The sequence below is a fragment of the Acipenser ruthenus genome, chromosome 19, assembly GCF_902713425.1.
Source record: "Acipenser ruthenus chromosome 19, fAciRut3.2 maternal haplotype, whole genome shotgun sequence".
NCBI lineage: Eukaryota > Metazoa > Chordata > Actinopteri > Acipenseriformes > Acipenseridae > Acipenser > Acipenser ruthenus.
The window spans coordinates 15,423,040-15,495,128 of record NC_081207.1 but is presented as its reverse complement, the minus strand read 5'-3'; the positions used below and the strand labels follow the sequence as shown (position 1 = coordinate 15,495,128).

The 72,089-nt window shown below is 43.9% G+C and overlaps 1 protein-coding gene across 1 annotated transcript; it reads right to left on the bottom strand.

The window, feature by feature from the left end:
• Positions 1 to 18,764: 18,764 nt before the first annotated feature.
• Positions 18,765 to 55,465, bottom strand: LOC117424811 (forkhead box protein J2-like). The gene is made up of 12 exons (XM_058992194.1): positions 54,843 to 55,465; positions 50,356 to 50,635; positions 49,905 to 49,979; positions 29,741 to 29,824; positions 27,624 to 27,734; positions 25,437 to 25,620; positions 24,166 to 24,367; positions 23,594 to 23,604; positions 23,295 to 23,396; positions 22,567 to 22,863; positions 19,499 to 19,591; positions 18,765 to 19,196 (listed from the first exon to the last, which is right to left on the bottom strand). The coding sequence occupies exons 2-12, from the start codon at positions 50,620 to 50,622 to the stop codon at positions 19,069 to 19,071; spliced, it is 1,554 nt and encodes a 517-aa protein (XP_058848177.1). The 5' UTR covers positions 50,623 to 50,635; positions 54,843 to 55,465; the 3' UTR covers positions 18,765 to 19,068.
• Positions 55,466 to 72,089: the final 16,624 nt, after the last annotated feature.

Genomic DNA, 72,089 nt, shown 5'->3' with positions numbered 1-72,089 from the left:
GTTGGAGTGAGTGAGGTTGAAGAAAATGAAGAGGTGTACGAGACGGAGGATGGGGAACTCTCCGATTCCTTTGTTTCTTCTGATATTTTTAGCTGTCAACCTACAAACAGGAAAAAATTATACTCGATAGAGAAAATAAATAGTTTATTTGGATCTTACAAAAAACAAGAAAGGCGTAAAAGTTAAACATTAGGCCTACTTACCCGATTTAAAATTGTTTTTATACTCTGTACAGATGGCTTTCAAAAAAGCAACGTTAGTTGAATTGTCAGCAAAAAAGATTTAGATTAAAGAAAATGGTGCAGAACTTGAATAAAATTGTTGGAAAACGGTTAAAGGAAACTATTTAAAATGGCTGTTTTTTATGGAAATGTATTATTTGTTATTGTTTTCATGTTGTTGTTTTTTAACTTTCTAGCTGTAATGGAGAAGACCAATTTTATCTCTTTTAATGTTAATGGATGTAGACAGGCTTTTAAAAGAGCGCAGCTTTATGACTTTTTAAATCATAAGCGGGCAGGTGTGGCACTCCTGCAGGAGACCCACTCTGACACAGAGAATGAAGCAGCCTGGCGTGCAGAGTGGCGGGAGCAAAGTGTGCTGAGCCACGGCTCTAATGCTAGCGCTGGGGTTGCGGTGCTTTTTAGCTCTAAATTAAGTTTAAGCATTTTAGATATGGAGGAGATCGTTAAAGGGCGGCTTTTAAAGGTGAGAGTTAAGATTGGGGAGATTACAGTATTTATGTTTTCATTAATATATATGCTCCAAATGTAGGAAATGAAAGAGTTTTATTTTTTTTATAAACTTAAGGATGCTCTTTTAAGACTTAACTGCGATGAGGTTTTGATGGTTGGGGGGGATTTTAACAGAGATAGGAATGGTGTGGAGCTGCATCCCCAGTCTGCTGGAGTTTTGACTGCAGTTTTTAAGTTTGGTGACCTGGTTGATGTTTGGAGGTGACTGCATCCACACACACGTCAATATGCTTGGTCGCAGCACCATAGTACTCGTGTATATAGAGCGCGTTTCGACCGGGGGTATATTTTAAGAAATCATTTAAATATTATTACAGCAACATTTATTGTTCCTAACAGTCTATCAAATCACCACTGCTTAGTAGTTACAGCTATCTTGCCAAGGGAATCAAGCAGACCTTCATATTGGTGTTTTAATTTAAAATTGTTGGAAGATGGCACTTTTTATAATACTTTTAAATATTTTTGGTGTGTGTGGAAGAAGCAAAAAACTAAATATAGAGATTTAAGGCAGTGGTGGGACATCGGGAAGGCACAAATTAAATACTTTTGTCAACAATACACTTTGGACACGACTAGGTCCCTAAACAATGCAGTCCGAGAGTTGGAGAGAGACATTTTACAATTACAAAATAATGAAAACAATACATTTAATGAGCAAAGCCACCAAGATTTTAAAGAAAAGAAAGGATAATTAGGCAACCTGCTTAAGGAGAGAGTGAGGGGGGCTATGGTGAGATCCCGATTTGTGGAGTTGTCACAAAGACGGCCGGAGTGGGTGGCGTCAGACCAGAAGCAGGAAATAAACAGACAGAGAGGTGTGGTTTGGTGGAGCTGAGCGAATGCTTTCGCTCAGCATTTAATAAACAGAACAGAAAATAAAAGGTTTTAAACACAAAAACAGGACACGGCACTTGCGCCAAAATAAATAGACAAACAAAACGGACTACACAGACAAACACGGTGAGCAGATTTAACTACTATTACTATTACTATTACAAATATTACCTCCGTCTCCTATCCCGTTCTACACTCACCGAACACACAACCCCGACTGAAAGAAACGTGCATCTATATATACTGTTGTGCTGGGATTCAATTACTAATTAATTATTCACTTGAATCCCAGCACGTGAATTAATTCTGTGCAACCCCGTGCTCACATATTACATTTAACCAGCACGTGAAGTGATTTGTGCCCTCCTCGTGCCTAAATACAAATCTACACTTTTTAAATACACGTGAAACACAGACCCGTTTATATCCCGTGTACCAATCTATACACCAACATTAACACACGCATGCAACATACAACACATAATATGCACACAGGGGCGGGGCACATTGCCACATATACCCCCCCCTGTGCAAAGCACACATGGCCTCAACGGCCACCTCCCCCCTTAAAAATCCAGCAGTCCAGGACAAAGTCTCGGGCTGGGAAGGGAGGCTTCAGTGGGCCCATGGCTGGCCATGCTGTCAGCAGACGTGCTGACAGCTCCCAGACTGACTCCTTCAGCCGGGGCAGTCCTGGCAGCGGAAAGGCTGCTTGGGGAATGGTCTCCTGACCTCCCCTCTTCTTCGTAGCCGGCTGCTCCCTCTTCCGGGGCTCCGGCTACAGTACTTCCGGCAGCAAAGAAGCTGCAGTGGGAGCAGGTCTCCGGACCTCCCCCACAATCTCCGGCAGCGAAACTGCTGCAGTGGGAGCAGGTCTCCAGACCTCCCCCACGATCTCCAGCAGCAAAACTGCTGCAGTGGGAGCAGGTCTCCGGACTCCCCCACGATCTCCGGCAGCTAAACTGCTGCTGGGGTTGGTGGTCTCCAGACCTCCTCCCCCTTCTTCGTGGCCGACAGCTCCCCTTTCTGGGGCTCCGGCCACCGTACTCCCTGTAGTGGAAGTACGGGAAGCAGAGACAGCTCCTGCTGTTCTGCTTCTGGCAGTGGCGGAGGCAGAGGCAGCTCCTGCTCCTCTGCTCCTGGCGGTGGTGGTGGCGGAGGCAGAGGCAGCTCAGGCTCCTCTGCTCCTGGCGGTGGTGAAGGCAGAGGCAGCTCCTGCTCCTCTGCTCCTAGTGGAGGAAGCGGTGGAGGTGGCGGAGGCAGAGTCAGCTCCTGCTGCTCTGCTCCTTGCGGTGGAGGCAGAGGCCATGGGGCTGATGCTGGCCACTCAGAGGGAGGCTGTGGCGGTGCTGGCTCCCTCTGCTGTGGCAGCTGGGCTGGTGTGCGCCGTGCTCCCTTCAGCAGCATAAATAGAGGCTGCTGGGGGACACCAGCATCCTGCCCTTCTCCCCCCCAGAAAAATTCAGGGGGTTGAGCCTGTAATTCCTCCCTTTCTGGCTCTTGGGACGGCAGCGATGGCTTCTCCCCCTTTAGCTCTCGGGATGGCAGCAGCAGGTGAACCAACAGGCATGCTTTCTCTGCTGGTGTAGATGGGGACAGCAGGCATTGTTCTTCTGCTGGTGGAGGTGAAACCAGCAGGTATTCTCCCTCTGCTGGCAGCTTGGGTCCTAGGGCTGTGGAAGCCCCAACTTCCCTCTCTTTGGGCTGTGGACGCACCGACTCCTCCTTTTTGGGCTGTGGACGCACCGACTCCTCCCTTTTGGGCTGTGGACGCACCGACTCCTCCCTTTTGGGCTGTGGACGCACCGACTCATCCCTTTTGGGCTGTGGACGCACCAACTTGTGGACGTTCGGGCTCCCCCCACTCAGGCGTAGGACGTTCGGGCTTCTCCCACTCAGGCGTAGGACGTTCGGGCTCCTCCCACTCAGGCGTAGGACGTTCGGGCTCCTCCCGCTTGGGCTGTGGACGCTCAGGCTCCTCCCGCTTGGGCTGTGGACGTTCAGGCTCCTCCCGCTTGGGCTGTGGAGGCAAAACCAGCAGGCATTTTTCCTCTGCTGGTGGAGACGGGGACAGCAGGCATTCTTCCTCTGCTGATGGACCTGCTACCTGGGCTGCTGTTCCACTTATAACTGCCTCCAGGTAGCTGAGGACCAACTCCACACCTTCCTCCCAGGTGCTTAGCATGTGTTCCCTTGCATACGCCTCCCATCGCTCTCTGTCCATCAACCGCAGGAACCGGACGGCTACTGGTATAGACTGGGCCTCCAGCCCAGCATTTTCCAGGATCCAGTCCCGCACTTTGATGGCGTCTTCTGCCATTTTTTTTTCCTCTTTTTTTTTTTTTTTTTTTAATCCAAAAATGCGGTTCCTGCTCTGGCCTGAGTCCTGGCGGCGCTGTAGATCCCATGCAGGACACCACGTGTCACAAAGACGGCCGGAGTGGGTGGCGTCAGACCAGAAGCAGGAAATAAACAGACAGAGAGGTGTGGTTTGGTGGAGCTGAGAGAATGCTTTCGCTCAGCATTTAATAAACAGAACAGAAAATAAAAGGTTTTAAACACAAAAACAGGACACGGCACTTGCGCCAAAATAAATAGACAAACAAAACGGACTACACAGACAAACACGGTGAGCAGATTTAACTACTATTACTATTACTATTACAAATATTACCTCCGTCTCCTATCCCGTTCTACACTCACCGAACACACAACCCCGACTGAAAGAAACGTGCATCTATATATACTGTTGTGCTGGGATTCAATTACTAATTAATTATTCACTTGAATCCCAGCACGTGAATTAATTCTGTGCAACCCCGTGCTCACATATTACATTTAACCAGCACGTGAAGTGATTTGTGCCCTCCTCGTGCCTAAATACAAATCTACACTTTTTAAATACACGTGAAACACAGACCCGTTTATATCCCGTGTACCAATCTATACACCAACATTAACACATGCACGCAACATACAACACATAATATGCACACAGGGGCGGGGCACATTGCCACAGGTGTGCAGAGATATGGACTCGCCCACCAGTTTCTGCTTCAGCTTGGAGAAGAGGAGAGCGGAGAGCCGGCAGCTGAGGTGCGTGCGGATGCCTGATGGCAAGAGCTGAACAGCCAAGAGGAGATCAGTGATGCAGCAGTGCAGTTCTATAAGGAATTGTTTTCTAAAGAGCTTTGTGACCCAGAGGACACTGAACGATTGCTTCAGGACCTGCCCAGACTAGGAGAGGACGAGCAGAGGGACCTGGACACTGCACTGGAGTTTACAGAACTAACTGATGCTGTCTCTCAGTTGTCTAGTGGCAAAGCACCCAGGATTGACCGCCTACCTGCAGAGTCCTACAAACACTTCTGGACTCTGGTAGGGGAGGACTTCTTCCAGGTGTTGCAAGAGAGCGTGGAACTTGGTGAACTGCCCCTCAGCTGCCATAGAGCAGTAATTACATTGCTGCCCAAAAAGGGAGACCTGTGTTTTTTAAAGAACTGGAGACCTGTGGCACTTTTATGTTCTGAGATCCTTATCAAATAGACTTAGTTTCAAGATCCTTATCAAATAGACTTAAGAAATGTATTGGACTTATTGTGCACACAGATCAAACATATTGTGTTCCTGGACGTACCATTTTTGATAATTTATTTTTGATGTGTGATTTTATGTCTTTAAATTAGTTTAGGAATTTTAATGTGGGGTTTCTCCAGACCAAGAGAAGGCCTTTGACAGGGTTGACCACAACTACCTTTTTAAAGCTTTGGAAGCTTTCGGATTTGGGCCTGTTTTTATTAATTTTATAAAACTTTTGAATACAAATATTTTTAGTATTTTAAAGGTTAAAAACAACCTGAATTGTCCTTTTCCGGTGTGCAGGGGCATTAGACAAGGCTGCTCTCTGTCTGGGATGTTATATTCACTTTCCATAGAGCCACTGTTGCACCTTTTGAGGGGTAAACTGTCTGGCTGGGCAGTGCCCGCTTCACCCTCCCCTGTTACTGTTAAGTTGTCAGCTTATGCTGATGATGTGAACGTTTTTGTTCGTAGTGATAGGGATGTCCAGGCCCTGAAGGGAAGTTTAAAACATTCCTAAGAGCATCGTCTGCAAGGGTAAACTGGGCAAAATGTGACACCTTCCTGTCGGGCAGCTGGCAGGAGGGGGGCCCCCCAACATTGCCTCAGTCTTTGCATTGGAACACAGCTGGGCTCAAGATGCTGGAAGTATACTTGGGGTCCCGGCTGTTTATTATTATTATTTATTTCTTAGCAGACGCCCTTATCCAGGGCGACTTACAGTCGTAAATAAAAATACATTTCAAGACTCACAGTACAAGTAATAATACAATTAAGAGCAAGATAGATACAATGACTTTGGTTCTAGCAAGTACAGTTATGACACAATACGATTCATTAACAGAACAGATAACAGTGTCAGTGATAGTTACATCAGGATATAATTAACTACAAAATACTACAGATTAAATAACACTTGACAGATTACAGTACTCTAAAGTACAGGATTAAATGCAGTAAAATAGGGGGCAGATAAGAGCAAGTAAAGCGCATTTAAGGAAGGGTGATAAAGTCTCCAGAGGGAAAAACAGAGGAGTTCTACAGGTGCTGTCTGAAGAGGTGAGTCTTAAGGAGGCGCCGGAATGTCGTCAGGGACTGGGCAGTCCTGACATCTGTAGGAAGGTCATTCCACCACTGCGGGGCGAGAGTGGAGAAGGAGTGGACTCTGGAGGCAGGGGAGCGTAGAGGAGGTACAGCCAGTCTTCTAGTGCAGGAGGAGCGGAGAGGTTGAGTTTGGGTGTAGGGAGAGATGAGGGTCTGGAGGTAGCTGGGTGCAGTCTGGTCAAGGCATCTGTAGGCGAGTACAAGAGTCTTGAACTGATGCGAGCGGTGATTGGGAGCCAGTGGAGTAAGCGGAGCAGTGGATTTGCGTGGGAGAAGCGAGGCAGAGAGAACACCAGGCGAGCAGCGGAGTTGTGGATGAGCTGGAGCGGACGGGTGGCGGACGCAGGGAGGCCAGCCAGGAGGGAGTTGCAGTAGTCTAGGCGGGAGAGTACCAGGGCCTGGACCAGGAGCTGGGTGCCGTAGTTGTTGAGGAAGGGTCGGATTCTTCGTATGTTGCCCAGGAAGAATCGGCAAGTGCGTGCCAGAGTGGAGATGTGCTGGGAATAAGATAGGCAGGGGTTCAGGATGACTCAGGTTCTTAGCTGATGAGGAGGGAGAGAGTGTGGTAGATTCCAGAGGAACGGAGATAGAGAGATCAGAGGAGGGGGAGGAGGAGGGAGGGAAAGAAAAGGAGGTCAGATTTAGAGAGGTTGAGTTTGAGGTGATGCGAGTGCATCCAGGAGGAGATAGCAGACAGACAGGTAGAGATACGGGAGGGGATGGTGGAGTCAGAGGTGGGGAAGGAGAGGAAAATCTGAGCATCATCAGCATAGAAATGGTATGAGAAACCATAGGATGCGATGAGGGGGCCCAGGGAGCGGGTGTAGAGAGTGAACAGGAGAGGACCCAAGACTGACTCTTGGGGGACTCCTGATGAGAGAGGGCGAGGTGTGGAGGTTGCTCCACGCCAGGTTACCTGGTAAGTGCGGTTGGAGAGGTGTTTATGGAGAAAAACTGGGAGGGCCTGGTGGAAAGGGTGAAGGGGCGACTGCATAGCTGGCAGGGTTTGCTGGGGCAGTTGTCTTTCAGACGGAGGGTCCTGGTCATTAATAACTTGGTGGCCTCCATGGTGTGGCACAGGTTTGTGTGCCTGGACCCTCCCAAGAGTATGATACAGGAGATCCAGAGGGTGCTCTTGGATTTTTTCTGGAGTGGGAGACACTGGCTGAGGCCAGCAGTGCTGTACCTCCCCACTGATGAAGGGGGGCAAAGCCTGGTGAGTATTGCCAGCAGGGTGGCAGCTTTTAGACTACAGGCAGTACAGAGGCTCCTGTATGCTGGAGAAGAAGCTCACTGGAGCAGGCTGGCCTGTTTCTTTCTGAACACTGTAGGGGGGGCTTGGTCTTAATAAATCTTTTTTTTTTTTAATAGATACCTCTCAGTTTGATAGAGTGGATTTTCCCATCATTTTATCAAACCGTTTTGGAGGTGTGGAAGACAGTGAGGGTAGAGAGAGAGGAGGGGTCTATAACAGGAGAGGCTCTATTACAGGAGCCTCTTTTCTTCATTCCTTTTTTACCAGTTTGTTTCTTTCAGTCCAAGTCACTGTGTGATGTTTTTTGCAGGGCTGGCCTGACCCGTCTAGTTCATCTGTTTGAGCCTGGTTCCTCTTGCTAGCTGGGAGGCTAGGCTGGCAGTCAGAGAGACTGGCTGGGAGGATTATGAGTGGGCTGAGGGATTCTCTCTCCCCGGTGCTCAGAGAGGCTCTGAGAGATGTCCAGGAGAGCAGAGCAGGAAAGGGAACCCATCTTCCCTTCAATACTCACCTCTCCTATTGGAACAATAGAGCCAGAAAGCAGCAGCTGTGGTCTGCTGAATATTGAAAGGGAGAAAGATCAGGCTCTCCACAGTATTGAGAGCAAAAAGCTTTATCGCCTCCATGTCAAGACTGCCCATTTCAGGCAGCTGCAGGGGCTGACCTACACTAAGTGGAGGGCTCATCTCTCTGTTGAGGGAGACATAAGGCCTGTCTGGAGAATTTTGTATAAATTACCACTGTCTAAGAGAGGTGTGGATCTTCAGTGGAGACTTCTTCACTGTATAGTGAGTACGGGAAGGTTTCTTCACAAAGTTGACCCCAGTATTAGTAGCGAGTGCTGTTTCTGTGGGCAAGAGGAGACAATCTTTCTACAGTGATTATGGAAGGTTGGAGCCACTATTCCATCTGCTGCAGGATCTCCTGCAGTCTCTAGGAGTGGCATTCAACAAAGAGTTGTTTATTTTTGGCATCCCCTACAGTGTCAGAACAAGAAGCAGGAGCCTTTTAATGAACGTTATTGTTGGACAGGCCAAACTGGCCATTTTGAAAACAAGGAAAAATCAATTGTTGGGGACGGGGCTGACTGACCTGGTGAGGTTGTTTCGGGTGCTGCTGGTCAGTAGGGTCCTGGTTGATTTTAATTATTTTAAGATGGTAGGTTTCCAAGAGCGGTGGTGTGTGGGAGACTCTGTGTACTCAGTGACTCCAGGGGGGGGAGCTCAACATTTGATTTAAATTTTCTTTTATGGAATCTAGGAGGCTGTGTGGTCCAGTGGTTAAAGCAAAGGGCTTGTAAACAGGAGGTCCCTGGTTCAAATCCCACCTCAGCCACTGACTCATTGTGTGACCCTGAGCAAGTCATTTAACCTCCTTGTGCTCTGTCTTTCGGGTGAGACGTAATTGTAAGTGACTCTGCAGCTGATGCATCGGTCACACACCCTAGTCTCTGTAAGTCGTCTTGGATAAAGGTGTCTGCTAAATAAATGAATAATAATAATCCAGTGTGTATTAACTAAAAAAAAAAAAAAGGAATAGTTTTTTTTTTTTTTTGGTCTTCTTAGTGTAATTTATTTTTATAATTAAAATGGTGCGTTAGAAGGATCTTTAAGTGTTTTATCATTTTGCTTTGTGGATTATTGGATTTATTTTTAATGATTCATTAAAGGATCTCAAAAGTCAAAGTCTCTCTCACTCTAGTTCACACACCCTAGTCTTCTGTAAGTTGCCTTGGATAAAGGCATCTGCTAAATAAACAAATAATAAAATAATACAGAGGGCTTTCAGGAGAGGTGGCGTATGGGAAACACCCTGTGCTCTAGGAGTGAGGAGGGAAAGCTCAATGTGCTGTTTTAAAATATATATATATATATATATATATATATATATATATATATATATATATATATATATATATATATATATATATGCAATAAATTGTTTTTTTCAATGGCTGCATTTTTTTTAGTAAAAATGTTTAGGTTTTTTTTTCTAATAGATTTTAACCTGGAATAGTAATTTATTATTGTTTGTTTTAAAATCTGTTTTTAAGGTATAAATTGTGTTTTTGGGATTTAATGATGATGCGCTGGGGAGGTTTCGGCTGATCACCAGAGCCAGCAAGAGTCTTATGTTCATTGTTTGTGGTTTTACCTTACTGTTGATTTCTGATGGATTTTAATATGAGAATAAATGACCTTTAAAAGTAAAAAAACTCTCTGTCTCTCTCTCTCTCTCTCTCTCTCTCTCTCTCTCTCTCTCTCTCTCTCTCTCTCTCATCTGACTCTTTCTAAATCAGTCCAATTGGGAGCTGAAATTGATATTTATTCCGAGACATCCAAAGCGGTGCTACTAAGTTACCTCAAATTGTTCTCTGTCCCCTTACAGAACTAGCCCTTATTTCCAAAGGGGGGTATTTTTAGAAGGCAGGAACATTAGACTGCAAGTTCAGGGGTCTTAAAAAGTTCAGACGGGACAGAGTTTTGCAAGGCTGTTTTCAAGACAGACTGTCATCTCTTTCTAAATAAAAAGGTCAACACAGTGGTCTTAGCTTCAAAGACTTCAAGGTGTGAGCAAGCTTTGTTTTATTGTTTTGAATAAACAATCATGGTCTGCTTATGACAATTAGTCATTGGAGGATACTTCAAAGACTGGATCACTTGTGGATTAAAGATATCTGTTGACATTAACATCTATAGTGGCATTCTAACAGACAATGATCAATTCTGTTTATTTTCAAAGAAACCGATGATTTGGATGAAGCTATGCTATTGGAGAACTGCTGGTTTTTCGAAGGTTAGAAAAAGGACCGTTTTGGTGTCGCAGACAAATGTGTGCGCTCTCAATTCTCTTCAACTTTCTCCATACGCTGGCCCTCATGCCTTTAAGATTGGCTTGAAAGAAATTCAGCTATGCTGGCTATTCTGCACCTCAACCTGCCGCAAGGATGAGAGACCTTTGAAAGGTTCCAGCCTGCCACCTGACCTGTTAAGAAGAACAACTGCTTGTTTCCAATTTTGAACACAGAAAGCTTCGTTCTTGTATCCTGCTGGACTTTTCTAACAAGGCCATCACCAAGAATTCATTTATTTGAGGAAATCACGAGGAAAAAAGAAAAACATATTTTAAACCATTGGAAACAAAATCATTCCAAAATCTTTGGAACCACAAGATGTGAACAACTTTGTTATGAATCTCTTTTAAACCAATTTCAAAATGAAGGTTTGATAACTATATGACGATTTATTGACTTTCTTGGTGCATAGAACTTTTGTAACATTGAAATAAACAAAAGTAATTTTACTTTTGAACTGAGTTATCTGATTTTATTTTTGAATGTTAAAAGCAGGCCGACTGTTAAGATATGATAACTATTAATTTAATGGGGAATATTTTTTTAAAATATTAAATTAGCTATATACTACAAACAGAAATAGGATATATTGAAGATCTGTATTAATCTTGGTATTTTCATTGAATTTATTTACATTGACTGATAAGAGTTAGATAATATTTTCATGCTATAATTAATGTATATACTAACCTATGTAGTAAATATCCACTACAGCCAAATGAGAAAGGGTCAATTGGACAAATTTAAGAGATACTCAATATCATCTATCTAAATCTTCCTTAAATATAATGTCTTACTTGTTTAACATCATAATATATATATATATATATATATATATATATGTTCTATATTATTCCATGTGAGTATATAATGAGCAACCATACAGAATGATAGAGAATCCACATAATATTTATTACAAATAAAAAATGGCATTTTATGCAAATGTATATGATTATATCAGGAAGAAGACAACAGTTGACTTACAGCATTACTCTTATACAATATTCCCATAGTATGAACATAGCAAAGTGTAATAAAGCACAATGAAAGCATGGTAAACCACAGAGGTATGGCAAAGCATATTAAAAAATACATGGCAAACCAGAGTAAACTATGCTAAATGCATATTACAGTTGTACCATGTGTGACAGGGCTAGGAGCCCTGGGTGGTAGACCAGACCCGGCCATCGCCTACGCCTGAGTAGGAGGAGCCCGAACATCCTACGCCAAAGTGGGAGGAGCCTGAACATCCAGCGCCCAGAAGGGGGAGTCGGTGCGTCCACAGCCCAAGAGAGGCGAGTCGGTGCATCCACAGTCCAAGAGGGGGGAACTGATGTGTCCACATCCCAAGAGGGGGAGGACCGAGCGTCCACAACCCAAGAACGGGAAGCCCATGGGTCCAGGGCTCAAACCAGCAGCAGACAAAGAGTACCTGCTGCTTTCGCCTCCACAACCAGGAGGAGAGGAGCAGGAGCTACCTCTGCCTGCACCGCCTCCACAACCAGGAGGAGAGGAGCAGGAGCTACCTCTGCCTCCACTACCACCAGCAGAGGGAGAGGAGCAGGAGCTGCCTCTCCCTTCACCACCAGATGGACCAGGACAGGATGCTGGTGGTCCTCAGCAGCCCCTGCATAGGCTGCTGAGGGGAACACGGGAAAAACCGCTTGGCCGCAGCGGCTGTGAAGAGGGCCAAACTAAAAGAAGGCTCAGTGAAGGCTACTGCCCAGCCTGACCTTTGAGTTATTTGGGTATTGTGTTTGAGACTTTTTAACTGTTTTATTTTTCGCTCTGTGAGCAGTTGTGTTTTGTGTTACATTTTATTTTTGTTAATTAATAAAAACAGAGCAACAGTGCTTTGCTCCGCAGTATTGTTGTCTGTCTCAGTCCCTGGTTCTGGCCTGATGTCACCACTCAGCCACCCTGTCACACCATGGTAAACTTTTATAGTTACAGTAAAGCGATATAGTGACATCTTGGGTAGCTGCTGTAGTTTTACCTGCTTTTATAGTGTTATATATTGTCTTCACACTAAGATTGCCACGCAAATAGATGAATCTCAGTTCTGACAAATTACATTTCATTGGGCTTAGAGAAATGTGTGCCTTTGATTCCCTCAGGAAACCTACAAATGCTTGTGCATTTCAATAGAATGGTTTGTGCAACACTGTATCAAGATCATTACTTTGATTGAATCATGCTACAGAAATAGAAAAATGCTAAGAAATGCATGTACGAAATGCATGTCCACTTATTGCAGGTTTGTTTCTTACCCATTCATACCACAACAAGACAAATCTTTTTTAAGTACCCTTTTGTGGAGGAGTCTGTCTGTATGTATATATAGAGAACCTCTTATCTAGTATGGGAAGGTTGAGTTCTGTACCTTTTCATTGGATTTATAAAATGCTTTGCTTTGTGTTAAAACTTTGATTAGAAAGTAGCTGCCAGGATTGCGGTCATGTGTATGATAGCCGTCATTTACTGCAAAATTCTAAAGAAGAGTTTAAATACTGCTTACTATAGTAAACTGCTGCAAAATTCAGTTTGCTGCTTCGGTGCTGTAAAAACTGAAATGAGGTTCTAAGCACTCTGTAGGAATTTCTTTGGTTAACACAGTATATAAGCCACTACAGTATTTAATAATGCACAGATGTTTTTCTGTATGCAGGGCAGCCCTGTCTCCCCTCTCAATTACATAGAAACACTGTGAGGGATGTGACTCATTTGAAATAGTGAGGAGGAGAGAGAGACGGGGAGTGGGGTGGGGGCTTCCCTTGGTATACGTGACTTATGTCAGGTAGAGAGAGAGAGAGAGATAATGCCATTCTTAATTTGGTCATTGAGGTGCACAGTCGTCATGGAAACAAGTGTTTGGTGTTATTTACAGGTTTGCAGCTCTCATAACAACATACTTTAAAAGAATATACAGACTATAGGAGTCTATTTTGCCCGCCGGTGCTCATTTGGTTTCTAGCAGATGATTGATCTAGACAGCCCTTGAAGGATCTCAATGAATCAGCAGCACCAACAGCATTCCATACACAGACAATTACCTGCGTGAGAAAGAGTCTATCTCCATTACTCCACTAAACATGTCCTCTCCTCCTGGTCTCAGTGCTAGGTTTTTGAGTAGTGTCTAGGGTGTACTTTAGCATTTTAAAAACTTCAATCAAGCTTCTGTTTTTTAAAAGCAGATGTATCTTGAAAGAAAGGGGCAATTTCTAAACAGGAAATGTCAGACATTGTGTGTGAACTATGCATCAGCTGCAGAGTCACTTACAACATCTCGCCTGAAAGACAGAGCACAAGGAGGTCAAGTGACTTGCTCAAGGTCACATAGTGAGTGAGCCAGGATTTGAACCAGGGACCTCCTGGTTACAAGCCATTTTCTTTAACCACCGGACCATACAGCCTCCAAAATCCGCAAAATATATTTATACAGCAAAATTGGTTTAAGTACACATTGACTTATGCAATGTATTTATATTTAATATAACAAATGTTACATTGAATATGTCCGTAGTTGAACTTCCACAATACCAAGTTGATGCAGACATTTCCTACAGTACTTAAATATTGTGGGGAAAATATTGTTGATTCTAGAATGGAACAAATATCTGATTAATTTACCAAAAACCTAACAATTTCTTCAGGACGAAAAGAGAAAGCTGATCAAAATTTGAGGAAATGCAATTTAAATAAACAAACTTTAAAGTAGAGAGACCACAAAAGAACATGCAAAAGGTATGTATTGGTGATTGTGCAGCTATCTGTTAAGAGATACCAAGTATTGTGTGAGAATAGATGCAAACAAGGGGTCTGAGCAGTGGGGTAAAACAAGCACCACAAGCCAACAGGGGTAGCTGAATAATTTTTTTGAGCCACTGTCTATCTCTGTGCTTGGTGTGACCTTGTTTTATTGGACCCCCTAGTCCTTTGTGTTATTCACCCGGTTTATTGATTACAGTAGCGAAGGATGCCGGGTGTAAACAAGAGGAATTGAACACAGGTAGGGTTATCTGACTGAATAACTAACTGAACACCATGGAACAAAACTGCACATTCAGAGACAAAATAATATTGTAATTATTTAGCATAGTATTGGGAATACCATTTTAAGTGGACACTTAATCTACAGTTAATTCATATTTGTTAACTGTACAATATTCTATTAATGTGTGCTGGGAAAAAAAATGCTCTCTATTGCTCCTACTTAAAGCTGAATAATTTTGAAGGTGAGGACATTTAAAAAACAATACCACTAGGGGGCATGCAGCTGTCATTTCTGTTCTTTCTGTCACTGAGATTTTGTAAAGATAATTTCCATTTACTAACTCACAGATGCCATAATTGCAGAAGTGGAAGAAATGACAGTTGTATACCCTCCTGTGGTGGCGAGTGGATGTCAACATGTCACACATAAAGATCTACTTATCCAGCTGTGTAGAGACTTGCTAAGGATGTTCTGTGGCACAAGCTCTCTTGTATTTACAGAGGTGGCACAGGAGATATTTTAATGACAGACTTGTCTTTTTTTAATCTGAACCACTTTTGATCAGATAAAAACAAAATGGTGGTACAGGCATTTAGTTTATTTAGCTTTTAGTTCAACATCCTGTTCCTTACAGACCCATGGTAATTGCTTCAATGTTGTGGCAAATTACTGAGTTGCAGGAGTATTTCAGCCACCCACAATCATTGAGGAACTCATTTTAATAAACCACATTGCCCCCTACTGTTCGGAGATAGAATTGTAAGCGTGAATATGTTATTGTAGTGTAGTGTTAATATAAGAAGTCATGAATAAGTGGTGGCTATTCGACCCATTGATTGAAAATATCAATATTTAACATATTTCTTGCCTAGTGGTATTTAACTACAGACCATGCAAATCTAGTACAGTCTAGTATAGTGATCTTAAACTGCAGTTACAATTTGATTCCAGTACAGTCTAGTGGGCCCTATAGTGACTTTAAACTGTAGTTACACTATATTTCTAGTACATTCTGTTAATTATATTAATCTACAGGCACAATGTAATTCTAGTACAGTCTAGTCTAGTCTAGTGATAATACACTGCAGGTGCAATGCAATTCTGTTCTATTGTAGTCTACTTTATTCTGAACAATCAAACAGGACATTCCTAATCATAACAAATGTAGTTGATTCTGAACACAATTCCATTCTTGAATAGTCAAAGGGAAGAAGATGAAAAAAAGTGCTCACAAAACCATTGGGCTTTATCTGTATGTACCATGCTCTTCAGTGGTAAGGTTGTGTGAAATCACAAGACTGCAGCAATGAGGGAAAACTGCAAGCTAGTCAAAATGTCACCTGAGAAGAGAGGGGGGTGTGTGGAATGGTTATTGCTGTTCCTAATAATAACATATAACTTGATATTGTGCATTACAGGAATCGTCTTAGTAAGGCTCCTTTGTTTGGCCCTGCACATCTGACTATAACAAATGACAAAACACTGTGCTCTTCACATACAACAATCGTTTGATGCTTCTCTGCAGCTTTTCTCTAACATTGTAGATCATGTAACTTGGCTGTAGGGGAACCTGGCTTTAACACGGATTAAATAAACAAAACACAAAAAAAACCCTGATATTTGAAGATGTTGTACCAATAATCCAGATGATCTATTTTTGTGTTGGAGTGTCTATTAGAAAATTAACTGGCATTTGTTCTGTGTTATCCATGGAGGACGTATTCAAACTGTGACTAGCACTCTTTTGAAGGGGAATCAGAGAGATTAAGGGATTCAATAAATCATTTTAAACCCTTGGTTATTACTCCTTTAAAAGATGTGGGTTACCAGTGCACTTGGGGTGGATTGCTTATTTAAATATGTTGCATGTTATTATTATTATTTGTATTTCTTAGCAGACGCCCTTATCCAGGGTGACTTACAATTGTTGCAAGATATCACATTATTATTACATACAATTGCATTATTTTTTACATATTATTTTTACATACAATTCCCCATTTATACAGTTGGGATTTTACTGGAGCAATCTAGGTAAAGTACCTTGCTCAGGGGTACAGCAGCAGTGTCTCCCACCTGGGATTGAACCCACGACCCTCCGGTCAAGAGTCCAGAGCCCTAACCACTACTCCACACTGCTGCATGTATTTGACAATAGGCCTGACTGTAGCTTATTGGCATCTCGCAATACAAATGACTGTATGTAATTTACATGCTCTTTTCGTGTTCACTTTCCGTTGGTTGGGAAGACTAAAGCCTGTTATTATTGATGTGAATGTATGTTCCTGTGGAGAACAAACCAGTAATGTGAAGCTGAGCTGAGCTGGGGTCATGTGATCTGCCTTCCAGGCAGGCACACCCATGATTGGCTGCACAGAGCCCTGCAATGGTTGCTATGGACACCTAATGATCAGGACAAGAATACTGAGTGAGGCATTTCATGGCAGGATACTTCCACACTGCCCCCTGCTGCAATTCGATTTGTATTTTTATTTTTTAATACAAGAATGTTTACTAAAAAGTGCAACTTACCCCAGACTGTTTAAAGAAATGGTATTTCCTGTAATACATACAGTACCGGCACAAATTATGATGACAACAAATAATATACAGAAAGACTAGGGGTTGGGATTGTATTGCCCATTTGTCCTCACTCAGACCCTTTACTTAGTAAACACCCTGGTATCTCTGAATTGTCTCCTCTTTAAAAATATGCATAATTGGAAAGTCCTTAAAGCCTTAAAACACACACACACACACACACAAATAGGTTATGTGTTTCACAGATCTTCTTCTGCATACACCGACACTTGGTCTAGAACACTTTTCTCAACCACATGTGGCTTATGTGTCCCCATCAGCCACAAATGGAGGAAGTCCCGGGAATTCGGTCCACTTGAACTTGAATGACCCCATTGTAGCATTCTACACAGCACAATACACTATTACACAGGGAATCTGAACCCTACATGTTATGGAGAGTAAAGGTGATACCAAATAGTTATATGTTTTATATGTGGCACTGCTATCTGCTTCTACACTAGACTAACATATTTTGTCATGTTTCTCTTTCACAATAAGCTGGATAAAATAAATAAATAAATAAATAAATAAATACACTATTTCATTTATGTAGTAAAATATATTCATTATACCAAAAGCAACTTTGTGTCAAACATATACATAATAGATAGTGAACAGAGTGCAAGACTAATCATATCAAGGATTATAAAGTTACAAAGATGCATCAAATCTACTTGGTGTTATTTATGTATACTTTATATCATAATAGCAATTTTCCTAATATCTAACTTAATCATAATAAAATTGTATTCTGTGTGTTCGCTACCATTCTCTATTGATGTTTCTGATCTGATCATTATTTGACATGCTTATGAGCTAATCCAGTTTCTGAAAAGACTCCCCAAGGTTGACTGTGGCAAAGTGAAGTGGGGTAGCCAATCTGTGTTGCACAGGCTTCAGTGCAAAATGCTTCACCTATGGGCTTCAGTGCACAGTGCAACACTAATATGCCTCCCCACCTCAATTCATAAAGTCTTGACGAGTCTCTTCAGAATTCCTCTTTTCAGATAGTTAGTAACCCTGGCAATTAATAATCTCAGCAGGAATGAGATAACAGAGAATCATAAAGAACATGCGTAGGATATTAATCATGGAAAAAGAGATACCGTGTGTATGCAGCATCCATTTCAAGTCTGTGCTATACAGTAATAAAACCAGCATTATAAAATCATTATAATCAATCTAATATTCATATTTCATATTCATTCATGGTAACAGGGTTCCTTTAAAATCCTAATTATTCATCTTTGTACCTTTTAGAGAGCTGAGCAGATCACAATCCAAGAAGAAGCACTGACCAGGTCTGGCTCAGCTGCTTATAAAACTTCATCAGTGTACAGTTTCAAAAAGAGTGGGGGAGGGATTCTACAGTGCCAGTCCTGGTTATCATTAGAACTACCTTGTTGAGAAGAAGTGCTAGTGTGCCATTGCCAGCAGTAATCCGACCTCATGCATACCTCCTCCAGTGCATAGGAACCTCCAGGATGAATAATAGACCCCCACTCCCCAGGATTCATTATTTAACTCCTGTAATGACTCTGGTGTCCGTTCACAGTCAGATTGCTCAGGTTGCTGCTGGCACACTCCAGATAATTTTAGTAACTCTTCTTTCTGCCAGTATGAAAGAACTACAACTCTGGGGGGCTGCAGGGTGTGATGGGAGTGGATCAGGCCAGTTTGGGTGAAGAATTGGTTCAGTGAAACCCTCGCTGTTGCTACAAGTAAAGAGGCTGCTGGGAGGTGTAGTTTTTATCCGGATTCTACTTATTTTAATGCTAGTGTTAGACTTACAGTCTTAGTAAGGCTCAGTGATTGCTCAGGTTGCTGCTTGCAGTGTAGTCCTGTAGTCCCAATCATTATACACTGTCTTTATAAAAAAAAGAACTACAACTCACACGATCCCTCTCTGTTTCTACAATATAGAGGCATGCTGGGAGGTGTAGTTGTTATTCTGATTCTGCTTGTTTGGTAGTTCCAAGAAGAATACTTGCAGTTACTGCAGTTTCTTGATAACCATATTTTTTTCTCACAGGTTGCCTATAAGTTCTATTACAATCCATACAAATTTGATGGTATTGAGGGTTGAGACACTATTTTTCAATCCATTTCAGTTCAATAATAAATCCCAGTCGAAGTCGTCTGGGATTTCTTCACTGTTGCTAGTGTAACGCAGTTTTGGGGGGTGGGCAGGAAGGGGAGGGGCTTGAGAATGTGGAACTGAGCCTACTGTAGTTCCTGTTCAACAAGAGAAAAGAAAAATACAAAATTCAAGTCAAGTTAAAAGGGGTTCTAGCAGGTCCACAGGTTCCGTAAATCTTACCTGTTATAGCAAACCACACTAGGAACAAAAAACTAAGTGGGCATGTCTTACTTTCACATAGTCAGTAAAATGATTTTATTAATACATGGTGGTCTACTTTATTTTTCATGATTGGTTTAATTTGTATTTATAGCCATGACGGGGGTTGTACATTAATGATACACTACAGTTATGTATTACTATAAAGGAACTAATGTAATCCTTTTTGCTAGCTTACCTGAAGAGGTGGCAGCATTGGGGTGTCTCAGTGCTTGCTGGGAAGGGAATCCTGGCAAAGTGTGTGCTGCTCGATCTCGGGAATGCAGAAACTCTGAGAGAGGGAGGGAGAGAGAGTGGTCAAAATCGGGATGATCCTGACAAAATACAAACTATCTGACAATGAATTAGAAATACTGTCCAGACCGATTATGTGCACAACACTGCGAAATTGAGAATGAAACCCACCTTATCATGTCCTTTCCCAAATACAGCACTGTTAGTGATTATAACTACCCCAAACTACAATACAAAAAGGCTGACTGAATGGCGGAAACAAACAACATTGCTGTTTAGCACCCTGTGACAGAGATCGAATGATTCTTGGTGTTAGATCTCCCTCCCGACCTGTGAGGGCGCTGTGTAAAAGGAACAGAGTACCCTTAACTAAATGGCACAACAATTTATTCCTTAGGGTAGGTGGAAGTCGGTCATTTAGGAAGGGGGCGAAGCTACGGTACCCAAACTCAATGACTCGGCGTGGCATCCTAGGAGTCATGAGCGAGGGTATAAATAGGGGTCATAGTGTAAGTTATCTATTTCTTGGTAATTGGTTAGTTACAAACCTACGAAGAGCCCATGTTTGCAGTATTTTGAACCGTGAGTTTTTGTCTTGTGTGTGTTAGTGTCTGTTACCTGTCTGTTAACACGATCCAGCATAAACCTGGACATCACTTTCACCCCCGCATTTCACGGAGAACTGTAATACACCATTAGCACCTATTCACTGTCACTAAAAACTGTGTTTGTGTTTTGTGTTTAGTGTTGGTGTGTGAAACTGGACTTTTGGATGCAGGTCAAACCCGGGGATTACAAATACCGAGTGATACATGCCGCTGTATCACTCCATCTTTATTATTTTCAGGTGTTCGCCATAAGGCTCTGGACATTGTTAATTAAATCAATGAACACACTTGTACCTGGAAATCATTGTCTGTCTGTTTTGTATCCGCTCTGCACTGCACGCACATGTAACCACTTACCACTTTGCCACACACCCCTAATAACTTATATATATATATATATATATATATATATATATATATATATATATATATTGTGAGACAGCAGGGAGGGGGTTAATTCCTCCCTCTAGGAAAACATGTGCGGAAGGCACATTTTTGGTTTGTTAATTGTTTTTGTTTAATTGTTTTATTGATTGATCATTACCTGCACCTGGCTACTATTGAAAATTGGAGCCAGGTGCAGGATTTAAAAGGAGAGCAGTCAGTCTGCTCTGGGCAGCTGCTGAAGAGGGTAGAAGCCCGACTGTGCTGGTGTGTGGGTACAGCCGTAATTAAAAGAAAAAGGTAGAGTGAAGCCTTTGCTTTGTGTGTGCTGTTTTGTTTTGTTTTTGTACAGGTAAACAGCTTAGCTGTCCTGTTTTAGTTTAGGTTCCTGTTTTGTTTTAGTTAGTGCTCAAAGAGAGCTAGGTGTTTGTTTTGTTTATTTTTGTTTTTGTGTTCATTAAAAATAGCGCAACCGCGCTTTCAAAAATCAATTTCTGTGTTGGGTCGTGTTTTTAAAGGGGCAACGAACCGTGGTGAGTGCGATTCTTTCACTATATATATATATATATATATATACACATGGCTTCAGTGAGTTTCATCTAGGGTTTCTATGACGTCATAAATTACAAGACCGAAGGTCGAGTAATTTATAAACTGTCACAGAAAGCCGAGATGGAATTGTTTTCCTGTAACTCACTGAAGAGGTCCAGCTGTTTTTTTTTTTTTTTTTATAATACATGGATATCCTTGTGATTCTAATATTAAAGAAGATGAGGTTCAGCAGTACAGTTGGGTTATTTAAACATAGTGTTTCAGTGCTGTACAGGGGTTCTATGTCGTTATCCGTTAGTGCTTCAGCTTTATTTGGATGATTGCCTTTAACTTGTTTTAATTTCCCGTTACACTCCAGTTTCTCTGAGATACGAATGTACCAGCATTATATCTTTTAATTTTTTTTTTTTTTTTTACATATTCTCATTTTGTTGATCATTAATGGATATTTCTCTACTGTGGGTGTTGTTGAGTGATTGAAAACAAGACATTTTGTTTTTGAATTGAAAGTGATGGTCTTGAGGAGTCGAATGGGTCAAAGTTCAAGTATATTTTCCTCTAGAGGAATTATCACTTTTTGACGTCACTACTGTGGTATTATGCCTTTTTTTCCCGAATGGCTCAGGATGCAAATATAGCCTTCATCCATGTATTATATGTGTATATATATATATATATATACACACACACACACACATATATGCTTCTCTACTAGATGTTTACTAGTAAAATATAATAATAGTTTAGTTCTAACAGACTGTAGACAAGCACCTAATTATTACATTTCTATGAAGGGCTATGTGACAGGATGGTCGTGTGTGAAAAATAAAACAGTTAAATAAACCAAAATCACGAACACAAAATACCAAACAATACAGGTCAGTAGCCTTCACTGATCCTATACGTTTAATTTTTAAGTTTTGTTTTCTCTCTTGCTCCTTGCTTTCTCATTCCTTCTCACAAACACCCACCACATTGAGTGCAGAGCTTTAATGCAGGTGACCATCTCCCGATTAGCAACAATTACACCACTAATTAAACTCGGGAGATGGTCAACTTCTGCACAAGGTTTTTAAATTATTCCTGGCAGAGGACGAGCACCAAACTCGCCTCTGCCAGAACACGTTTTAAAAATAAAAATAACAAAACCAGCGGCGCTTCGCCGTCACATTTATACATTAAATAAATCATAACAATACAACAAAACAAATACAAAACACTGAAGGACGGCACCTCGCTCGTCCTATATAATAAATACATAGATCATAAAACAAACAAATACAAAATAACACAGGGGTGGAGGGGGAGACCCTGTTCTAAAAATAAATAAATAATACATTTTACAGGGCTCCTCGCCTTGTTACAGGCTATTATCAATGATCAATTGACATAGAAATATTTGTTTCCAATTCAGCAGTGGGTCATATTGAAATTCAATCCAGTAATTCATTAGGAAATTTGTTCTTACCATTGATGGCGTTGGTCTGGGATCTTCTTCCCAACGGCTGCTGAACTGCATTGTGGGAAGGGGCGAGACCACTCAGAGGCTGCAGGGTTTGATGGGAGTTGACAACCTGGCTCTGGGGGGGCTGCAGGGTGTGATGGGAGTTGATGGCCCCACTGTGGGGGGACTGCAGGGTGTGATGGGAGTGGATCAGGCCAGTTTGGGTGAAGAATTGGTTCAGTGAATCACAGAGGGAGGTGAAGAGAGTGGGATCCAAGGACCAGTTAGACATGTCAGCCTGCTGCATGCTCTTTAAAAGATCTGGAAAACAAACAAAAGATCATTTTTTGATCACATTTACCCTGTTTAACTAAACCCCTCTGACATAGACTGTTAAGGTGTGTAACGGGGAGTGTTGTGGGATACACTTCCGTTACTGATTCTGTACCCTGCCCGTGAGATGGCTAAAAGGTGTAAGAGGTTTAAAGCTACTCTTCAACTCCAGATCAGCCACAGTGTCTTTATGGTTGTAAGAGCCAGCGTACACACACAAATAAAAACACAAGATTTAAACAAGTGAAAAATAGAACCACTCGGAATGATTGCAAACAGGTAAGGGGATCTATTCTTTAACATTTCATTTTCTGTTTTTGTAAAATAGGAGTTGTCGTCTGTTTGCCTGTCCCTGTGAGTCAGTCTGTCTGTCTGTCTGTCTGTCTGTCTGTCTGTCTGTAACAGTAAGATACACTTACCAGGAAAATGAGTGAGATCGATGGTAGACCAGTCGAGGTTATTGGCGATTTTGAAACTCTCTTTGAGACTGTCAATACTGGAGAACCAATCAGAAGGGATGGCTGAAAAAAAGATATAAAAGACAAGTGTCAAAAAGCCCCCTTTTCAACCTACAGCTTGCTGGGAAAATGACATTTCTGGAAAACTCAAACTAACTATTCTAGCAAAGATGTCCCTTTTCATCCACTTCTAATCTACATTTCTGAAGCAAGGTACTTTTAGAAATGGCCACTAGGGTGTGTGCAGCTGTAATTCTTGCTCCCTCTGCAACTGTGGCGAGAGTGGATTAGTAATGGAAAACCTTTTTATTTTTATCAAAGGCAGTTTTCTTTTTAAAAGACAAGTCTAGAACTCTAAGAAGATTAATTGAGAAATTCAGATTTACCGGATGTGACAAAACATTGAGAATCTAATACCCCTTGGCAGCACCTCAACGAATTATAACTATTCTGAAGGCTAGGATTCTATTATAAAGGATTACAGCTGTGCCGGGTCAAACATTAGTCTTTCAAAATGTAAACACATATTAAAATATTCTTTCATTTTATACCATACTATGGTGAAAAGAAAATCTCTCTGGAGTAAATAACATTAAAAAGGGAGAGAAATGTTCTATCTGTAATAGAATGTGTTCTAATTATTTTTAAATGTCTTTCATGCATTGGTTTCTGTTACAAGATATCATTATGATATAATAATTATACACTTCATGATATAAATGTATATGAACATGGTCATGTTTGCCACTGAATACATTTCAAGCAGTGTGTTTGTTTTTAATATTTGAATGTTTGCCATAGCACTACTTTATATAAAGAGTGTGACGCTCACTGTGTCCTGCAGTGAAGAGTGGAGTTCGGGGAGGGTTGTTCCGCACAGGGCCTTGCACTGGGACAGCACTGTCCTGGGGGGAGGAGGAGGAGGAGGGGGGGGGGGGGAGGGGGCTGGGGGGGATCGGAGGGGAAGGGGGGGGTGTGCAGGGGGGCAGCCTGCTCAAACATACATGAAGTCCTGTTGGAGTGAGGAGCACTGTCTGACAGAGAAAAAGGAGGAGGAGGGGAATCAGATACAAGCAGATCTTGACAAAATACATGATCATTAATAGGAATTTAATGGGAATCTTAGTTTGTTTAATTCATTTTCCCACTAATATTAAAGTGCTTTCAAATCAATGTTCTTACCTTGTAATAACTTTATAACTATTATCCACATACATGTTATTTAAGTGATTCAAGATATTTTCAATTATTTCAGATGCAACTCTTTAGATAAACTGCTACATCCTGGTATCTTTGCTGTAGGTCACATGGTCTGATTGCAGATGGACCACTGGAGGGATGAAGTGATTAGGAACCAGGAAGCAGCAGCAACTTTTCAACGGCTGCGTTGTCTTTGAGATATCAGTATATTCCAAATAGGCTTGTACAAGCAAATAACCAACAGATCTTCAATGGAAGTAAAGGGGGAGCAGTCATGTATACTATTGCCAGTGCTAATGAGAGGTAAGAATACTCTTCTTTGTGGCCCAGAAGTGACTGGATCACAGACAAAGGCTGGATTATGTTGGAAATTAATGTATAAATGTAATTCAAGAGAAAATTTAAATTAGAAAAAGGTTTTAACTGCAGAAAATGTGATCTCATCACTGGTATTGACCTTACTAAATACAATAAGTCATGGCTTATCATTATGGCACAGTGAAAATGGGGACCGTGGACACACCTGTTCACTTCATTATATTAGGCCATTATTTTTGAAGGTGTGTGTAAAATAAATGCAATTTTATTGCAGAGATCTACAAACACACAGACACACACACACACACACACAGAGATGCACAGACACACACACAAACACACACACACACACATAGAGGCACAGACACGCACAGACACGCACACACACACAGACACACAGATGCACACACACACACAGATGCACACACACAGACACATACACACACACACAGACACACAGATGCACAGACACACAAAGACACGCACAAACATAGACACACACACACAGATGCAGAGACACACACAGACACACACACACACAAACTCAGACACACAGAGACACACACACAGGTGTTCAGCACTGACCAGGGGGTCCAGTCTTCCCTGTCATGGTCCGGTACAGACTCTGGAATGAAGACCCCAGCAGGTCCTGCAGATGCATCTCAGTGAAGGAAAAGCGCAAGGGGCAGCTCTGAGGGGGCTCACCACGCCCAGGCTGAGGGGGAGGGGGCTGGGGAAGAGAAAAGGGGGACAGCAGGGGAGGGGCCACCTAAAGGAACACATGGGTAAATTCAGTTCAGGTCAATTCAATTTAATTCAGTTTAATTCTGTTTACTTCAGTGTTGTTCAATTCAGTTCAGTTATATTCAGTGTAGCTCAGTTACAGAGATGGAAATAAGATTCCCATTGCATAGCAACTTGATCCAATCCTGTTTTTGCTATCAGTTTAATAAGACACACCTGAGCTTGTTACCTATACACTGTGGCTAATCAGACCTATAGTAAAAACTGGAATGGGTGTGTGGCAGGGCAGAAGCCCTGCTGGTGGCAGGGATGAGGTTAAATCTGCCCCTGTCAACAATCACAAGTGTGGCCATTCCCCAATGAGCATCTGATTTGCTGGTCCCATCCTACCAGCGAATTCGTTTTGAAAATGCTTTGTAAGTACGCCCCTCTGTGTGCTCGATGTAAACAAAAAACAAAATAAAACCAAAAAATAAAAAAAAAAGCGGGACGCTGTTCTGACAATCAGCTACCGGTGCCGCTCAGGATGAGCTACCTACACAAAGTGCGCATGCTCACACAAAACTCGCACGCGCCGTGATATTTTTTTGACGGTCAATATTCCTATTAACTATATAGGAAGGCAGGTATGGGCTATCCAAAACCGGTGTAGCATGAAAAAGTGCACCATGAGATAGTGCACACCCTCTGATCCACGGTCTCTAACTCGCAGACTCATCGCAAAGCATCACCTGATTTATAGTATTACAAATCCTTTAAAAAAGCATATTTCGTTGGTTGATTATAAAAGGTTAATAATGTTGTGTGTGTGTTAAAGCAGAGGGTAGGTCATTATTATTGGTCATTTCTGTCTGAATGAGCTACCTAGTATTTTTCAATCAGGGTAGCTCAGATTGTCAGAACATCGCCTTGAATCCAGAGCAGAGTGACAGGCTTGTATTCATGGCAAACAGCCTGTAAATAAATTGTGCACATTGAAAAAATAAATAAATAAATAAATAAAACTGACTGTATACAGTTTGCGCTTCTTTGGAGTTTCATAATGAACTGGTATATAATGACTATTTAACAATATTCAATAACTTTTAAAAATAAATAAATAAACGATCAGTAACATGCAATTTTGGAGTAATGTAACTATCAGCTTGACTTATCGAGTGTGCATGTTGTAGTAAGTAAATCCATTTATTTATTATTATTATTATTATTATTATTATTATTATTATTATTATTATGGTTGTTGTTTTAGGCAGGGATTTCCGCATTGTGTGTTTCACTGATAGTGAAGGTTAGGTGGTACAGTATTAACAACATGCAATGCGTGATGCTGCAGCTGTCACTGAATAAAAAAAGACGTTTTTTGTAAACTGGTGTCTAGTTTATATAGATTACAGTACTTTGGAATGTACACTCCTTGCTTTTGAAATGAAATGCTGGTTTAATCATTTAAAGTTTAATCGCAGTGTTTGGGCGAACAGAGCAGCAACACAGAGAACTTCGTCAGTTTACCTGGAAACAATTAGAACATCGCAAAAGTAGGAGCTCCTTTTAATTTAAAAAAATAATAATACTTTTAGGAAGTATTTGCTTTGGTGGGTTATGGAAACATCAGCACTTGGTTGTTACTGTATTCAGCAGCGATTTGTCATTTATCCTCTAATATACCATTTTATAGAACAATGTACTCCAACTCATTATGTCATAGGAAAGCAATAAAATATAATAAAATAGATAGTTAAATACAACCATAAAACGTTTTTCTTACGGCAGTGGTTTTATGCAATATAGAGAAACTATTAAACGTTTTACTGATTCCAATCCATCCATACATTAATTATTTTATTATTTCATCGGACTGCAAGTATTGGGGGCGGAACTCTGACCCCTGCTGTGCACCACCAGAAATTATATAAACCCGGCGCCTATGTAATAGGAGGTAAGAAAATGAATGCTATAAACGTAGTTAGCGTTCCTTTAAAGGACGATAGTGATAATGTTGCCAGTGCTCTTTCTCTCTCTCTCCCTCACCTTGCTTGGCGGAGGTCCTTCCCACAGTATCTCATCTCTCACACTCTCACTCTGCAGTCCCTGACTTGTGCTTGAGGTTACTTCCTGTTCCATTAAGGAATCCTGAGACACCTATAGTACAGCAAGACACAACAAGAGATGAACCTGGCCTGGTTGGTACTGCTTCTTGGATTGTACGATAGTTAGATAGATAGATAGATCGATAGATCGATAGATAGATAGATAGATAGATCAATTTAAAAAATATTCAGAGAAAAAGGCACTTTACAGAGCATTTAAATGGGACCAAGAACAAAGTACACAGAAAGAGTATTTGAAACTGCAAGGGCAAGTCAAAAAGGAAGTTAGAAAAGCCAAGCAAGAGATAGAAATGAACATTGCCAAGGGGGCTAAAACCAATTCCAAAAAGTTTTTCCAATATTAAAACAGCAAGAGAACATTCACAGAGTAGGTTAAATGTCAAAAGACACAAATGGCAAAATCATAGACGAAGAAAAGAAAATAGCAAATATATTAAATGATTACTTTTCACAGGTTTTTACAAAGGAGGATACGGACAAAATGCCCCACATTTTGACCTGTTCCTATCCAGTTTTAAATAACTTTAGCATAACAGAGGCAGAAGTGTTAAAGGGACTAGGAGCTCTTAAAATAAACAAATCCCCTGGGCCAGATGCGATCCTCCCAATAGAACTCAAAGAAATGAAAGAAGTTATTTACAAACCACTAACCAAGATCATGCAACAGTCTCTTGACACAGTGGTTGTACCGACAGACTGGAAAATAGCAAACGTAATACCGATCCACAAAAAGGGAGACAAAACCGAACCAGGTAACTACAGACCAATAAGCCTGACTTCTATTATATGTAAACTTATGGAAACTATAAAAGATCCAAAATGGAAAATTACTTATATGGTAACAATATCCTGGGAGACAGTCAGCATGGTTTTAGGAAAGGGAGATCGTGTCTAACTAACTTGCTTGATTTTTTTGAGGATGCAACATCGACAATGGATAATTGCAAAGCATACAACATGGTTTATTTAGATTTCCAGAAAGCTTTTGACAAAGTCCCACATAAAAGATTAATTCTCAAACTGAACGCAGTAGGGATTCAAGGAAATGCATGCACATGGTTTAGGGAGTGGTTAACATGTAGAAAACAGAAAGTACTGATTAGAAAGCTCAAAATGCAGTGAGGTAAACAGTGTAGTACCATAGGGATCAGTATTAGGTCCTCTGCTCTTAATAGTCTACATTAATGATTCTGGTATAGTAAACTTGTTAAATTTGCAGATGACAAAAAATAGGAGTGTCAAGTATCGTTGCAGCAGCAAAGGTCATTCAAAATGATCTAGACAGCAATCACAACTGGACAGACTCATGGCAAATGACATTTAATACAGAAAAGTGTAAGGTACTGCACACAGGCAATACAAATGTCCTTTATAAATACCATATGGGAGATACTAAAATTGAAGAAGGAATCTGAAAAAGATCTAGGAGTTTATGTTGACTCAGAAATATCTAATGTGGGGAAGCTATAAAAAAGGCCAACAAAATGCTTGGATATATAGTGAATATTGCTGAATTTAAATCAAGGGAATTAATGTTAAAACTTTACAATGCATTAGTAAGACCTCATCTAGAATATTGTGTTCTGGTCATCTCACTACAAAAAGGATATTGCTGCACTAGAAAGTGTGCAAAGAAGAGCGACCAGAATTATCCCGGGTTTAAAAGGCAGGTCATATGCAGACAGGCTAAAATAATTGAATCTATTCAGTCTTGAACAAAGAAGACTACGTGGTGATCTGATTCAAGCATTCATCATTCTAAAAGGTATTGACAGTGTTGACCCAGGGTACTTTTTCGACCTGAAAAAAAAACAAGGACCAGGGGTCACAAATGGTGATTAGATAAGAGGGCATTCAGAACAGAAAATAGAAGGCACTTTTTTACAAAGAGAATTGTGGGAGTCTGGAACCGACTACCCAGTAATGTTGTTAAAGCTGACACCCTGGGATCCTTCAAGAAACAGCTACTAACAACCAAACCAGCAAGATGGGCCGAATTGCCTCCTCTTGTTTGTAAATTTTCTTATGTTCTTATACCTCATGGTCTGGTGGGTGTGGTCTTTTTCCTCTTGGGAGGGGTGGGTCTTCTTTTGGGCAGCTGTCTATCGTCCAATAGGATCCCTAAAAAACAAGACATCTGCTTAACACATCCTCTGTCTCTTTCATTTTATCTGCCCAAAAACTGATTTTTAGATTCCTACCTCAGTACTGATACAGCATTAACTATACCAGCTTTACAGGGCCAGTCACTCTGATAGTTGTTTCCATTCACAGTGAATAGAAGCCAGCGAGCTGCTTTTTTTAATTTCTTCTGTAACCCAATATAAACTTTACTGGGAAAACAGGGAAATTAATAATTTATAACAATTCTTTTTACCCATCTTTATTTATTTATTTATTTATTTATTTATTTTAGTACATTTTATTTAATACAAAACACAAAACTAAATGCCCTTTATACTGTACTGCACTGCACAGACAGTAACAAATCCAGCTTCTCAACTGGTGTTTCTGTATTATACAAATACAGAGTGGAGCTCAGGCTTGCAGGACAGTTTGACTGAATGGCAGAGAAATAGAACACATGCAGAAACTTTACCTTCCCCTATTAAAAACTGTCCTCTATATACAATATAATTACTCGGAAAATACGAGATTTGGCACACCCCTAAGCTTGCTCTCGCTCTCTCTCTCTCTCTCTCTCTCTCTCTCTCTCTCTCTCTCTCTCTCTCTCTCTCTCTCTCTCTCTCTCTCTCTCTCTCTCGGGGTGAACATAGTTACAGAGCAATATGTATCTGTGGAAGAATGTGTTCTTGCGGTGGGGAAGATAGTAGGGTGAAAACTGTCGCATGAATCGGGCAGTAGTTATTTTTTTAATAAATTAAATGCTTGTGAATAGAGTGGTAGAAGAGTGGGTTGTTATTAATGACGCCTTCATCTCTGTTCTGCCGCTTGCTTCACTTGGAGGCAGGATCACCATATCCAATGTTCCTCCGTTTATGAGGAATGTGATTCTGGAGAAAGAGTTGCTGCGATATGGTAAATTAATGTCGCCGATAAAGCGTTTAAACCTTGGCCTTAAATCACCGGAAATAAAGCATGTTATCTCTTTTCAGAGGCAAGTATCAATGTTATTGAATGAACCGAATATGGTGATAAACACTGTTTTGAAATTTAATATTGATGGCAGTGGTTATAATGTATTTGTCACTTCTGAGGACATGAAATGTTTTGTTTGTGGTAAAGTGGGGCACATGGATAATCTAATATTAGGCATGTTTAATGTTAATGTGGCTAGGAGTGCACATAAAAGGGCATGTGTGTTAGAAAGCTAAAAGAAAATAAAATAGATGTGTCGTTTATCCAGGAAACGCACAGTGACTTAGATAATGAGTGTGAGTGGAAACAAGAGTGGAAGGGAGAGGGTGTGTTTAGTCACAGTACAAACTTTAGTGCGGGAGTGGCAGTCCTGTTCTCAGAGAAATGTGTGGCTGATGTTCTCTCTTATCAGGAGGTGGTAGTGGGGAGGATGGTAAAAGTTAAAGCAAGGATTGATAAACATAGTTTTTGCTTTATAAATATTTACACTCCCAATGAGGGTAAAGAGAGAGTTGAGTTTTTTAAGATCTTAAAACATACTTTATCTGAGTGTCAACCTGAAGATTATTTATTTCTGGGGGGGGGGGGATTTTAACTGTACAGAAGACGATGTTTTAGATCGGAATCATGCAGAGCCACACCCCGAGTCTGCTCGGGAGCTTTCTGCTGTCTTGAATAGTTTTGATTTGGTGGATGTGTGGAGGAATAAAAAAAGTCGAGATAGGCAGTATGCTTGGATGAGAGCCAGTAACACCATAGTATCGGGTGCCAGGTTGGACAGGGTGTATGTGTGTAAAGATCAGATAAATTTTATTGAAAACTGTAAAATAATACCAAATGGGCTGTCAGACCACAGCATTATGTTGGTTAAAATGGTATTTCCTGATTCTAGAACGCACAGTCATTTTTGGCATTTTAATATTGAACTTTTGAAAGATGTTCATTTTATGAATTGTTTTAATTTTGGGGGGGAAAAGTGGAAAGGACAAAAGGCTATTTTTCCTACATGGCGGCAATGGTGGGATGTGGGAAAAATCCAAATAAAACAGTTTTGCCAAAATTATACTAAGGATGTTGCTTTGAATCGTAGTGAGGTGAAGAAGCAGTTAGAGGCTGATATTATGGGGTTAGAAAGTTTGGAATCTCAGCAGAGCACAATGTTAATTGAGCAGCTCAGTTTAAAAAAGAAAATGTCACAGGAGCTGCTAGACCTGAGGGTGCAGGGGGCGCTGGTGCATTCTCGTTTTCAACATATTAATGAAACTGATGCCCCATCACAGTACTTCTTTGGTTTAGAAAAAAGGGCAGCAGAGAGGAAACAGATACTTTGTTTTAAAACGGATTCTGGAGAAGACCTGCGGCAGCCGGCAGCAATTAGGCGCTGTGCTAGTGATTTCTACAAGCAGCTTTACACTGCAGAAACTGTTTACCAGGATGGGGAGGAACAGCAGCTTTTCCAGGGACTGCCACAGGTCCCCGAGGAGAGCAAGAGAGATCTTGAGGCTTCTTTCAGCCTGGAGGAACTGTTTACTGCCCTTGGGGGGGCTGCATATTGGAAAGGCTCCTGGTATTGATGGGTTGCCGGTGGAGTTTTTTAAAGCTTTTTGGGGGACGTTGGGAGAGGATCTCTGGCAGGTGCTAGAGGAGAGCATCAGAGAAGGTCAGCTGCCTCTGAGTTGCCGGAGAGCTGTGTTGACTCTGCTGCCCAAGAAGGGGGACCTTTGTTGTATAAAGAACTGGAGGCCCATTAGTTTGCTATGTACAGATTATAAAATCTTTTCAAAAGCAGTGGCCAATAGACTAAATAAGGTGATGGGGCAGATAGTGCACCAGGACCAGACATATTGTATACCAAACAGGTCAATACATGATAATGTGTTTCTTGTTAGAGATATAATGGAGGCCTCCAAGTTGTTTGGGTTTGATGCTGGGATGATATCACTGGATCAGGAGAAAGCCTTTGATTGGGTTGACCATGGATATCTCCAGAAAACCCTAGGAGCTTTTGGATTTGATCCGGTTTTTAAATCTTATATTGCGCTCTGTTATAGCAACATCTTTAGTATACTGAAAGTAAATGGGGTTTTGATCTCTCCCTTTCCACTATGCAGAGGGGTGCACCAGGGGACACTATCAGGGATGCTGTATTTTCTAGCCATAGAGCCTCTAGTGCACAGACTGCGTACTGTATTAACTGGAGTGGTGGTTCCTCAGTGCACCATGGAACCAGTGAGAGTAACAGCTTATGCTGATGACATTACCATCTTTGTCACGGGGCAGCGTGATGTGCAGGAGCTGTGCCGGTGTCAGAAGGCGTTCCAGAGGGCATCTTCTGCCCGTATAAACTGGGAAAAGAGCAGTGGCACTCTTCTGGGCCGCTGGCAGGGACGGGTGCCTCCTGTAATGCCAGGGGGCTTGCAATGGAGGCACGGAGCAGTGAAGGTCCTTGGTGTTTTTGTAGGAGCAGACAGAGCAGCTAGCCTGCAGAATTGGGAGGGGGTGGTGGAGAAAGTTAAAAAAGGCTGCAAAAGTGGCGCTGGCTGCTCCCTCAGCTTTTCTATAGGGGGAGAGTATTGATAATTAATAACCTCGTGGCGTCCATGCTGTGGCACTGTGTGGCCTGTGTGGAGCCTCCAGAATTACTGTTAAAGGAAATTCAGAGTGAGTTACTGAAGTTCTTTTGGGACGGGCTGCACTGGCTTCGGCAGGGGGTATTGTATCTGCCCTGTGAAGAGGGGGGGCAGGGCTTGATAGATCTGGCCAGCAGAGTGGCAGCTTTTAGGCTGCAGGCTTTGCAGAAACTTGAGTTTTCTCCAGAATCACATGGGCCTTTGCTTTTCTGCGGAGTGTGGGGAGGTTTGGTTATGACAAACACATTCTACAGTTCCCACAGGTCTACTATAGCATGCTGAAAGCATGGGGATTGTTTAAGGTAGAGAGGACTGTGGAGGTAGACAGTAGGCATTGGTGTCTAGAGGAGCCCTTGATAGGTAATCCAGCACTAAAACTGGAGGTGAGAGTTTTGTCTCCAGGCTGGTGAGGGCAGAAGTGATGAAGCTGCGAGATCTGAGGGGTCCGGGGGGGGGGGGGGGTGGAGCAGCCCGGAGGAGGTAGCCGTTAGGCTGGAGCTGTGCTCAGTGAGAGTGGCTGGGGTGTTTATCGAGCAGCTCCGATCAGTATTGCCAGCACAGGCTGAGCAGACGCTGGACGAGGAAGAGCTGAGTGTCACTGAGATAGAGGAACCTTTCCCTTCGATAATAGTGTCCCCAAAAATGGACACTGGTCTGAGAGATCAGACCAGGAGTGTTGTTGGACCCTGCTAGGCTTGGCAGTTTTTCTTTCTCTGTGGCAGAGAAGAAAAGTCTGTACAGTGCATGTGTGAGGGTAAGGCACGCCCCGGCCTTGCAGGAGGTGCCAGAAACACCATTAAGGAAGCAGTTTGGGGTGGGGGAGGAGGTGCGGCCGGCATGGAGAGCTCTGTACAAACCCCCAATCCCAAAGAGATTGGGAGATTTACATTGGAGGATTATACACACCATCATTGCTGTCAATTCATTCATTTCTATCATTAATCCCGACACTTCAGACTGCTGTCCTTTTTGTGGTGAGAGGGAAACTGTGTTCCATGCTTTTATGTCTTGCACCCGATTGAAACCTCTTTTTAGTCAGCTAGTCAGAAGCTTAGTGAAGAGGTTTTTATTATTGGAGTGCAGTATAGGAGAAGTATGAGTTTTAGGTGTCAGGTGGCAAATTTTATTCTTGGGCAGGCTAAATTATCAATATTAAAGAGTAGGAAGAGAAAAGTGGCTGGGGATGAAAATATAAATCTGCTCAGTATTTTTAGTTTGTTGCTAGTTACTCGGATAAAACTGGAATACAGTTTTTTTTAAATAATGAACAATCTGGAGAAGTTTGAAGTGTTGTGGTGTGTAGATAGTGCTCTTTGTGAAGTGAATGAAGAAAATTAGCTAATTCTGTTTTTTTAAAAAGTATTTTAAATTTGTGATTTGTGTGTTTTTATTTTTGTCTTTAGTGTTGATGTGCTGGGGAGGCTTGGGTTGATCCCTGGAGTCAGCAAAATAAATATTGTAAATTTGTAAAAAAAAAAAAAAAAAAAATAATATTTGTTAATAAAGGAGTGTTAAAAGTCAAAAAAGTCTCTCTCTCTCTCACACACACACATTGTGGGATTGTGGGAGGAACTGGAGGAAGCAGTGGGGTAGGAGTGGAAACTCTGAGTGAGTTTGGGGATTATTTATTGCAATACTGGTTGAGTTTTATAACAAATAGTCCAATAGTTGGTAGAGGATTGCCTGCTCGCCGTCAGTGAGGTGGTAGGGTGAGAGAAAATTGTGTCTGCATCTAGAATGAACAAAGGGTTAGTCATTTTTTTTAGCGAGACACAAGATGTAGACAAACTGGTGCTGGAAGGGTTTGTGTTAAAAGGAGCCCTGGTGCAGGTGTCCTCCTTAGCAACGCCCTGTGACAGAGAAAGAATGAATCTTGGTTATAAATCTCCCTCCAGACCTGTGAGGGCGCTGTGTAAAGGGACCAGAGTGCCCCAGACTGGGTGGTTTGATAATTCATTACAAAGAAAAGGTGGAAGTTGGCCATCTAGAAAGGGTGCGGAGCTACGGTACACCAAGTCATCGCCCCAGAAGGGAAGCGATGTGGCAATCGCTGGTGGTTGCACTCGCTAACCAAGGGGGTGTGACTGACGGTACAAAAGTAGATGTGGCTAAGTGATCTGTTCCTTTGTTATGGTTAAGAGAGAACCGCTGAAAGGAGAACTATAATTGTACCGTGAGTGTTTGTTTGTTTTGTGTCCAATTATATACTTGTTTGTTTGTATACACATTGCTGTGTATTGCCTAGGATTATTCTTTGCGGTCGCCAGACCCAGATTATAAAAATAAATAACGTGTTTGGATTGTGAACTTTGTTGTCAGTCTTCTGTTTCGTAATCACATCACCTCTGCACCTGCTCACTGCAAATCACTTTGTCACAGCCCCCTTTTCTGAAAAATTTGTTTTTGGAGAAAGAGCTGAGTAGATGTGAAAAATGAATGTCCCTCATCAAGAGTATATGTCTGAAATTAAAAGATAAAAAATTACAACATGTATTATCATTTAGAAGGCAGACTTAAGTGTTGCTGAAAAATATCGACACAGTAATAGATGTAGCCTGACATTTAATATAGAAGGAAGCAAATGTGTTGTTTTTGTCAGTTCTGATACAATGTGTTGCTTCAAATGTGGAGGTCAGGACCATCAGAGGAAAAACTGGCCGATGAGAGAGACTGAGGAAGGGCAGGAGGCGGGGGAAAATTGGAGAGCACGGGAGGAAGAGCCAGTGCCAGAGCCACAGCCAGAGCCGAGAGCCGAGAGCCGAGACTGCTGAAAAGGAAGGGAGCAGCTCGGGTGAAGACAGTGAAGACATGGCGTTTAATGTGGTAAACAAAAAAAAAATGCTAAAAAGTATGAAGTTGGGTTGGACCAGAGCTCTGAAGCGGTCACTTCTGACTGTAGGCCTTCTCAATCCACGTGCTCTGAGGGAGCAGGGAGGGGGACCGTTCTGAGAGGTCGAGGTCCGAGTCTGGGAGTCGCGCCGCTGCGGGAATGGAAGCCTGTGCTGCGGGAGCTCCTGATTCAGACCAGGGGAGGAGTGGTGGCAGCTCTGGGTCTCAACTTGGGGCGCTGGTGCCTCCCTGTTCAGAGAGAGAGGAGTGCGGTGCTGAGTCCTCAGCCTAGAGCTGATGTGACTCCATCTTCGCCTGACTCACCAACAGAAGCAGCTGAGGAGGTGGATCAGGAGAACAGCAGTGAGCAAGCAGAAGAGATGGACGAGGCAGAGGCAGGTATGGTTTCAGACTCCTCATTGCTCTCTGAAATTCCTGATAGCCAGATTGCCAAGATTAAATTATATTCAGTAGAGCAGATTTTTTAGGCTTGATGAAAGGTAGGAGGGGGGTGGATGTAAAAATGTTTTTCCCGGACGTTAAATTGTTTTTGTATTCTGCTGATATAGCCGCAAGAAAGGCTACATTAAAAAAAAAATTGATCAGCCCAAGAGATACAGGCTGAAAAAAATAACACAAACTGTTAGGAAAATGTTAAAAGAAAAAAATAATCCTACATGTTAAAATGGCTAAGCTCTGTAATAATTGTATTTATCTTATTGGTTGCTTTTGTTTGATAGTTTTTAATTTTTTAGCCACTATGAATAGAATTAATTTTATTTATTTTTATATTAACGGGTGCGGACAAAGCTTTAAGAGGGCACAGTTGTTTGAGTTTTTAGAACAGAAGAGGGCAGGTGTGTCGTTTTTACAGGAAACACACAGACAGGCAAAATAAAAGTGACTGGACAGCGGCATGGGGAGGGCAATGTGTCCTGAGCCACGGGTTCACTAATAGTGCTGTGTTGTTTGCACCTGGCCTAGGAGCTGATGTTTTAGATGTCGCAGAAATAATTAAAGGGCGGCTTTTACAAGTAAAGGCTAAGATAGGTGAAAAAATATATGATTGTATTAATATGTATGCTCCTAATATAGGGAAGGACATAATTATTTTTTGAATATTTTAAAGCAAACTCTTTTAACAGTTGAAGATGAACATTTTTTATATTGGGAGGGGGTTTTAATTGCACAGTAGATTTTTAACAAAGACAGAAATAGTGTAGAACCTCATCCCCATCCGCAAGAGAGTTGGCTGCAATTTTAAAGTCCACTGACCTGGTGGAAGTGTCTGCATCCCACCACTTGCCAACACACCTGGTCACACAAAATCTCCCAACACATAGTAAGGGTGAGATTAGACAGGCTGTACACAACAAGATAACACCTAAATTGTTTTTCAATAGCAAAAATAATACCAAACAGCCTGTCTGACCATCACTACATACTGATAACAGCCATAATAACCAAAAAACTCACAGAGCAGCATATTGGGATTTCAATACAAGTTATTGCAGGACCTCACATTCACACAGCAATTTAAAGATTTTTGGTTAAATTGGAGAGAGCAAAAAAATCTGAGACAAGTAAGGCTTTTTTGCCAGCAGTACACCTTGGGTGCCACCAGGTCTCTGAACGCAACTGTGAGAGAGCTGGAGAAGGCCATTCTTCAGCTTGAGAATGAGCAGAGCACAGCAGCACAGGAGACCCTGAAGGAGCGGAGATAAGCCCTGGGCAAATTACTAGAGAAGAAGGTACGGGGGGCACAAGTGCGATCCCGTTTCATTGAGCTCCGAGACATAGATGCCCCGACAAGCTTTTTCTTTGGATTAGAGAAAAAGAGAGTGAGCAGCAAGCAGCTGAATTGTGTCCGACTGGCCGGTGGCAGGGAGCTACTTGGCCAGGTGGAGATCAGCGAGGCGGTGGTGCAGTTTTATAGTGAACTGTTTTCCAGAGAGCTGTGCCACTAGGCTGACATTAATAATTTGTTACAAGGACTGCCCAGCTTGAGCCAGGAGAAGCAGGGGAGTCTGGAAACTCAGCTGTATTTCCAGAAACTGACAGACTGCCAGCTGAATTCTATTAGCACTTCTGGAAGGAGCTGGGGCTTGACCCTGCTGCCTAAGAAGGGAGACCTGTGCCAACTTAAGAACTGGAGACCAGTCTCATTATGATGCATAGATTTAAAAATAATATCAAAGTTTGGCAAATAAGCAAAAGAACTTCTTGAACTCTATAATTCACACTGATCAAACATAGTGTGTGCCAGGACGGTCCATTTTTGATAATTTGTTTTTAATAAGAGATTTATTTGACCAAAATGGGTGATTTTAATGTGGGGCTGGTCTCCATGCACCAAGGAAAAGCATTTGATTGCGTTGACCACCTGTAGCAGGGCAGGAGCCCTGCACATGAAGAGGTGGTTTGTGTATGTATGCATTGTAAATAGTATTGTGTAAATGTGTGTAATTGTTGTCATTTAATTTATTGCAGTACCTGACGCTCCTGGGATAGCCTGCCTGCTGTGTGTGATTGCCAGCTGTGGATGATCAGCAGGTAGGTGTGTTCCAGCACGGCGTCAGGTATAAAGAGGTCCTGTTTGTTCACCTCGGGGGTGCTGCAAAGCCAAGGACAACGGACTGAATATCGTCCACGCTACCCGAGCATAGAGAACGAAATAAGTTGCTGAAATCCTCAGATCGCCGTGATGGTGAACCGGGATCGTAGCCCAAAGAAGCTGCAAAAACCGCCGACGGCTGGAGTCGGGGTTTGTGTTGATATATAAAGATTAGTTTGGGGATGGTAGATTCCCTTAAAGTATAGCGATGTGAGCAAGCGGGACCTCCATGCATTAGGGAGTAGTGCATGCCGTTTTTACGGCACCTTTTATTTTATAGTTTTTTGTATTGTGTTTTATTTTGTTTTTTCATACGCTGGCCATATTTACTCAGTGAGCTACCATGGTTGGTAGTGTCACATGAGCTGTTCTGTGTGTGTGTGTGTGTGTGTTTAAATAAATCCTGCGCGCCTGCGGGGCGTGTCAACTTCAACCTCTGTCTGGATCTCCTGCCTGTCACTCAGCAGCGAATGCACGCACCCACAAGCAAGATCCCTATTACATATGGTGACAGCGAGGGATTCGCTGCGTTTCGCCGAGGCAAGGCGGGACATCAGGAGAAGATCATGATTCCAGGGGGGAGGACCCCTGGGGAAAGAGCTGATGCCCCAAACCCCTGAAATTTTTTTGGGGGGACAAGGGCAAGCCCGCAGGTGACGCTCAGCAACCACTGGAGGCGCTGCTGAGGGAGCCAGAGAGGGGAGCCAACTGAGACATGGGTGAAAAGCCACAGAGGGAGGAGCTGGAGCCCCGAAAGCCAGAGGGGGAGGAGCTACCGTCCTCCAAGGCTAAAGTAGGAGGAGCTACTGTCCTCAAAGGCCAGAGTAGGAGTGAGTGGCTGCCTGTCTGTCTGAAGAGCCAGAGGAGGAGCTACAGTCCAAGAAGGAGTAGCTGCCGCCCCGAGGGCCAAAGAAGGAGGAGTTACCGTCCCGACAGCCAGAGGAGGAGGAGCTGCCGTTCAACAGCCTGAGGAGGAGGTGCTGCCGTCCCCGACAGTTTCTATGGTGGAGGAGTCGAGAAGACCAGATCCACCACAGCCCCGACCTCCACCCCTGCACTCCATTCCGGCGCCTAAGGGTCAGCTCCCTCGGCCCGTGCTCCCAGATACCCCACCGTCGTGTCTGGACCTCTCATCACTGGGCCTGGGTCCCAGGTCGCGGCACCACCAGGCACGGTCATTCGCCCAGACTCCTGTTTCGCTCCCCCTGGTGAACCAGACTTCACTACACTGTTGCAGGGGCTCTCGCCTCTGCCTGCAGCTGCAGCCGCACGGTCATCAGCCTGCGCTCCGGTTGCCCTATCCACGCCGCCTGTGTCCCCTTTCACCGGTCCTCGGTCCCTTTTAAGGGGGCACCGGGATGGAAAGAGCAGCCCACACAAAGACCCAATGTACCCTCCTGCCCAGCTGTAACTCCCACCCACACAGAGGCGTCAATCAAGGGGGAAGGTGGCCGGTGGCAGCCATCTGTGTGCTTTGCACAAGGGGGAGGTATGTAGCAGGGCAGGAGCCCTGCACATGAAGAGGGGGTTTGTATGTGTGTGCATTGTATATAGTATTATGTAAATGTGTGTAATTGTTGTCATTTAATTTATTGCAGTACCTGACGCTCCTGGGTTAGCAAACAGCTATATATTTTTTTTAATATAAAGATAGCCTGTTTTAAAATTTTAAGAGGGGTGTCTGACTCCAAATGGAGGGACCATCTGTCTGTGGGAGAGGAGGGAGCCCCAGTGTGGACAGTTTTATATAAACCACCCTTAGATAAGAGAGCTGGAGATTTACAATGGAGGGTACTTCATGGCATCTTGGCCACAGGGAGGTTCTTGCACTGAGTGGACCCTGGTATGTGGTCAGGAGGAGACAGTTTTCCATGCGTACAGTGACTGCGAGAGCCAAGCAAAACTGGCCATTTTAAAGTCTAGGAAGAACAAGTTGTCTGGAGCAAGGCAGACAGATGTGGCTGGGCTCTTCAGAGTGCTGGTGGTCAGCAGGTTAAAGGTGGATTTCACTTATTTAATGTGGTTAGTAATGAGGCTGTGTGGTCCAGTGGTTAAAGAAAAGGGCTTGTAACTAGGAGGTCCCTGCTTCAAATCCCACCTCAGCCACTGACTCATTGTGTGACCCTGAGCAAGTCACTTGTGCTCCGTCTTTCAGGCGAGACATAGTTGTAAGTGACTCTGCAGCTGATGCATAGTTCACACACCCTAGTCTTCTGTAAGTTGCCTTGGATAAAGGCATCTGCTAAATAAACAAATAATAAAATAATACAGAGGGCTTTCAGGAGAGGTGGCATATGGGAAACACCCTGTGCTCTAGGAGTGAGGCTATTTTAAAAAAAAAAAAAAAATATATATATATATATATATATATATATATATATATATATATATATATATATGCAATAAATTGTTTTTTTTAATGGCTGCATTTTTTTTAGTAAAAATGTTTAGTTTTTTTTTTCTAATAGATTTTAACCTGGAATAGTAATTTATTATTGTTTGTTTTAAAATCTGTTTTTAAGGTATAAATTGTGTTTTTGGGATTTAATGATGATGCGCTGGGGAGGTTTCGGCTGATCACCAGAGCCAGCAAGAGTCTTATGTTCATTGTTTGTGGTTTTACCTTACTGTTGATTTCTGATGGATTTTAATATGAGAATAAATGACCTTTAAAAGTAAAAAAAACTCTCTGTCTATGTCTCTCTCTCTCTCTCTCTCTCTCTCTCTCTCTCTCTCTCTCTCTCTCCCTCTCTCTCTCTGTCTATGTCTCTCTCTCTCTCTCTCTCTCTCTCTCTCTCTCTCTCTCTCTCTCCTGTTGATGTGTCAAATCAGTTGCTAGTTTTGCAACATATTTTCATATACCATATCTATATATATATATATATATATATATATATATATATATATATATATATATATATATATATATATATATATGAGAGTGATTTGCAAAAGTATTCACCCCCTGCAAAGTTTTTACATTTTGTTGGCACCTGAGCGTACTCCACGACGCTTTCAAATTAGACTTCATATGTAGAATCTACACAAACTATTCCACATTGATAAAGTAAAAAAATGCATATAGAATATAAAGAAGTAAGATTTACAGAGAAAAACAGATTAATCTCATTTGCATAAGTATTCAACCCCTTTGCTACTGCAGCCCTAAATCAGCTTAGGTGCAAATGATTTGTTTGAAAGGTCACAAAATTAGTGAAATGGTTTCAGCCTGTGTGTACTGTGGCGGAGTGTCCCGCCTCTATGTATTATTATTTGTATTTTTGTTTACGGCGCGGGTAAAAGCGCAGCGTCTTTTATTATTTTATATTTCAAAACCCCGTGAGGATGCATGGCTGATCAGCTACTGATTATTTAACTAGCTGACAGTCATGCATCCTTACCAAACGCGTGCAGACTCTGGCCGAGGGATAATAAGATAATTACCAACTAGTTAATCCCTCGGCCAGAGTATATAAACCTGCAGCTCTCGGCACTTGAGGTTGGGTGTACAGAGGAGAGTACGGGGAGCGGAGAGAGCAAGCAACATTCGAAAAACAATTGCTAAAACGTGCTGTATTGTCCAGCACGACACTTACTTGTTTGTTTGTTTATTCGTTTGGCCCTCGTGCCCTTTTGTTTTGTGTTTTGTGTGTTTTGTTTAAATCTTTTGTTTGTTTATTAAATACGCTGAACGCAACTGCGTTCAGCTTCACCCGCCCATCCACTGTTTTGGTGTCAGTTACTTCCTGGTCCGTGACGTCATCCACCACCGCTGCGAGCCAGACTGTCACATATGGTGTCCTGCGTGGGACAAACAACGCCTCCAACAGCCGGACCAGGAACAGCAAAGGAAGTTTTTTTTTGTGTTCGTTTTTTCAAATAGTGTTTTTTTGTGTTTGAAAAAAAAAAAAAAATGGATAAAGTGGACGCCTACATGGAGAGGTGGCATGCGCATCAGAGGGAGTTAAAGGAAGGAGGGGCTACATGGTGCCTCGCCTGCCTGGAGTATGGGCACCTCCCTGAGGTGTGCCCATATGAAGACCCCCTCTTTGTGCAGGCCTTTGATCGAGGTGAGGTGGAGACTGCAGAGGAGTGGATCCACCTGAAGGCCATACCATCGCCGCAGGTGGATCAGGAAACCTGCCTCACCTGCCTCAAAGGGGAGGAACCAGCCCAAATGAGGAAGGTGAGGAGAAGGAGGCAGAGAGGGGGAAAAGTGAGGAGGAAGCAGAGGGAGCCAAGGTGTGCACCATGTGCATTGCCTATGGGCATGAGGACGAGGACTGCCCAGAGCAGGAGCCAGGGGATGAGGAGCCCGCACGTCCTGCGCCTGAGTGGGAGGAGCCCGAACGTCCAGAGCCTGAGTGGGAGGAGCCCGAACGTCCTGCGCCTGAGTGGGAGGAGCCCGAACGTCCTGCGCCTGAGTGGGAGGAGCCCGAACGTCCTAAGCCCAAGAGGGGGGAGTCGGTGCGTCCACAGCCCAAAAGGGAGGAGTCGGTGCGTCCACAGCCCAAAAGGGAGGAGTTGGTGCGTCCACGGCCCGAAGAGAGGGAAGTCGGGGCTTCCACAGCCCTAGGACCCAAGCTGCAGTCCCAAGAGCCAGAAGGGGAGGAGTTACAGGCTCAACCCCCTGAATTTTTCTGGGGGGGAGAAGGGCAGGATGCTGGTGTTCCCCAGCAGCCTCTATTTATGCTGCTGAAGGGAGCACGGCACACACCAGCCCAGCCGCCACAGCAGAGGGAGCCAGCACCGCCACAGCCTCCCTCTGAGTGGCCAGCATCCGCCCCATCGCCACTGCCTCCACCACAGTCCCCTGCAAGAGAGGCAGAGCCGCACCAGTCCCCTGCAAGAGAGGCAGAGCCGCACCAGTCCCCTGCAACGTCAGGAGACTACACGCTGCTCCCACCTCCATCGCCAGGAGACTACACGCTGCTCCCACCTCCACCGCTTCCGTCACTAGGAGCAGAGCAGCAGGAGTTGCCTCTGCCTCCGCCACCTTCACCGCTTCCTCCACTAGGAGCAGAGCAGCAGGAGCTGCCTCTGTCTCCACCACCACCGTCAGGAGCAGAGCAGCAGGAGCTGCCTCTGTCTCCACCACCACCAGGAGCAGAGCAGCAAGAGCTGCCTCTGCCTCCGCCACCTCCACCAGCAGAGGGTGAATGCCTGCTGGTTCCGCCTCCACCGCCGTGGGAGGACTGCTTCCCCCTCCCTCCTCCACCAGCAGAGGGTGAATACCTGCTGGTTCTGCCTCAACCACCGTGGGAGGACTGCTTGCCTCTCCCACCTCCACCAGCAGAGGGTGAATGCCTGCTGGTTCCGCCTCAACCGCTGTGGGAGGACTGCTTTCCCCTCCCACCTCCACCAGCAGAGGGTGAATACCTGCTGGTTCCACATCCACCGTCATGGGAAGGACTGCTCTTGCCCTGCCTCGCACCACCCAGGGATGCCTGCCTCGCATCGCCTGGGGCTGCCTGTTGCTCCACATCGCCTGGAGAGCCACCAGCTACAGGGAACGAGGGAGAAGTGGAGCTCCCGCTGCCGCCTCCATGGCCAGGGGCTCCCCTCCCGAGTTCACCTCTCGAGGGTCCGCTGCTGCCGTCGCCTCCCGAGGGTCCGCTGCCGCTGCCGTCGCCTCCCGAGGGTCCGCTGCCGCTGCCGTCGCCTCCCGAGGGTCCGCTGCCGCTGCCGTCGCCTCCCGAGGGTCCGCTGCTGCTGCCGTCGCCTGGGGTCGCCAGGGATCCTGCTTCGCCTGGGGTCACTACACTGTGGTCGGAGCCCCACGGAGGGGAGCTACCAGCCATGAAGAAAGGGGGGGAGGTCAGGAGACCAGCTCCCCCAGCCGCACTTTCGCGGCCGGAGATCATGTGGTCAGAGCCCCACGGAGGGGAACTGCTGGCCGTGAAGAGGAGGGGGAAGGTCAGGAGACCAGCTTCCCCAGCCGCACTTTCGCGGCAGGATAGAGTGTGGAGGGAGCCCCATGAAGGGGAGCTGCCAGCCACGGAAAAGGGGGGGGGAGGTCAGGAGACCAGCTCCCCCAGCCGCACTTTCGCGGCAGGAAATACTGTGGCTGGAGCCCCGTGAAGGGCAGCTACCAGTCGTGAAGAAGGGGGGGGAGGTCAGGAGACCAGCTTCCCCCACAGCAATTTTGCTGCAGGAGAAAGGGTGGCCGGAGCCCCACGGAGGGGAGCGGCCGGCCATGAAGAAGGGGGGGCAGGTCTGGAGACCACCCCCAAAAAATATTTTGGCCAGAGGAGCCGGCCGGTGCGCGGGCCTTTGGAACGCTACGGCTGTTTGGGTGGGAGGAGGACATCCCACCGTGGCCGCCACCTTTGGTCCGTTGCTGCCCCTGTTCCTGCGCCGGGACTGCTAACCGGGACTTTGGGGACTAAGGGGGGAGGTGGCCGAAAAGGCCATGTGTGCTGCGCACAAGGGGGGGCATGTGTGGCGGAGTGTCCCGCCTCTATGTATTATTATTTGTATTTTTGTTTACGGCGCGGGTAAAAGCGCAGCGTCTTTTATTATTTTATATTTAAAAACCCCGTGAGGATGCATGGCTGATCAGCTACTGATTATTTAACTAGCTGACAGTCATGCATCCTTACCAAACGCGTGCAGACTCTGGCCGAGGGATAATAAGATAATTACCAACTAGTTAATCCCTCGGCCAGAGTATATAAACCTGCAGCTCTCGGCACTTGAGGTTGGGTGTACAGAGGAGAGTACGGGGAGCGGAGAGAGCGAGCAACATTCGAAAAACAATTGCTAAAACGTGCTGGATTGTCCAGCACGACACTTACTTGTTTGTTTGTTTATTCGTTTGGCCCTCGTGCCCTTTTGTTTTGTGTTTTGTGTGTTTAGTTTAAATCTTTTGTTTGTTTATTAAATACGCTGAACGCAATTGCGTTCAGCTTCACCCGCCCATCCACTGTTTTGGTGTCAGTTACTTCCTGGTCCGTGACGTCATCCACCACCGCTGCGAGCCAGACTGTCACAGTACTCAAAGTGGTTTAATTTCCCTCAGGTATATAAAGACTTTCAAGCTGCAACTGACATAGTGATCCAACAAAGCAACCATGAAGACCAAGGAGCTTTCAAAACAAGTCAGGGATAAAGTGGTAGAGAGGCACAGAGCAGGCAAAGGGTACAAGAAAATTTCAAAGGTGCTGATTATCCCTCTCAGCACAGTGAAGTCCGTCATTAAAAAGTGGAAGATGCATCATACCAACCAGACACTACCCAGATCAGGTCGCCATCCCAAACTGAGCAGCCGGGCAAGCAGGAAACTCGTTCGGGATGTCACAAGCCAACAATGACCTTGAGAGATCTGCAAAGTTCTGTGTCTGAGATGGGAGTCAGTGTTCATACATCAACAATAAGCTGGTCCCTACACAAAGCTAGCCTGTATAGAAGGGTGGCAAGAAAGAAGCCATTACTCAAAAAGCCTCATTTTAAAGCACGTCTGGAGTTTGCGAAAAAGCATGTAGATGATACTGCAGACATGTGGAAAAAGGTTTTGTGGTCAGATGAGACAAAAATTGAACTTTTCAGTCTAAATTCCATTGTTACGTCTGGTGCAAGTCCAACACTGCACATCACCCAGTCAACACCATCCCAACTGTAAAGCATGGTGGTGGCAGCATCAAGTTATGGGGATGCTCTTCTGCAGGGACTGGGAAGCTTGTCAGGATAGAGGGGAGAATGGATGGTGCAAAGTACAGGCAATCCTTGAGGAAAACCTGTTTGAGTTAACCAAGACTCTGAAACTGGGGAGGAAATTCACATTTCAGAAGGACAATGAACCGAAGCACAAAGCCAAAGCCACATTGGAGTGGTTGAACAAGAAGATTATTAATCTTCTTGAGTGGCCCAGTGTGAAGGATGGCTTGCAGTGGTGAGGTGTGGTGACGTCACAGACCAGAAACACAGACTCAGGAAGTAGCAGGTGAGAGCTGAAACGCTACAGCGTTCAGCTTCTTTTATTAAATAATAAATAAAAAATAAAAGATTTAAACAAACACAAAACAGAAACAAAAGGGCACGTTGGCCAAACAAATAAACAAACAAATAAGCGTGCTGGTGGTAAAACCTTAGCAGTTGTTTTTAAATTTAGTTTTCCCTCGCTCTCTCCGCTCTCACTCCTAATACACCCTCCCCAGCACGGACAGCTGCAGGTTCTTATACTCTGGCTGAGGGGTTAACTAGCTGTTAATTATCTTATTACCCCTCGGCCACAGTCTGCATGAGTTTAGTAAGGATGCGTGACTGTCAGCTAGTTAAATAATCAGTAGCTGATCAGCCATGCATCCTCACAAGGTTTTTAAAATCTAAAAACAAAAACAAAAACGCAGTGCTCTTATCCGCGCCGCAAACAATAATACAAATAATAAAACAGTGCACAAATATATATAGGGGCGGGACACTCCGCCACACCCAGTCAAAGTCCTGACGTGAATCCAATCGAAAATTTATGGCGAGACTTGAAGATTGCAGTCCATCCACGATCCCCAACAAACTTATCAGAACTGGAGCAATTTTCCTGTGAAGAATGGGCAAAAATCTCACCATCCTACTGTGCAAAGCTAGTAGAGACCTATCCAAATACTCATAGCAGTAATTGCTGCAAAAGGTGCTTCTACCAAGTACTGACTTAAGGGGCTTAATACTTATGCAACCAGTACATTTTATTTTGTACATTTTCTTGGCAAGTTTTGCTGACATTTAACCTCCTCCTCATATAACAGCATTCAGTTTAACCACTACAGCTTTGAATAAAAAACGTTTGTTTGAAAAACTGTACATACATTATTTGTAATTCAACAAAATGTGACATTACTGGTAGGTGGTGAATACTTCGCAAACCACTGTATACAGTGCCTATAGTAAGTATTCACCCCCCTTGGACGTTTTCACAGTTTGTTGTGTTACAACCTGAAATCTTGATGCATTTAAATGGGATTTTTTTTTCCTTTGATTTACACAACCTACTCAACACTTCCAATGTGTGTAAAAATGGGTGGGGGGGAGGGGGGGGGGGGGTGAAAAAACAAATCAATAAAAAATAAAAACCTGAAAAATCTTCATTAGATAAGTATTCACCCCCTTTGCTATGACGCTCCTAAATAAGCTCAGGTGCAACCAATTACCTTCAGAATTCACACAATAAGTTAAATGGAGTCCATCTGAGTGCAATAAAAGTGGTTCACATGATTTCAGATTAAATACACCTGTCTCTGTAAGGTCCCACAGTTGGGTAGTGCATTCAAAGCAAAGATACTACCATGAAGACCAAGGAGCTTTCAAAACAACTCCAAGTACGCTCCCATGTTCTCCTTGAATTTATCAAGATGAGCATCAAGGATATGGACTTTGAGGGACATCCTACAGCCCATTGTGCCGTAGTTCTTCACCAGAGTCTCAACCAGCTCCACATAGTTTTCGGCCTTGTGATTGCCCAGGAAGCCCCGAACCACTGCGACAAAGCTGTTCCAAGCCGCTTTCTCCTTACTAGTGAGCTTCTTGGGGAATTCATTGCACTCCAGGATCTTCTTTATCTGTGGTCCGACGAAGACACCGGCTTTGACCTTTGCCTCAGACAGCTTAGGGAAGAAGTCTTGAAGGTACTTGAAGGCTGCCGACTCCTTATCTAGAGCTCTGACAAATTGTTTCATAAGGCCCAATTTGATGTGCAGTGGTGGCATCAGCACCTTCCGGGGGTCCACAGTGGCTCCCACTTGACGTTGTTCCTCCCCACAGAGAACTCGGTCCGCTGTGGCCAGTCCCGCCTGTGGTAGTGCGCCTTGGTGTCCCTGCTGTCCCAAGGGCAAAGATAGCAGGGAAACTTGGTAAAACCGCCTTGGAGACCCATCAGGAATGCCACCATTTTGAAGTCTCCTATGACCTTGATGCCATCTCAGAAAAATGCAGATATGTATCCACTTAGGCAGCTGGAACTAAACTGAACTGGTGGGCTTAAGGCCCCTGTATTTATACTACTATTTATATTACTGGAAAGTTCTAGAAGTTACTCCAAGTTTACTTAGCACTGAATCTATCTGGAATGTTCTGGAAAATAGGTAAATTTCAAAATATCACTGTCCTGGTCAGAAAAGCAAAGTTTGTGGGGAATAATAGCCATTTTCTATACTTTTGAGGCATAATTTTGAGAAAATAACACTTACTACCCAGGAACCAAAAAAAAAAAAAAATTGTTACACTGTGTAATCAATGTACCAGAATCTCTCTCTCTCTCTCTCTCTCTCTCTCTCTCTCTCTCTCTCTCTCTCTCTCTCTCTCTCTCTCTCTCTCCCTCCCTCCCCCTCTCTCCTGTGTCTCATCTCTCGTTTTAGAGCTCAGGAAGTCAGCAGTCACGACATTTGAGTCAGAAATAGCAGGAACGGCTCGAAATGAATGAGTCATCAGCAGCAGGCAAGCAATACTGGAACTGCCTTAAAGACTCCACACAAACACACAGGCACAAAGGCAATCAGAGACACAGGGAGACAATGTGCTTTGAAATAACATTTAAACTACTGCAGCTGTTTGTTCCTCCATTGAAAGGACTAGTAACTGTAAGATGGGAATTGGGCCAAACCTAAAAAGTCACATTGCATTGCCTCAGTATGGCAGCCAAGTCAGTAACAGACTTCTCAGACAGTATTTATGTAACCCAAATATGGAGTGCCTCAAATGGTTTCTGTGAAGGCATTCAATAGTGTGGCAGCAAACATTTCACAAAAATACCGTCACAAAAGGGTTGGCTTTTCTTGTACGATACCATCGATCAAACTTAAAGTTTCTCCTTAAGCATTTAAAACATCTGGAAACTGAAAAGCCACACGGCCAGTGGTGTTAGTTTCCAGGTCAAGGTGAACTGTTAAATTCTGCCTGAAGAGGAGTGTCCAGAATATTTCAAACTCTTTTCTGAGCGCACCAGACTGCTGCAGTGGCTTGGGCTATAGTTATTTCAATACAGTTATTTAAGCAAATGAAACAGGAGATGACTTATATGCAAACAAGGTGGTTATCTCACCTTCCCGGGGTCATCCCTGGGTCGCGGAATCTTCCGGAAACACTTATTGAGGGAGAGATTGTGCCTGATCGAGTTCTGTAAAAATAAGGAAAACAATACAATTATTGTTATTATTATTATTATTATTATTATTATTATTATTATTATTATTATTATTATTATTATTATCCTCCTCCTACTACTACTACTACTACTGAGAAAAAGAAGAAGAAGAAGAAGAAGAAGAAGAAGAAGATATGGTATAAAGACTGCCCAACTGTACATTATAAGGCTGTAATTTTATAAATCCAAAAGATCAAAGCTTTACTGTATTAAACTTTGCACTCACCAGCTTCAAACAATACTTAAGAACTATATCTCCATCAACCCCTTGCTGCAAAATGCTTTTACTCTCAGTGCCTATTCAGGTAAAAATCACTGTGGGAGATGTAGTTTCCTTCTTGAGCTTTACCTTCCAGCCTGCCCCAGTGTTCTTGTAGTAGGGGTACTGCTCACAGATCCAGCTGTAGATATCATTGAGGCTCATTCTCCCTCGGGGGGTGGACTTGATGGCCTGGCTGATGAGAGTGGCGTAGCTGAAGGGGGGCTTGCTTGTCCCCCGGGGCCCCTTCTCAGTTTGGGCCCCCAGCTCTGAGCTCCTGCTTTTCACACACCCTTTGAGATTGAGCTGAGGGAGCCAGTCCATAGAAGTGAGGCTGTCACTTAGATTAGAGGCCATTCTGCTTTCTCTGCTGTTCAAAAGAAGACAAGCTTGTCAGTACAGCACTTTCAACATCGTGACTGTACATACAGGGTCAAAGGGGCACTTTATATCATCTGCATTTTCTTAATGTTTCCTTTATAATCCGTTTCATTGTCTATTGGTGTTTGAAGGCTTAACAACTCTTTTTCAAGCTGTCATTTATTTGCCTCTCTGCAACTGTAGCAATCTTCACAGAGATTGAAACACGGGTACATAATTGTTTATAAGGCAATCCTTGTCAAATCCCCAGATTGTCTTAATAAAATGCAAAATGTCTCTAGTAATCTTGGAGCTCATACTGTTCTAGGTTTCTCCGTTCCTAAAGTATGTATGGAATTTGGAAAAAAAGGCAATCAGTTTTCTTGCTCCATGGTCTTGGAATAAACTGCAGGAAGAAGTGAAACTTACTGTCTTGAGACCTTTAAAGGAGTTCAAACAAGAAATAGACATCTACTGTATGTAGCCAAGACATGTTTTCGTTTTGGCCAGTGTTCCTCAATTGTTTCTTGTAATCTGATCATTGGTTGTGCTCATTTGAATGTGTGCTTTTTGTGTTATATGCTACCTTCTTGACCAGGTCTCCCTTGAAAATAGATTTTAATCTCAATGGGACTTCCCTGGTTAAATAAATAACTGTGAGTTAGTAAATGGAAAATCTCTTTGCAAAATCACAGTTTCATTGGGAACAGAAAATACAGCTGCATGCCCTGTGGTAATTTTCCAAACCGTATTACTTTAGAAACTTTAAAGGGGTTACACAACGACATTAGTTAGTAAGCTTGGAAAATAATGACCTAGATTTAAGCAGAAAAACAAATGCTTGCTGATGTCTATACACTGTCTCATGAAAGCATTCAACTTAAAGGATAATGCAAAACTATATTGACAGTGTTATGACAGCTGTTTGCTTATGTTTTGTCGCTTAATGTTTTTGTTTTTTTTTCTGGAAAAGGACATGATTTGCATTAACAGTAAAAGGTTTTGTTTAAAAGAAAATGTGTGTAAACTTGTTTTTATTTGCCTGCTTTTTCTTCTGTTGGTGTGACAGGTAATGGATATTGTTAAAACATGTCTCTCACATTATTGTGAGATATTTTAAAGCTATGTCCCACAATCATCTTCAATTTAAATTTAACTATAATTTCTGGTTGAATATCGATTACATTCTTCCATAGGTTAGTCTTTTGTGTGTGCACTCTGCTTCGTAAAAATCAATGCTGGCTTTCCAGTTTGTTTTCATTCACTCAGGAAGTTTTGCCTTTTTGTGAGGTTACCACCCTCTTAAATATGGAAACTTAATATGATATTAATATGATATTTGCATTCTAGCCCATTCCACCTTGCTTGCAGGTCTGCGTGTTATCCCCATGTTTTATTCCTGCTGATTCTGAAATCATGTGCTTTTGTGACTCCACTTACTTGATGATAAAGTGTAGAAGCAGGTCATGAAATCACATGATTTCTTAAATACAGGAAGAGAAACAATACATTGTAAAATCTCACAGGCTAGGAAGCAGCAAGGCAACATAATGAAAAAACGGTAGAAAGGTAGGGATACATACTTAAGGCATCTGTAGGTTATATGTACTTTAAGGGTGTGGTCAAATTCAGTGTCATTCATGTAAAATTTGAAAAGTCAGTCTGGTTTAAACAGATCTCACCGTCTCTGCCTAAACACGAAACCTTTCCAAAACATTTCTCATCTAACTGACAGGGTGACGCATACAGTCATAAATACATACATAGGGGGTGTCCTGTTTGTACTTGAATGAGAGACACCCTTTCCTAATACTACACCGTATTGAATAAATTCAGTTTATAGATTATAGATTATATCACTGGTCCCAATCAAGAAGGTGAAAATACTACTTCATACAGCGGGCTCCACTTAGTCTCCTAATAACTTGGCAAAGGGACCTAATACAGTGACTCCAGCAAGAATAGAGTTAGACAGGACCCCTACTGGACAGACCTCAAATCCAGGCTGTGCTAACTCAGGCTGGCCTCTTGCCTCCAGGGTTCAGTAGCTTTGTAACATGCATTGCTGAGGTTCGGTGGGTCAAAGGAGGCAATCAGCTTGACAGCAAGAACCGCGGTTGCATGGGTGAGATGACATTGGGGGGATTACATGGTAATTTATAAATAGGGTTTATATCAAGAAAAATAGTTGGGTAGTACATCTATGTAAATAATCATTTCAGTGCAATATGAGGTTTAACATACTGTTTTACTAAGGTGTAGGTTAACCAGCTTTTCATGGTCAACCAGAAAGCACAAAACTTTAGACTGGGAAATGTATTACTTTCCCTGATTTTCACTTCCCTTCTAAATGCTAAATTAACAGGAAATGGTATATAAAATGAAAAAATAAAACAATAATGGGGTTTGACTATACTGTATTAAATTGGCAGGTTCTCAGATCTCTGAGATCTCTACCATTGCAGATATAATTTGCTGGCTTTTGGATCTATACTGCATTGAATTGTGTTGAACAAAAAAATAAATAAAAACACTGCCACGGTCAATAGGGTAAGTGGAGCCACCTGGGGCGGCCAGCAAGGTACTGATTAGACGTGGCAGGCAGGGAGTCTGCAAGGTGGTTGTTTGAAAACTTGTTCTGGAGGGGTACGTAACCATTCCTCAAAGATTATCACCTATTAGTGTTACGTCAGCTGTTCACTTACATTTTTTTGTTTTTTCTTATCTCTGTCAGCATATAAAAGCACACAAGATATTCTCAGAAAAAAGTTTAATCTGCCTCGAGCTACACTATAGACAAAACAATACTTCTGTGGAAACCAGGTCCCCCTGTGCTGCTATTGCATGCTTGGACAGGGTACCTTAAAGCAGTGGTGGAGGAATAGCCAGTGCAGCCAGTGCAGTTGCACAAGGGCCCACGCACTTAGGCAAACTCAAAAGTTGAAATCATTATATAATCAATGTATTCATTTATAGGGCCATCCACCTCAGTGATTATTCATTTAATAATCTGTTTATTCACTCATTCATTCTACGGGGCCCGGTGTGTTCTCCTTTCTGCAGTTCTGACAGGGTCTCAGGGCTCGATGTGAAATTAAAATACATCAACACGGTCAACTGTACAGCATAGGGGAGAGTGAGGGAAGACAGCTTGAATCCCATTTGCCATTTTACGCCACATACAATCTGATTTATTTTGTGATTTCCAATAGTGTATTTTAAATTGTAAATACATGCCTCCAAAACACGAAAGTGGAGTACAAAAGTGTAAATTGAAGGGGGCCCACAAAAAACCTGCACCTGGGCCCATCTTTCTGTTCCTCTGCCACTGCCTTAAAGTGTAATTTGTTTCCCCGGTGTAACTGTGATTTTATACAGAGTTTTTCAATTCAATAACTCACAGCTGCCTTTAGTTACAGAGGGGGCACTACAGTTGTGGCCATCCCTAGTGGTCATTTCAGCTTGTAGGGTCAGAGGCAAACCCAGTGGTTGAAACAGTACAGTAGTAAGTCATTCTAGTAAAAAGGATCTCAACTGACATATATTAAAAAAAAGGGATATATTGAAAGCAATGTCAGCATTGCCTTACTGTAGATTCATTAGATGTGTGTGTTACAGAATTATGAAATAACAAGAAAGCACAATATATTACAGTATTGTGTAGCACAGTACAGCTAAGTACAGTCAATTGTAGTGCAGCATAGAACAGTACAATATAGTGTAATACAGTACAGTATATAAAGTATAGCATGTTGTAGTAGTTAAGTATAGTGTAGTACATTAAGGTACAGTGTATTGTACTAGAACAGAAAAGTATAGTATAGTGTAGTGCAGTGCAGTATAGTGTAGCACAGTAAAGCACAGTACAGTGTAATGTAGAATATTATAGTACAGAATAGTAAAGTAGACTGTAGTACAGTACAGTATAGTTCAGTATAGTGTAGTACATGACAAAACAGTATATAGTCTGGTACAATGCGCACACTATAACGTAATGCAGTACAGTATAGGAAAGTGCAGTTTAGTGAAGTACGGTACAGTATAGTTATTACAATACAGAATAGAAAAATATAGTGCAGTGTTGTAGAATAAAGCACAGTATACTCTAATGTTTATTATAGTACATTGTAACACTTGTGTAGTACTGTACTGTAGTTTAGTGACATTATGTACAGTAAGCAGTATATGTATATATATATATCGTGATGTAGTCCTACCTGCTTTCTTCCTCTTTTAAGTCCAGAATCTCAGTTCCGCTTTCCCAGTTTATTTGCAATTGCAGTTCAGCAAGCTCAATGTTTTTCTTCTCTCAGCTCAGAAATGCCAGTTTGTTTTGGAATCTCTGTTTATCCAACACTGCTTCTTTGTAATTCCCATTTAGAAATCCAGTTCCTTTGAAACATTGGTTCACTTTATTGGGAATTCCAGTTAAAGCAAACCAGTTTCTGGAGAATCCCAGTTTAGCAAAGCCATTATGGCCTCAGCAAAGTATCGTTCAGAATGGTCAATGAATTACTTCTTACTACATGTGTACTATTAAAGTACTACAATCTCTCAAAGGTAGTAATATCAAGCAGTGCACATAATTTAGTACACTTGTAGTTCTGGTGAGCTTCCGAAGTACCTATGTACTACTGTACTATACTTACCTAAAGCAAATATCTATCTATCTATCTATCTATCTATCTATCTATCTATCTATCTATCTATCTATCTATCTATCTATCTATCTGATTACAGTATCCACATTTCTATCTACTGTATTTTGTTGTGTGTGTCAGACGGCCTCTCTCTCTCTCTCTCTCTCTCTCTCTCTCTCTCTCTCTCTCTCTCTCTCTCTCCTCCCTCCCTCCCTCTATTTGATCTCTTTACCTTACAGTTCCAAATCTTCTCCTTAAGGTCCTGAATCACTTGGCCAGGTGCAGTTTTATTTTTCTTTGTTTTGTTTTGAGTTTGCTGGAAAAGAAAGGTGGTAGCAACTACTTTCACTTCTCTCTCTCTCTCTCTCTCTCTCTCTCTCTCTCTCTCTCTCTCTCTCTCTCTCTCTCTCACAGTGACATCACACAGTCCATCCCTTCACTCTCCCACTCCCTGTCATACAGTGCACTGTCTGACACAACCAATATGGCCCTCGGAGCAATCCACTCACAGTAAAAATGATGAGGTCATCGGTTTGTGTGTAGAAAAAGGCGTTGGCAGACCTTTCTTACACTGGCTCAGTTTTCAATTGAATTTTAAAATCTTTATTCACAATGTTATGTAAGTTCTGACTGCCAGTATCCATTTACCATAAAAAATCTTTCTTAACTCATATAAGCATAACAACAAACATTCTCAGAAGGCCTTTATTTATTAGTTTACATTTTCCATGTATTTATTTATTTATTTATTTATTTAACTTTAGTTGGTGCCAAAAATGGAGTTTAAAGCCTTATTTTAGTAGTGCTTTAAATTTAACACACTAAGTCACCAATAAGATGTCACTAAACATGAATAGTGGACCTCATGCCAGGTAGCATCATGTTTAGGTGTTATTGTCTTCACTGAGAAATGAATCTTTTAATGCAACAGCTTGACATGTTGACAAAGGGGATCATTGTTCACACAATATAAAACAAAACAGAGAGCAAATACAATCCCGTGCTGCAAGAAGTAGCAAGAACATGCCTATCCTGTTCCATTCTATTCTGTTCTATTCAAGAGTGACTAATCTGTGTACTACAGTCAGTGGCAAGCTGGTTAAACACCTACAACTAGAACAAACAAACTAGACTGTCCCAGTCTGTACATCTTTCTTTCTTGCTTTCTTTCTTTCTTAGATTACATAGTAAACAGAAACCAAGAAGTTGCCTGGCTATTAGAGTATAATTTAACTGTGTGAATTGCTGTTGGACACAGCAGGAGAAAGTGTATGGTGCCCTCTTGTGTTCGTCCTGAGAAACCAGTAACTATGTTGCATGTGCTAATAAAGGGTTTAGGGGCCGATGTAAGGATACATGCAAAGTGATTTGCGGCTGCAAAACACCAATATTGCTGCCAAAAAACATGCTTAGCTGGTGTAAAGTGGCACTTTAGCGGTCATTAAAAATGCGGCATATGTAAAGAATAGTTTTTACCTGACGTTCTGCACCCGCTATCAAATGAGCACTTGCCATCATTAATCCATTTAAATTATATTGAAATGTGTTCAAATTTAGAAAATTGGGCAGGGATCTCGAATACTAAGTGGGTGCAAACATTATAATGAGATGTAAGGATTTTGCCTTGCACTTGGGCAATTGCTGACCCTCCAATAACTTTGTAGAAGCAAATAATTAAGAGTAAACCCATTCTGTACTGTCTAAGCACCTGTAAAATAAGTGCAGATAATTCACTGTAAAAACATATTGTAGGTTTGCGTGGAAATGAAGGATGCTCACTCAGGATTCACAGGTTCTCGAATTCACAGTTTATTAAGCCGGGTCTCTACACTGGGCAGGTAAAAGCGTGCTGCTTTACCAGCCAGTGGTTCACTTAAAGCTGAGCAGCGTAGTGCTACTCAGACTGTGACAAATAATAAAAGAAAAGAAATGTCATAGAAATCTGTTTTCAAGGCTTGTAAGTATGCCCTGATTTTAGGGAAAAATAGGTATTTGGATGCATTGAGCACAACTGGCAACGCATGAGAAAAAGCAGACTGGGAAATGCCAGCAACAGCTGCCACAGTCCCCTGAAAGGACCCAGAGGCAAGATAATGCAGGGTGGACAATAGTTTGACCACTGTAAGGATAGCATGGCTTCAGGGATAGCATGGACAAGTTCCAGGGCATTTTTTAGATTAGACAGCAGCTCAAGAATTATGTGGCTGCCGAGCTTGTATTTATGCCTAATGTGGTCTTCATCTGAATCGAAGAGGGTAATGCGGGTATGAAATACCCTTTCTCTTCTCATCCTACAAATCACTTGTTATTGCTGAAGACAATCTCTCCTTGCTGCAATCACAGTGGCCATGGTTAGGGGATAGTGTTTTTTATACTGCCTTTTAAAGGTTTGCTGTTTAAAACATGTTTTCAAAAGCTGTTAACAATTTGATGCAATTGTAAGTGTCGCAATTGCCGGCAGCTTTAGTACATCTCATTATAATATTTGAGAACTCTCATCTGCACTATCTCCACCACATTTCTGTGAATTTATGCAGGAACACCAATAATTACAAATTCATCTAAGGCTGAACCGCAAAGAAAAACTGCTGCCACAAAGCATTCTCAAAAAAATCGCTAACAGCATTGTGCATGTTCAATACATTTCACCCGAGACTTCCAACTCGTTTGCAACTGGTTTGCGACTATTGCGACAGCGGCGACACTTTAGTACATCTACCCCTGAGAGGGTAAAGTCAGTAACGGCAAATGGTGTCTTATATATTGCAAAGTACTGTTAATTAATGTCCTTGTGTGATAGAGAGCGAATGAATCCTAGTCAATAATCTCCCTCCCGATCTGTGAGGGCGCTGTTTAAAAGGAACATATCTGGCAGATCTGGCAGTTCATTCCAGGCTCAGTCGGAAGCCAGCCAGCCAGGAAGGGGGAGGAGTCACAATGCCCAAAGTAATCGCCCTAAAGCGGTACGCGATGTGAGACCTGACTGGTCTAGCTGTCACAGGGGACATGACTAAGGGTATAATTGGGGATGTGACGATGTAATCTGTTCCTTGTAATGTGGTTAACATAAGAACATAAGAAAGTATACAAACGAGAGGAGGCTATTCAGCCCATCTTGCTTGTTTGGTTGTTAGTAGCTTATTGATTCCAGAATCTCATAAAGCAGTTTCTTGAAGGATCCCAGGGTGTCAGCTTCAATAACATTACTGGGGAGTTGGTTCCAGACCCTCACAATTCTATGTGTAAAAAAGTGCCTCCTATTTTCTGTTCTGAATGCCCCTTTGTCTAATCTCCATTTGTGACCCCTGGTCCTTGTTTTTTTTTTCAGGTCGAAAAAGTCCCCTGGATCGACATTGTCAATACCTTTTATAATTTTGAATGCTTGAATCAGATCACTGCGTAGTCTTCTTTGTTCAAGACTGAATAGATTCAATTCTTTTAGCCTGTCTGCATACGACATGCCTTTAAACCTGGGATAATTCTGGTTGCTCTTCTTTGCACTCTTTCTAGAGCAGCAATATCCTTTTTGTAACAAGGTGACCAGAACTGAACACAATATTCTAGGTGAGGTCTTACTAATGCATTGTAGAGTTTTAACATTACTTCCCTTGATTTAAATTCAACACTTCTCACAATATATCCAAGCATCTTGTTAGCCTTTTTTATAGCTTCCCCACATTGTCTAGATGAAGACATTTCTGAGTCAACATAAACTCCTAGGTCTTTTTCATAGTTCCCTTCTTCAATTTCACTATCTCCCATATGATATTTATAATGCACATTTTTATTGCCCGCATGCAATACTTTACACTTTTCTCTATTAAATTTCATTTGCCATGTGTCTGCCCAATTTTGAATGCTGTCTAGATCATTTTGAATGACCTTTGCTGCTGCAACAGTGTTTGCCACTCCTCCTATTTTTGTGTCATCTGCAAATTTAACAAGTTTACTATACCAGAATCGAAATCATTAATGTAGATTAGGAATAGCAGAGGACCTAATACTGATCTCTGTGGTTCACCACTAGTTACCTCGCTCCATTTTGAGGTTTCTCCTCTAATCAGTACTTTCTGTTTTCTACATGTTAACCACTCCCTAATCCATGTGCATGCATTTCCTTGAATCCCTACTGCATTCAGTTTGAGAATTAATCTTTTATGCAGGACTTTGTCAAAAGCTTTCTGGAAATTTAAATAAACCATGTCGTATGCTTTGCAGTTATCCATTGTCAATGTTGCATCCTCAAAAAAAATCAAGCAGGTTAGTTAGACATGATCTCCCTTTCCTAAAACCATGTTGACTGTCTCCCAGGATACTGTTACCATATAGGTAATTTTCCATTTTGGATCTTATTATAGTTTCCATAAGTTTACATATAATAGAAGTCAGGCTTATTGGTCTGTAGTTACCTGGTTCGGTTTTGTCTCCCTTTTTGTGGATCGGTATTACGTTTTCAATTTTCCAGTCTGTCGGTACAACCCCTGTGTCAAGAGACTGTTGCATGATCTTGGTTAGCGGTTTGTAAATAACTTCTTTCGTTTCTTTGAGTACTATTGGGAGGATCTCATCCGGCCCAGGGGATTTGTTTATTTTAAGAGCTCCTAGTCCCTTTAACACTTCTGCCTCTGTTATGCTAAAGTTATTTAAAACTGGATAGGAACAGGTCGACATGTGGGGCATGTTGTTCGTGTCCTCCTTTGTAAAAACCTGTGAAAAGTAATAATTTTATATATTTGTTATTTTTTTTTCTTTGTCTATGATTTTGCCATTTGTGTCTCTTAGACATTTAACCTACTTTCTGAATTTTCTCTTGCTGTTGTAATATTGGAAAAACAATTTGGAATTGATTTTAGCCCCTGTGGCAGAGCAGGGCTCTGCCCTTGTAAATATAGGCAGGGATGGGGTTAAATTATCCTTCCTGCCCAGGTTTATTGTGTCAGGTGGGAATAATTAACAATCAATTCGCACCCAGCCACCTGACATAAAAGGAGGCCTCAGCTCCTCAGTAAGAGAGGTAGCTGAGGAAGCAAGTGTATTTTTTCTTTGTGTACTGGTTTTTTTTGTTTTTAATGTTTGCAATCCAGTGAAGGCAAAGCTCAGCCTGGAAGCCTTATTTCTGTAAGTTTTTACTTTGCGTTTATTGTTTGTGTTTAAGAACCTTGTGTTTGGCCCTCGTGCCTGTTTATTTTGTGTCTTTTATTTATTAAAAGTCTTTTGTTTGAACGACAGTCTATCTCTGTGCCTCATCCCTTGCGCCATCTTGTCACATGTGGTGTCAGAGTGGGATATAGCACCTCTGGGAGGCTCAGAGCAGTACTGCAGGATTTTTTTTTGTCAATAGCGAATTTTTTTTGAGTGTTGTTTTTTTGAAAAAAAGAAAGGAAAAAAAAGAGGATGGGAGGAAAAAGGAGGAAGAGCTGCAAGAGGCGGCAGAAACAGCTGCCACCGGGGGACATCGGCCCGATCTACGTAGTAGATGAGTGGTGCCCTGGTTGTGGGGAGTTTGGGCACACAGTGGCAATCTGCCCCACCCAAACAGAGGAGAGGAGGAGACGGAGGCAGAGAGGAAGGAAAACATGGGAGGAAGAGGAGTGGTGCACCCAATGCATGCAGTACGAGTATGAGAAGCACCACTGCCTGGAGGTCTTACAGGACACAGACCTGGAGTGGGAGGAGCCCGAATGTCCTGCGCCTGAGTGGGAGGAGCCTGAACGTCCTGCGCCTGAGTGGGAGGAGCCCGAACGTCCACAGCCCAAGAGGGGGGAGTCGGTGCGTCCAATGCCCAAGAAGGGGGAGTCGGTTCGTCCACAGCCCAAGAGGGGGGAGTTGGTGCGTCCACAACCCAAGAGGGGGAAGACGGTGCGTCCACAGCCCAAGAGGGGGAAGGCCAAATATCCACAGCCCAGGTATCCGCCAGCAGAGGGAGAGCACCTACTGGTTCTGCCTCCATCGCCGCCACCAGCAGAGGGAGCATGCCTGCTGGTTCCCCCGCTGCTGTTGTCCCAAGAGCCAGAGGGGGTTGAGCTGCCGTCTCGAGAGCCACAGGGGGTGGAGCTGCCGTCCCGAGAGCCAGAGGGGGTGGAGCTGCCATCCCGAGAGCCAGAGGGGGTGGAGCTGCCGTCCCGATAGCCAGAGGGGGTGGAGCTGCCGTCCCGAGAGCCAGAGGGAGTGGAGCTGCCGTCCCGAGAGCCAGAGGGGGAGGAGCCACGGATGTGAGTGCCAGAAGGGGAGGAGCCACGGACCCGAGAGCCAGAAGGGGAGGAGCCATGGACCAGAGAACAGGAAGTGGAGAAGGCTGACGCCCTTCAGCAGCCCTTGCACATGCTGCTGAGAGGAGCTCAGCGGATGCGCACCCGACTGCGATGGCAGGAGGTGCCAGCCCGACCTCAGAGGCAGCTAGAATGGCCACAGCCACCACCACCGATGCCAGAGTGGCTGGAGCCGTTGCCACCGGAGGAGCTGGAACTGCAGTTGCCAGAGTGGCCGTCGTCTCCGCCCGCTGTTCCCGAGGGTTCACCTGCTGTTCCCGAGGGTCCGCCTGCTCAGCCTGGAAGCCTTATTTCTGTAAGTTTTTACTTTGCATTTATTGTTTGTGTTTAAGAACCTTTTGTCTGGCCCTCGTGCCTGTTTATTTTGTGTCTTTTCTATTTATTAAAATTATTTTGTTTGAACGGCAGTCTGTCTCTGAGCCTCATCCCTTGTTCCATCTTGTCACATGTGGTGTCAGAGTGGGATATAGCACCTCTGGGAGGCTCAGAGCAGTACTGCAGGATTTTTTTTTTTTGTCAATAGCGAAGGTCTGTTCCCGAGGGTCCGCCTGCTGTTCCAGAGGGTCTGTCGTCTCCGCCTGCTGTTCCCGAGGGTCCGCCGTCTCCGTCTGCTGTTCCCGAGGGTCCGCCACCAGAGGGAGATGGGCCGCCGTTCCCGCCTCCGCCACCCCGAGGGAGACAGGCCGCTGTTCTCGCCTCCGCCACCAGAGGTGCCACCAGCGCTGCTCCTGCTGGAGGGTCCAGGTTCCCTGCCAACGTCCGTGTGCTTTGAAGGTCCGGGGGCCCCGCCATTGAAGAAGGCGTGGTGGCTCCGACATCAACCCCGCCCACCACTGCCCGCCGAAATAGCCCACCCGAGGGACATAAGGGGACTCTTGGGGGGAGGGCTTGGGTTTAAAGGGGGAGGGGAGTCTGGCCGATTGCGGCCTGCGTACTTTGTATGTGGGGGGAGGTGTGTGGCAGAGCAGGACTCTGCCCTTGTAAATATTGGCAGGGATGGGGTTAAATTCTTCTCCCAGCCCAGGTTTATTGTGTCAGGTGGGAATAATTAACAATCAATTAGCACCCAGCCACCTGACATAAAAGGAGGCCTCAGCTCCTCAGTAAGAGGAAGTTTGTGTGCTGTTTTTTTAATGTTTGCAATCCAGTGAAGGCAAAGCTCAGCCTGGAAGCCTTATTTCTGTAAGTTTTTACTTTGCGTTTATTGTTTGTGTTTAAGAACCTTTTGTTTGGCCCTCGTGCCTGTTTATTTTGTGTCTTTTATTTATTAAAAGATAAATATACTTTGACTGTGGTGTATGTTGCCGTGTCTCCATGGATACAGGAGATAGTCACCTGACCTTGTGGCTGCCACAACACACCGCCTAAGAGAGACATTCTAGTTAAGGTCTGACCACACCCTGTGTCCACTAATGCATGGGTTTTCACATTTCCCAAAATTACATTAACAATACAAGGCCCTTCCCGACCATTTTCCCCTTGCTTACCCGCTTCTGATGCCAGATTGCATGCGGCCACGTCACACTCCATCGCAGATGGGCATGACTTGGCCTGATGACCTAGCTGATGGCACCTAAAACAGGTAGGAGGAAAGGAGGGTACAGAGGTTAGATATCTGTCCCGCTGCTGGTATGGCAACAGGGCAGGGGCAGCACCTCAACCCCAGCTGGGGGCCAACCTTGGTCTCCATGGAGGGGAGGCAAGGTTGCCCATTGGGGCCGGTGGTCTAGGAGGTCGTTGAGCCGGTCCCGGTGGTGGGGGTGGAGGTGCAGAGAGAGGGGGTGATGCTTGGATGCTCCACGGTGTTGGAGCGGTAAGTAGCCCGGACTGGGCTGACACCAGGGAGTCCTTGAAGTCCTCTGCGAGTTTCACTGCCTGGTCCAGGGTGTTGGGGTTGTGGCGCCGTATCCATGACTGGGTCTCGGCACCGACCACATTGCAAAACTGTTCGATGAGAATAGCCTCACCCATCTGCGCACTTGTTTTCAGTGTACCATATGTTCACAGAGCTGTTGCACCACTACCCTGGACCCTTTGTACTCCCTGAGCCTCACGGTGGGTTTCCTTCATGATGTTCAGAGGATGGCTAGCTTCACCAGTTTGTACTGAGCGTCGTGGTCATCCGACATAGCCTGGTAAGCTGCCTGTGCCTCTCCAATCAGGCAAGGTCCTAATTGGCTCGCCTAGAACTCTCGGGGCCATGACTAGGTGTTAGCCAACCGCTCAAATGCCACCAAGTATGCTTTTGGGTCATCCTCCACCGTCATCTTGTGCGTCCTTGCCTTTGGGGCCGTCATGACAGGTACAGCTGCTGTATGTGCTCCCAGTCCGACCCTCTCAATTAGCGCCGTGTACCTCTCCTCTCTCCGTCTTTCCTCAGCCTCCCGTCTGCTGTAGTCCATCCCTTTTCTGACAACAACATGTGGCAAAGTGGTGAATGGTTACAGATGTGTGCAGTGCAGAACGGATACAAAATACACAATGATTAACAGGTGCAAGGGTGTTTATTGTTTTACAATGTCCAGAGCCTTAGGGCAAACACCTGTAAATAATAAATGTTGGAAGTGATACAGCGGTGTGTATCACTTCGTTTGTAATCCTTGGGTTTGACCCAAAACCAATAACAAAAAGTCTCCACACGTAACACAGAACACAAAGACACAGTGTTATTTTAGTGCGTGACACTAGTGTGAAACAGAGAAGTGCTGGTGTCCGGGTTTGTTGCTGGCGTGCGGCTGCAGCTCCTGATAGTGTTAGTAGTCTTTAGAAACAAAATCAAAAAGTTTTTCCTTAACCACAAAAAAGTCAAGATTTAGCTAAATACATACACGTATCATAAATTCAACATTTAAAATCAGTCTTGAAATCTTTTTTTTTTTTTTTTTCGCTTTGAGTGAACATTTTGACATGTTAAACTTGGGTTTCTATCAAATAAATCAGTGAATTTAAATATTGTGTTTACACTTGGCAAGTCAACATTTAGCTAACATTTCTAACAAATAAATCTGTGAAAAAATACATGTAACTTAACACTTTTTTTGTTTGTTTTGTTTAAACTTGGTGATTCAACAGTTACCTGACAGATACATCTGAAAAACATTATCGTTCAGCAATTAAATCTTAGGTTTTCACAAAATACAGTATGCACATCGGGAGCAAAGCGAACGACACGAATACAGCACGAGTACAAAAAAATGTAGCTAGTCATGAAAAGAAAAGACTGTCTCCTTTTGCTCCTTTTGTGGAGACGAAATAAAATAAATAAAACACAGAAGAGCATGGGAACACCACACACTAAAAAAAAGGAAACAGTTTAAGGAATACCACCGGCTTGTAAAAGAGCTAATGTGATTATTATTATTGGTCAACATTATTAAAACAAAGAAGCATCGCCCGCTCTCTCCACTTCTGTTCGCCCTATCACTTGAACCGCTTGCCCAGGCTGTTCGTCAGTCAACAGCTTTTAATCCTATTAATATCAATGATACTCAGCATCACATTTCACTCTTTGTTGATAATGTGCCTTAATCACTCCCTCATTTACTGTCCATTTTTGATGACTTTAGTTTGTTATCAGGTTATAAGATCAATTGGTCTAAGTCCGTCCTAATGCCCCTGAATGCTGCAATGAGAAAATGTGTTCTGCCTTCTAATATACCGGTGGTTAAGCATTTCAGATATCTTGGCGTAGAAATATACTCCTCACTGCATGCTATCACTTCGAATAACTTTAACACAATTTTCAGACAGATAGAGGCTGACTTAACCAGATGGACCCATCTCCCCAACTCACTACAAGCTCGTATCTCAATAGTCAAAATGAATGTACTTCCACGCATTAACTTCTTCAGTTCTATGATCCCCCTTCCCCCACTACTAAATATTGAGACAAATTGCATAGTATGATTGCTAAATTCGTATGGAATGGGAAGCGTTCCCGCATTAAACTTTCTACTCTTCAACATGAAAAATGCACAGGAGGGCTATCATTGCCTAATTTTAAGTATTATTTTTGGTAATTTGTACTTCATCCAATTGCATCTTGGCTGGACTCCAATGTTCATGTTTCCTGGCGACCAATCGAGATAAAATTGGTATTTCCACACAGACTTCAAGATCTGGTTTACTCAGCTGTTCCTCTCAGACATTGTAAATTGCGTTTTGGCCATATAATCTCCCATTTAATTTCTGTGTGGAGCACAGTTGAAAAGCACACCAAAATTCAGCTCAAATGGCACTCACATACTCCTATTTTTCACAATTATAAACTTTTATCAGGCGGTCGCCCCTTTTCCTTTCCACAATGGAGGGACAGGGGAATACACACTCTCTCAGACATTTGTAGGGACAAGTACCTTTGTGTGTTCCAAGATTTACAGCTACAATTTCATGTACCAAAATCTTCCTATTTTTTTTATTTATGTCTATGTTCCGCAATGCGTGCCTATGGGGTGCCCTGGGGTACCGAGCTGCCTTCACACATATTACACGATATTCTAGTTAAGGGGGGAAAATCAAAGGGCTTGGTGACCACACTTTATACCCTCCTTCTCCAGGCATCATACAAATCTTTGGTGATTAATACTGTTTGGAAAAGGGACTTATCCTTTGTAGATAAAGAAATATCTTGGGTTACAGTATGGAATGATTTAAGGACAGCTTCTAAGAATCCTAATCATCAGCTTATCCACTTCAACTTTCTTCATAGAACATACTTAACCCCTCGCAAAAGATGTCATATGAAACTGGCCCCTACTCCCCTCTGCATGCTCTGTCCCCAGGGTAGGTACATTCTTACATATGGTCTGGGAATGTCCTGATGTTCTTGTGTTCTGGAAGCAGGTCTTTACAACCTTATCTGTTATTCTTAATAGTGAGATTCCTTGTTCACCTAAAATATTATTATTAGATGATGACTCTTCACTTGATCTTTCTGTTAATCAAAAACGGATCTGGTTAGCCGGCATCACTTCAGCTAAAAAAATGATAGCCCTTCGTTGGCAGCCCCCCACTCCCTTCCCTGGCATCAATGGATTCTCTCTTTCCTGGACATTGTTCATTTGGAGCTTTCCACTGCTCGGATCCATGGGGCCGGGGGGGGGGACTGTGCGGGCCTGGGAGTCGGCTTCAGACTTTATCAAGACCTTGCTGGACAGACCTTCACCTGTTATTGACTGAATTCTGCTTCTAGGGTCCTTCTTGGGGTGGGTGGGGTGGATTGGATGGGGTGGGAGTTGCCATCGGGGGGGGGGGGGGGGCAGTGTGTGGCGCTCCCCATCACTGACTAAAATTAAGATGAAATAGAGAGACAGACATACCATCAATTTCCAATTGTTCTGCTATTTCTTGACATGTGCGTCCTTTTTATTGTCTTTATAACCACAGACACTGACAGCATAAAGAACATTATATTTTTCGACTTTAATAATACAATTCTCATTGATGTAGACTTTTGTTTATTTCTGTGGTAATCTCTGCGTGAGCGAGACACCGACAGTCTGACAGCCGCTACCTTTGACCTTATTTCTGATTGGTCCATTGCGACGCGAAAAGCACATAGCAAAATACAAATAAAACAAATGCATTTCTATATTTGCTCGCTTCATGCACGCCACTCGCTTCGCTTGTGTTGTGCATTACTCCATTAAAATCAATAGTTTTAATTATTTTTGATTCACAAGCTTGCATCCAGTGTGCATAGCTCTTAACATGCAAGCCCATGCCCATTGACGTATTTGTTAACATTTATGTATTTAGCTAAATTTACAGGACATTTTTTTTTACACATCGGCACTGTTCACTGTAGTTTCACTGACACACTGGACACTACATAATTTCTCCGGTTCTACAGGTCCTACCTAGATTAATCGTCAACGGCTCTTTTGAAAGGTAAGAACGTGGCCTAATTAGCAGTTATTTATGTATTTATTTAAAATGTTTTTTTTTTTTAGTTATTATTTTTTTTTAAACAGAACTGCCTCTTTAGTCACGCCCCCCTTAGTGACATTCCACGCGCGTCACCAAGTTTGCGTACCACTAGATGGGCACATGTTTTTTTAGATTTCAACAACAAACAAAAAAATAGGTTATTATTAACAGTTTTTACCTAACTTAAACATATCTAAAATTAAAATATATAAAAAATGATTTAAAATGTGTACAAATGCTTTTTTAAGCACCAAGTCCTGCTACCCTTTTCTTCTCGGCGGCCATCTTGGATTTAAGTGTTGCACTCTACTTACTTCAGCTTTCCGAATTAAAAAAAAAAAAAAAATAATTTTTTTAACTTTTTAAAGAAAAAGTTTACTCTAAAGCTTGGTTGTGTTTTTAAATTGAAAGTTAGTTTTTCTTTTAATGCAACAGATTGCCCCTAAAAACTCATCTCTCCCATCTGTCAGGACTGCCCAGAAGGCGTGGCACCTACAGACAATGTCTGTGCAGTAAATCTGTACTGCAAAAAACAGGTCATTTTTAAATGCAAGGGTTTTGTTTATAATGTATCGAAACATAACATATTATAGCTTGTTTAAAAGCGTTTTTATTTGTCTGTTAAGAAATTATAACTATTCCAGTTTTGCAATATGTTATAGTATTTGTTTAGGGTTCAAAAGTCACCATAACAATGTTTTACATGTTAAGAATTTGTAAAGAGTGCATTTGCCACTGAAAAGGCAGGTAATGTGATTATTTGTATATAAATAAAGTGTTTAGCTTTTTAAATTTATTAATATATTAATCTAATTTAAACTTGTGTAAATTGTTACACAACTGCAACTTTGTAATTTATATAAAGTTGATATATTTAAAGCATAATATATTATTATTATTATTATTATTATTTATTTCTTAGCAGACGCCCTTACCCAGGGCGACTTACAGTTACAGGATATCACATTATTTTTATTTTTTTTTACATACAATTACCCATTTACACAGTTGGGTTTTTACTGGAGCAATCTAGGTAAAGTACCTTGCTCAAGGGTACAGCCTATTTAATGGCCGATAAAAAACTGCGCCGGCTGCCTATTGGCAGCCGACGCACCAGCTGCCCAAAGGCAGCCGGTGAAAAGATTCAGTTTGGCACCCCCTAATCAAAAGGGGGGCCAACAAAAACCAGCCGTTAACTAAGCCAGTAAATTAAATTAAATGTTCAAAACAAAGGGGGGGGTGGTGCAGAGCACGCCACCCAGAGCCCACTGGTCGACAAAAGTCGTCATGTCGCCAGTGGACTCCGCGTCGGCGCGCTCCAACGCCACCCGGGAACGGAGGAGGGCCCTGAACATGGCCCCACAGTCAAAGAGACCCTCACCGGTGATCTTACGCTTCCTGGTCTTGTAGATGGTAAGTTTGCCAAGAGCCAGGAGCAGATTCACCAGGAGGTCTCTCTTCCTGGTGGAGCCACGAACAGGGTGCCCGAAAATAAAAAGGGTGGGGGAAAAATGCAGCCAGAACTGCAGCAGGAGGTTTTTCAAAAACAAAAAGAACGGCTGCAGCCTGGCGCAAAGTAAATAAATATGAAACACCGACTCGGACTCGCCGCAGAAAGGGCATGCGGGGTCCGAGTCGGTGAAGTGACGCAGGACCTCTCCTGACGCGAGCGCTCCGTGTAGCACCCTCCAGCCCAGGTCCCCAGCGCCTCTGGGGACCAGCGGGGAGTACAAAGCCTCCCACTGGGGCCTCTCGCCCTCCGGGGGTTGGAGGGGCTCCCGCCAAGCGGTGTCTCGGCGGGAGACGAGGGCGAGGAAGTGGAGGGTGTGGAGCGCCATCGCGTACAGGGTCCTCCTCGACACGGAACGAAGGGGGGTCGAGGAGAACTGCGAGGTCCTGCTCAGGTGATTCTCGAGGGGAGGCTGAGGGGGAGCCCGATCCTTTGGTTTGATCAGCAGGACCGGAGAGCCGGGGGTAGGGAGGGACGATGGCTCCCCGGTCCTGAGGACCCCCTCGAGATACCCGACAGAGTCTGGGTGCAAAGCTGCCTTGCACTCCCGGATCGCTCGGCGGGCCGTTCTGAGGGTCCCCCGAGTCGCCCTGGCGACCAGCGACCCGGGAGTCAGCCACGCCGAGCGTTGGTGATCCAGGAGATCCCAGACTCTGGTCACCTTGGCCGAGATCAACAGGCTCCGCACCGCGGGGGATTCCAACGCCTGCGCACCTAGATGGGGGTTGTGCAGCAGGGGCTCCAGAAGGAATTCCTCCCCCTCGGTCGGAACCGCGTCTCGGCCGATGTCAAACATGCTCCGGGTCCTGAGCAGGTCCTGGTAAAAGACCGGCAGCTCGGGGAGACGGATTCCCCGGAGATCGATCCAAAAGAGCTGCCGGTCGTAGCCCAGGTCGTGCAGCTGGCGCAACAGGAGGGACGCCAGCGTGCACCACTGCGGGGCCGGGTCTGCGTACAGGAATCTCTGCAGCGTCTGGAGGCGGAAGGTGTGCACCTGGCTCTTGATGCACACCAACCCTTGCCCTCCCTCGGCAAGAGGGAGGCTCAGAACCGCCGCAGAGACCCAGTGCTTTCCGGCCCAGAAGAAGTCCGTCAGCTTCCTCTGGACCCTGGACACAAACTCAGGGGGCGGGCTCAGGACGGTGAGTCGATGCCAAAGCATCGACGCCACCAGTTGGTTTATCACTAAAGCCCGTCCCCTGAAGGAAAGCAGTTTCAACAGACCCGACCACGACCTCAGCCTCGCAGCCACCTTGTCCTCCAACTCCACCCAGTTGGCTGCGACCGAGGTCTCCGCGGGGCTCAGGTGGACTCCCAGGTATTTGAAGCTGTCCGCGCTCCACTGGAACTGCTGGAGCGCGGCAGGGAGGGAGTCCACCCGCCAGGGACCTACTAGTAACCCGGAGCACTTGTCCCAGTTGATCCTGGCAGAGGAAGCGGCAGAGTATACACTCTGGCAGCTCCGCATCCTCTCCAGGTCAACCGGGTCGGAGGCCACCAGGAGCACGTCGTCGGCGTATGCCGACAGGACCACCCTCGTGTCCGACGCGCCGAGCGCCAACCCCGTGAGCCTCCTGCGAAGGAGACAGAGGAAGGGCTCGATGCACAGCGTGTATAGTTGTCCGGACAGAGGGCAGCCCTGACGTACTCCTCTCCTGAACGCGAGGGGCGCGGTCAGGGACCAGTTGACCTTCAACAGGCACTCGGCAGAGGCGTAGAGCATCCGGAACAGGCCGACAAAACGCGGCCCGAATCCGAACGCTCGCAGGGTTCCGAAGAGATACTCGTGATCCACCCGGTCGAACGCCTTCTCCTGATCCAGCGACAGGAAGGCGACCGACCGACCGGTCCTCCTGCAGTAGTGCAGGAGGTCCCGAACCAGGAAGATGTTATCGAAAATCGTCCGGTTCGGGACCGTGTAGGACTGGTCGGGGTGGATCACGTCTGCCAGCACGGACTTGAGCCTCAAGGAGGCGGCCTTGGCCACGATTTTATAGTCCGTGCACAGCAGCGAGACCGGGCGCCAGTTCTTCAGGCAGCGGAGATCCCCCTTCTTGGGCAGGAGCGTGATCACCGCCCGCCTCATCGAAAGGGGCATCTCCCCGGTCTCGTAGGCTTCCGCCAGGACCCGCGCAAAGGCGGGCCCCAGCAAGTCCCAGAACTTCTTGAAGAACTCCACGGTCAGCCCGTCGATGCCCGGCGATTTGTTATAGGGCATCCGACTGAGGGCGTCGGAGAGCTCGGCCAGGGTCAGCTGGCCCTCGAACTCGTCCCGCACGCCCTGGCCGACCGTGGGAAGCCCATCCCACAGAACCCTGCACGCGTCGGAGTCGACGGGATCCGGAGAGAAGAGGTCAGAGTAAAAGGCTCTGGCCCTCTCGTTCACGCTCTCCGGATCCGTCAGAAGGGAGCCGTCGTCTGCCAGAAGGCAGGTGATGGTCCTGCGGTCTCCCTTCTTTTTCTCCAACGCGTAGAAGAAGTGTGAGCCGCGGTCCATCTCCCGGAGGAACTGGATCCGCGAGCGCACAAACGCCCCCCGGGACCGCTGGAGCTGCAGGTCCCGCAGGGTGCTCTTCTTCTCTACGTACGCGCTCTGCTCGAGTGGGTCCCCGCGAGCCAGGCGGCTCTCCAGACCGAGCAGCTCCCTTTCCAGCCGCTCGATCCGTGAGTCCCTCCGCCTGCTCGCGCCCCTCGTGTACTCCTGACAGAAGATCTTGATCTGCGCTTTCCCCACGTCCCACCACTGACGCCACGTGGGGAAGCGAGATCGTCTGCCGTGCCAGACCGTCCAAAAGTCCCGGAAAGACCGCTCAAAGCGCTCGTCCTCCAACAAGGCGTTGTTGAAGTGCCAGTAGGCGGAGGCGTGCCCGACTGGCACCAGGGCCACCGCCACGGCCACCAGGTTGTGGTCCGTGAACGGCGCCGGCCTGATGTCGGAGGAGCGGACGCAGTGAGCGTGGTTCCTGGTGACGTAGAACCTGTCGATCCGGGACTGAGACACCCGCCCCTCCCTCACCCTGGTGAAGGTGAAGGCGGGGACGTCCGGATGCTGCCAACGCCAGATGTCGACCAGAGAGAGCTGAGCGGTCAGCTCTCTCAGGGCTGCCGACGAGAGAG

Coding starts and splice junctions, on each gene's coding strand:
- LOC117424811 (XM_058992194.1), bottom strand. CDS start 50,622: ATGGCCTCTAATCTAAGTGACAGCCTCACTTCTATGGACTGGCTCCCT. Junction 49,980..50,355: donor ACACTGGGGCAGGCTGGAAG/GTAAAGCTCAAG, acceptor TTATTTTTACAG/AACTCGATCAGGCACAATCT. Junction 19,197..19,498: donor CAATGCTGCCACCTCTTCAG/GTAAGCTAGCAA, acceptor CTTGTTGAACAG/GAACTACAGTAGGCTCAGTT.